Here is a 72,089-nt window from a genome sequence, read left to right as displayed (position 1 = left end):
AGGGCATGATATGTGCACAAGTACAAGAGCCCTGCTTGTATCTAATAATTGTTATATCTTCTCTGAAATTTACTGCCGATGTCTCAATTTTAACAATTTAAATAACAAGCTTAACCAAGCGGAACTAGGCAAAGGCAGGCTGGCTCCCTTGATGAAAGCAGGACAACTCTTATGTCTGAGTACATTTATACTTTGACATGAGCAGTGACACACAAAGATGAAATCTGGTTAAAGCTGCAGCTTTCTCCACGCTGTGACAGCTTCTTAGCCCAAGCAAAACTGTTTCCAAAGTGGGCATAGCTGCTAACTTTACTTAGAAGAACAATTAGGAAAAATGTCTCAAAGAAGGAATATGAGGAGGGAGCACCGCTGGGTGCAGGGCAGCTGTAGGACCTACAACGCAGTGGGATGGCAACATGATTTGATGGCATTGACTGATGACAGCCCTGGCTGAGATCCGTGCGTGACCACAGGGCTCAGGAATGACTTAAGCCCCAATGCAAATCAGGGGGGTTTGACAAAAGCACGTGTAACAGATGCCAGAAGGCAATGCTCTGCGTGTTTCAGCACTAAGGAACGTAATTGGTGATTGTGGGGGCTGGCCTGAGGAAGCTGATAAAATCATCTAATGGGGACTTATTTGCCACTGCAGTGAGGGAGACCCTGGAGAACAAGTTCTTCATTGTCCCTGAAAAGGAGTAACACATAAAGGGGGGAAGGAATCCCAAACCTATCATTGTTTTCTACTTGCAGAGTTTTTTTTATTAATTCCGATCAGAAAAGGAACAAGACTCTCATTATTCCTCTGCACATTACAGCAACTCTCTTTTAAACCAAAAATCACAAAGGAATCAATGTAAGATTCTTCTACTCACCTACTGCCAATCCTACAGACTCCCATTTAGCAGATAGCTAAATGACACAAATATCTTAGACTAAGTATAACTTGAGCCCAATCACACAACACGCTTAGTAGGAAAAGTTCCCTTCCTCAGGTGCATAGGAGAGCCTGAACCTTAGAAGACCTTTGCTTTGCCCTTATCTGCATATTCAGTAAAATTACGTTAATACTGGGTCAGCTACATTTGTTGTTAGCAGTGGATTCTTACAGCAAAAAGCAGGTAAAGTAAAGCGGAGTCCAAGGTGAAGGAGAATAAGGCTTCTTATCTCAGACACAGTTTGATGTTAAAACTGTCTTGGGATAGCTCTGGCAGCCAGTCCTACCAAAGATATCAAATGAAGTAGAATGGCAGCTATTGCATTATTTATATGATTTATTGGCATAATTATTTATTATCTACTCTAGGCTCGAAGAGTCACAGGCATCAGTCAGTCTCAAACCTTTCACAGTGCCAGTTCTATCAGGCAGGCTTTTCTATACACAGCACAGGTGTGTCCAGCCTCCTAACACTTCCCTCAAAGCACATTTACTTAGCCTCCTGTATCTTATGAAGTTATAACCAGCCAAATAATTACGTCTGGCTGATTACAGTCTTTGTGTTCATCCCTTCTGTTCTCCAGAAAAGAACATCTCTTTAACTAGGAACCTTCCCTTCACTTACTTCGTGTTTTGGAGATGAAACAACAGGAAGCAAACTTAGTGTCTACCAGCAGCTCACAGTTCATGTAGACAGGAAGGTTCAGTCCCCAGTTAGCTGGGAAACAGCATTAGAAACGCACCTAGAGACAGGTACTACGTGCTGTTTCCAAGCCTTCTTCACTGTGTGTACTGCCCCTGGGTACACAGTGTTTTTCAGTACAACAGTGTTTTTGAGCAGAGCAGGAAGTGTCATAGTTAGCACAGTCAGTCTGGCTCTTCTTTCAAGCTCCCTTTCACTGGGCTCATCCCAACACCTGTACAAGCACTGTGGAAACCCAGTTAAAAGCACGCACATCTGAACTTAAGATCACTCTCATCCTGTAGATATGGGCATCTTTATATGCACACTGTAAGCTACAGTATTGCTCTGCTGGATAACTTCCTCGGGGAGTCATAGGAGACACAAGTCTTTGCTTTGTTTGTTTTTTCTTACTTTATTTTTTTAAAGATTCAGTGGAGTGTAACACCAAAATATCTGCTGTGGTAAATTTAAATGATAGTCTGTGGGCAAACAGACAACACTGGTTAATGCATACCGTATATTTTTATTTACTTGTTTCTGATACTAACGTTTTTATTTGTGGTAATTTTCTTTTAAGATGTTTCATTTTTATTTTCCTTTTGACATGTGTTTATGAGATCCCATCAGTTACAGTAAATTTCAATCTGCTGGGAGACAGCCCTCAATTCAGACAACGGTAACAAACGATCAATAAGATTATTTTGCTCGTGATGATCCACCTGCACAGAAAAAACAAAACTTGCTCCCTTCATTACGCCTTGCTATAAGCACACTCTTGATATTTTCACAGCTGATGAGACATATGCTGAGATCTCAAATGACCAAATTTGAATGCTGTGAAACACAGCAGGCCAGACACAAATACATGGAGGCACAGGAGAAGTCAGGGAGCCCATGGCTGGAGGGACACCAGAAGGAGGTGGGCTGCAAATCTTTGCAGTGAGCTGAGCCCCTGGGATCAAGGAGGCAGACCCTCACTTCCACAGTGGGACAGGCTTATGGGGAGGGCTAACCCCTGGCACAAGGGCCCAAGTGAGAAGGAGCCCCGTGGTGCATCTCTGTCTCTCTGTGGGGCTACTCACAGGCTCTGGGAAGCATGGCAAATGCATCTACTGCTCAGCATGGCATGCCCATTAATGCCTCCTTCATCCTTTAAATTCCTCTGAAGTGCGTTATTGTTCACGGTGCTTACAGACACATGGAAGGAGAAAAAGTGCTTTATACTAATGCTGGCTTTCCATTTTGTTCTCAAATTAGTATTCAAATCTCCCAAATTTTCATCTTGTTTAGGTGGACCAGGCTGCAGCCTTCAAACTCCTCATGAGTGTGTGCCAAAGTTCTGGCCTCAGATAGAGCCAGTTAGGGAGCTTTACTGCCCAACTACAAGGGAAATTTCTGCTGTTGTTCCTTCTTATGTTGTGGTACTTAATCCAATTTTATAAATAAGAGCAGAAATGTTCCAGGAGGCTAATAGAGGCAAGAGACCTTTACCTAGGATGAGAAGTAACAGTCTTAAATTGCATCAGAGAAGGTTCAGGTTGGATATTAGGAAAAATTTCTTCACCAAAAGAGTGATGAGGCAGTGGCACAGGCTGCCCAGGGAGGTGTGAAGTCATCGTCCCTGGAGGTGTTCAAGAACCATGGAGATGTGGCACTGAGGGACAGGATTAGAGGGCACAGTGGGGATGGGTTGGCAGTTGGACAGGGTGATCTTTGTGGTCCTTTCCAACCTTAATAAATCTATGATTCTATTACATTTCTTCTCTATTATGTAGTCCTCATCTCAGAATAATATTGTGCCAATAATTGCAGCAGTCGAACAGCTCAAAGGAGAAGTTGGCACAAGGCGTAGTTGAAATCCTGGTGGCCCCGAAAGTCATCAGCAAAGCACTCACTGACTTTATGGGGAGACACTCTTAGACAAAAAGCCACTGCTATTACAGGCCAGTGAAAAGCTGACCTTGAACCAGAGATGAACCCCAGCTGGAGATCAGAAGCAAAAGGTTTTCTTCAGAAGTTGACTGAGAGTTTGGTTAACTGAGATGATAAGTCAGACTATAAACATTTCCCAGACATGAAACAAAATGAAAAGAAGAAAAAACAATACAACACATGCAAAACCAAGATAGAACATAGCCATAAGATAACTATCTTCCAAGTCAAACATGTCTGCTGCAGTCACTCCTTGAACATGATCAGGGTCTAAATTGCTGCAGCAAAGGTGGACGCCTGTGATCCAGGTCTGAGCTTACTTTCAAAAGGTTGTAGTTGGGTTCAGAGCTGCAAAAGGAGAACTAAAAAGTAGCTACTAGCAATCTCTAATTCAGCCAACTCTTCTTTTTCCACTCACTGTTTCAGCACTTGATGGCACGTTCAGGTTTGGTGTGTCATCTCTGGCCGTTCACAAGAAATACTTCTTATGTGTACATTGAGTAGTCATTGCCGGTGCTGTAACTTTACAGACTACCGTGTGTGGTTGTTTGCATGAGGGGTAATTTGACCTACTTAGCCCCACTTTAAATTATTGGAAACAAATTAAATTTATAGTTCTTTTATAGTGTAAATACACACATAAAATTTTGAGATGTTTAGGGAAAGTTAATAGCAGAGCTTTATGTAGCAACTTGCCCAGACAGCACAAAAAGAAACCACTTCTCATGTTCCTTCAGAGTTTACACAGAATACAAAGATTCCTTTGTCTCTTCTTCGCCTTTGACTCTGCATCTGATAGCAAAGTTTGTTGGTACAATCTTAAAAGGAAATAAAAAGTGTTCCTTTTTGAACCTTTGGCAGAATTGCTGCATAAACACATTTTGCACCGCAACCCTAAAAGTAGTTGTGTTTCTCGCTTTTGTTCTTTCATTATGGGAGGCTCACAGTTATTCAGTATTTTATTCTCATTAGAACACTGCTTGTCACATGTTTTCACCAGAAACATTCATCACCAAGGTCAAAGGGTGAATATCGTGATCTATTATGCTTAGAGGAATCTAATGAAAAGCCACATAATTATCCAATTTTAAGAGAAGCATGTAAAAAAAGAAGGGGGGGCACTTGCTATAATTTAAATTGTTTTGTTTCCCTGAAGCAAAATTCAGCACCTGATTGACAAGACATAATGATAATTCTTATTGATATGGTGATGTTAATTGTGTAGAGATATTTAATAAGTCTCATATTCCTGAGGTAAATGCATGCTCTTAACCTGCACCTGAACCTGATTTTTGATGCAGTCTGAGGATGAGACAAAGATACAGATAACTGAGCACAAGTGGATTTTCAGTCTTGTGTGGCAGGATGGAAATTGGAATCTTCAGAATCTATTAGAAGAACAATTCTGCAGTTGCTCACACTTTTATAAATTATGCCATATACGATGCTAAGACACAAAGTCGGGGAGTTTCAACTGGGGAAAATTACCGTGCCTTTACTGCAGCTACAAAGTAGACTCTTTCTTCCCCCCACCCCAAAAAAGAAGGTAGAAAGCAGTTTGCATGTTAATAGAGGCATACTTAAAAAAAGATGAAAAATATTCTGTCACTTAACCCACTGACTGACTTGTCCTCTAAAATGGGGGACAAATAGTAGAAACGACAGCCACAAACAAAATATGTAAGGCAGAAAGCTGCAAACAGCACTTAAACGTATTTTATTTTCAGATTCCTGCTTGGTGATCGTCAGTGGTGATAACAACAGTGAGAAAACAGTGAAGGGCTATTGAAGGGGCTGGGAGCAGGAGTGGGTTGAGAAAGAAGCAGGTTATATTTCTGGATTTCCCCTGAGGACATATGCTTTGACACTGACTAAGTTTTTCAACTTCTCTGTGTACCTTAATTTTTCAATTTTTTGCAATGGAAATGATGATTCTTTTTTTTTTTTTCTTTTTTCTTCTTCTTTTCTTTCCTTTTCTTTTTTAACACATGCAATTGGAAGCCCACAATTTGAAGAATGCCTTCAGTCTGATCCATGTGAGGCATGAGTCCAAAGGTTTGGAGCACTTCAAACCCTCATTCATATTTCAGCACATGCCTGAAGCTCACTGAGACCATCCATGCATTAAGAACTAAGCACATGCTTACATGCTTTGCTGGAAAGTGCCCTGAATGTGCTGTGAGGCTTGATTCCACCTGGAGGAATATGTCAGAAGGCTGCCTTTCAAGCATGCTGAATTTACTGACAGCACAGTCCTTTGCTGCTGAACCTCTTTTTCCAGCTTCGGGAACTCCACCATGACGCCTCAGGTAGCTCTTGCTTTAATGCTGCCCAAGCATAGATGGTTCGACCAACATGCCAGTGCATAAAGCATGACTGCATCCTCTCTTTTTTCTGGGACCTGAGGAACTCAGCCTTGCGTATGCTCCCTATACTGGGCCACCTGCTGTCTGAACCACTGACCAGATCATAAGGACATAGCTGATTCCTGCCCTAGCACCCAGTAGGACTTTTCCCTGCTCAGATGCCAGACCAGATCACAGAACAAGGTGATGCTCTGCACTCACACTCCATCAAAGGCAAAGAGGAGGGTGTAGGCAACACAGAAATCCAAAAGAACTAAAGGTTGTAAGGAGACCTCCCAGCACAATGCTCCGACAGCTGCCCCTACTATAAACTAGTGTGTATGCTGCCCTTTGCGTGTTTATTTCTCTCTGGAGGAGGAGGTAGGTCAGGAAGCCTGGAGCTCACTCCCGGCCACCCACAGAACAAAGGAGGAGTTGTCCTTCCCCTGAAACCCAGGAATGAAGCAAAACTGCTTCCTCCAGAGCAAGGTGGCAATGGGAGAGGATCTGTGGCTTGGAGGGGAGCTGTGGGGCTTTAATGGTTCCCTGGGGTGCCCTGGGCTGGGACACCATGTCCCACTCTGCACTGGAGCACTGCTGAGCTCATGTTTTTGCCCGTTTCTGCATTTATTAAGACTGATCCTTTCTATGTCTTTAACTCCTGAAGACTTACACTTCAGGATCTAGAAAGTTCCACTAGACTAGCAGAAGTGGCTTAAGGAACAAGGAAGATTAGTTAAAATAATACAGGAACAAGCCCTGAATGAGGCAAGCAGCTCCAAACGCTATACACATGCGGTCTGATTATTGGAAGGGAGGATAAGAGATAAAGAGAGAGGGTTTAAAATGAGTCAAACATCCATAAAGTAAACCCTGAATCACATTTCTAAACATTAATAACATTTTAAATAAGCTGTTATAAAAATGTCGAAAATGATATATTAACTTTGAAAATAGCATTTACAGCACTTACACATAAAACTGAAATCTACTTCTGGTCCACTGTGTAGTTTGCTCATTAGATGAATGGCCAAAGATCAATAACTCTGTAGGACAACTGCTAGGAATGGCTTAGATAAGATAATTTCATCTTCTATTTTATGGACATGAGCAACAGCTTTTTTAAGTAATTCAGAGATACCACACCTAACAGCCTCCCGGCTTTGGTCTGGCTTTCTTCTTATGTTATGACATGCTGGGAAGAAATTATTATGTTTTAAATGCGAATCTCGCAGTAAAATATATTCATGTTAAGTTAAGCTATCATCAAAAGATGCTGGCTGTCTAGCTTAAGAAGCAGTCTACTGATAACAGAGCAAGAAAATGGTGCTTTGTAGTGAAAAGAAGGAATTAGCAAAGTGCCACAAAAGTCAGTAGAGATAAGCAGAGCAATTGCACCAACCCCCACTATTTTACTGAGAAGTGAAAGCATAGTATAGAGTATACTATTCTAATGATCATCCAGCCTCAAACACACTCTCCTTTCAGGGAAAAATACAAAAACAAGCAAACAAAAAAAACCCAACACTGTTTTGGCCACAGAAACATCAAGACATGGGCCATGGATACTGCTTCTGAGAATGCACTATGAATAATGTTAATATGTTTTACAGATGGGAAAAGAAAATGCTAAAAAGCTCAATTTCAACTCCTTTTTTATTTTTATTTTTAATGATTTTTTTAAGCAGTCATGTTCTTCTAACCATGAGAACGAGCACATCCATCTAAACAGACCTGAAGGTCAAATCTGTATAGCACCGGGCATCTTAGTACCTGATAAGCATATCCAAAACAACAACAAAAACAACAACAAGGTAACAAAGGTAAATAAGAGGAAAGAGGGATTGATGTATAAGGAAAAGTAAGTGGATAAATAGATCTTGATCTCAAGATCTTGTCTCTGATCAGAATCTCCAAGCGGTGGATTGACTGACTTAGCATGACCCCACAGGTATAACCAGGTCTACAATGTAGTTTGCTCACCACCAAATAAGACATCCAGAATTCAGAATACAAATCATCATACATTATGTCTTGTGTAAGCAGTATGAAGTGGCTCTAAGATTCATGGATAAAGTGAGTGGAGAAACTGCCCTCTGCAGGGACAGCATCATACAGGTAGCAGATATTTGACACCTTCCTGCATGAGTTTTGCCTGTAGTCCCATGGCTAATTTGATCATTGTCTTGGCAGAATGAACATGAAAAAGGAGAATCCTGTCTCAACAGGTCGTTACAAGCAGATTAAAAATAGAACTTGCATACCTTGCAGACCATCCTTTTGTGTCAAGAGAGTGGATTAAATAATGGATAAGAAGAAAGAGAACAGAGAGATAACAGGTTAGAAGCAAATCCTGAGAGATGCAGGACAAGTATAACAAAATGATGGGCAGCATTTGCTCAGAAATGTTTTGAGGATGAGAAAAGTACACAGTTCAAAGTCAAGTACAAGAGTACAAGGAAAGGCTGATAGCACTGGAGCTGACTACTCTAACAAATCATGTGCCTAACTCCAAGTACCATCCAGTGCCCTCTAAATCATATTTCATTTTAGGAATCCCTTTGCTCTAAAGACTAAGTCCAGTTGCCTCACATGTCACAGATCAAATCTACAGGGAACAACTACCAAAATAATTGTTTTGACCAGGTATCATAGATTGTAAGCTTTTATCACAGTAGTGTGTGTACGTGTGGCATAATAAGAGATTAGGACTCACTTGAGAAAGAAATAGCTTGTCACTCCATCGATCAGAAGGTCATACAAGAGACCAGCAATGCCATCATCATGGAGCAGGGGCGAGCTTGAGAAGGGGCAAGGAAATTACTAGAGCTATTGAAGAGACATAGATCACTTCCCTGCTCACACCTGGCCAGCTATTTTGACCATCAAGTTAAAGCAGAAAACAGCATGACAGATTGAGGATATTTCTATGTCAAACTGTGAACTCCATTCAGTTTATGGAACATGTTTAGTGTCAGTGCCTCTACACAGCACTGTGACCTTCACTGAAAAATGTCACCCCATGTTGTACTGCAAACTCATTTGTAGATTACAGCATACATTTTACTGCAGATGCAAACAAGCTGTCAGGCACAAAAAACTCTTTCTTATGGGCATAAATCTATTTTTACTGGATTTTATCTTTGAATGTTGTCTTTGAATAACTCTCCCAACCACACCTAAGGAGGAGGCTGATGGGAAAGCCTAACAGAGGGATGAAGTAGACAGAATAAAGCAGGGTTTTAAATGCAGGTAGGCTAGAAGAAAACTCTTTGTTAGGTCTTGCCTTGAGATCTGACTGCAGGAGAGCTATGCTTAGGATTTGTACTGTCTCTTGAGTGACGTGTTTGAGATTAAGGACATCCTTCCCTCCTGGTGCACTGCTCCTGGGATGCACATCAAGCATAGGGAAAGGAGTCCAAGCAGATGAGGAATTGGGAAAGCAGAGTGTTTCTTTCAGAAGTACAAAGACAATGATAGTGTGTGTACTGCACTGAGAGGATCATACCTATGAGACCAAGAAATTTAGGTTAGATCTTAGGGAGAAATTTTTCACTCAGCAGGTGGTAAGGTGCTAGAACAGGTTGCCCATAGTAGTTGCAGTTGAAGACTTAAATTATATTTCCCAGAAGGCTAAATAGCACTTCAACCACTGTACATGCCTCTGAATATTGCTCCTCTACCTCTGTGCTGCTCATTTCTCAGACCACGCACCCAAAACAAAAGCTATGGCTTGAAAGTTGAACCAAAAACATCACCTGTCCTCACCTGAGCAGAGAAAGGATGTGTGCATGCTATTCAAAGAAATAATATGGGTGCTCTATCTAATTCAAGAGGAAAATTTGTAGAGTGCTTTCTGGCCACAAGTCATGACTATCAGGAGACCTTTCCTGAAATGCCCTAGGACAGTCAGTAGGCACTGCTCCTTGGTTACTTGTTCTGCCAGTTGTTCTGCCTAAGAACTAGTAAGGTCTTTGTTCAAATGCTTTAATGTCTGTTGCTGGTCTGGAGGATTTGCAGAAAAAGTCCTGGGAAGAAATAGCATAGTCATGGAAATTTCCTTCCTTAATTTTAAAGATTCACTATATCAACTTAAAAATGGTATAACCTAGCCCTTTATTTAGTCTCTCTCTCTGGACAGTCATGTCTGTGTAACTCAAGAGACTGAAGGGAGGCATTCAGTGTCCACATCAGAAAGCTGTGTGTGTCTTCTTGTCAGATGCCACAGGGGAGAGAAATACCTTTCATTACTGGTCTGATCCAAGGAGAAAGAGGAATAAGATAGAGAGAGAAATATAAACGGAGAAACTTACCACAAGTCTGGATGTATACTTTTTGGAATAAATTCTCAGGCGGAGTGGAGTGTCCATCAACGGGATGAAACAGGCAGATTTTTTTAAAGTCCACTCAATCACATTTCCAAACTAACACTGCTTTACTATAAAAAAGGATGTGAACTAGGACAGGTACTTACTGTCAGATGTAAGACAGTGAAACAAATCACATTTTATCCTCCTTCACCCAATTATTTCTCCATATTATTATTTATCCTTGCATGATACAGTTTAGGACTCCGAGCCAGGATGTGCTCTCTGTGATATTCCTTAGAATAGAAGAAATGTATTTGAGTCTGTCTAGGTAATTTGAGGGTTGTACTTTGTTCAGTTGCACCCAAGTGTGTGTTGCTGCTGAATGCATCCAGGGCAAGAGACAGTGAAGCGTGACTTATGATTCCTGTTGTCAGCGCACACAGCTTTAGCTGAAAGGAATGGAATGATGTGGGTTTGAGTAAAGGTAAAGGAAGACAACTGGAGCAGTAGTAGTTTGAACTGAACAAAACTTTGCAGAGGAGTCTAACAGCAGCCACTAGATTTCAGCTATTTTTTAGGTCAAAATAGTGTGGAACAACATCTGTATTACATTTTTCTGTGGAAAAGAAATGTATGGCATCTGCACGAACACTATGCAAATAAACATGTGTTTTAAGATACTCATGTACAACTTGCCACAGAAGGACATGCTTGACAATTACTGTGCAGCCCTGACAACAACACTGATGTGTTTCAGGTTTTGCTTGTATGCTCTTTCCAAACAGGTTATATCAGCATTTACCAGAGGCATGTTCCAAACTTAAGTGGACACCTGAAAATAAGGTGAGCTTAATTTATATGTGAAAACAAACAAAACACTAAAGAGATTCACATCTACCAAATGCAGGATCTATTAGAAAAGAAGAAGATGGCTGTAATCAATGTACATTAAAAAAATTTTAATCCATATTCTTACTGTCTACTGAGCACATAGTATTTCTATATGTGCTTCTACTACCTCTTTAAATACACTGAGACAGCAAAATGCCAACTGTGAATGTATGGAACAGAAAGGAAAACTGTCTTTCTACCTCTTAGTGTATTAACTGAAAAGCTGAACATCACTGGACAAGATCCAGCCCTCACAGGAGGGAATGGAAAACAACAGGACAGCCAGCTGGAGTGCTTATCCCCAGCCAAGCAAGATTCAACAGTAGGATTCCCTGCAGCCAGAGATCTGCAAGAGACACAGTGCTCTTTGTAGTAAGTGCATTTAATGCTGCCTCTAAATGTATTACCCGTGTCTCTGGAAGAACCATCCTTTTATGTCCTTAAAATACTACACCCCTACTTATCCTCCCATGTCACCAGGCCATAGCTTTCAGCAGTATGATTTATATAATAATGAAGTAGTATTTAGTCCTCTGATTCTTTAAATGAAACGTTTCTTTACAAAAGGAAAGGAGAAACATAGACTTCTCTTTAAGAATCTCAAGGACTTGTCAAGTAAAAGTTAAGGCATGAATTTAACCTTTGCTTGTATCTCTACAACTTTTTGCAGGAAGGTTGAAGTGTCAACATTTGCTTTGAATATCTATACTGCAAGTATTAAATACTAACAGTAAAATTGTCAAATTCAAGCCTATTCAAACTAGGCTTACATCTTTGGGAAAATTTCTGCTTTTATGTAGGGCAGATTAGGCACGTTCACACACATCTCATCATGAAGACTCCATTCCTCAGTGGAGTTGTGCTGATGCTGGAGGGCTGCCCATTGCCCCCAGGCATACAGTCAGCACTGCCCTCAACAAACCCTCCAGGCTCACAAACACCATGTTGGCTGTGCATCTCCCCAGAAGGGCAGTAAATCAGAACTATGAAATATTGGATGCAGATTATGGGCCTAAGATCCTGTCCCCATCTCTGGAAACCCATTAAGTTGGGAGCATAGATGTGCCAGCTATGGGATCTCCTTTTGGGCAGCCCCGCATAGTGGTGTGAGCAGTGAATGTGAGTGGCCCAAGGGGGCTGGGCTGCACTGCACACAGAAGACGCCCAGGCTCTGCTTCCTTTGAACACCGCCATAGCAGTGGTCTGACACAATACATCTTAAGGAACATTTATGCTGTGTTCACTGCGCATTCAGCTGTGGCCACTTCAAAGGTTTAGCCAAGTATTTTATGGCCATGGTAAAGGCTTCTTATTGATTTAAATTGCAAGCCTGGCTCCCGTCAGCTTCACTTGAGGGCAAAAATGCAATAAAATATCCCACAGCAGAGAGACAGACGTATCGCACTGAAAATCTTAAGAGATCCTTTTTACTATAATCACCTTCAGTGGCGTGTTGTTCTCCTTTTTTTTTCTTCCTCTGAGGACAAGGTTATCTGAGACTTGTGTCCATCTCAATAGATTGGGGAGGGGCCACCCCTGCAATCTGCCGCCGGGTCTATCCAGTGACAGGCATGAACCAAATCCCGCAGGGTTTAGGTTTTTCCCTATTTGTCAGACATAGGTTTGACATTGCCAGGACGACATTGATAGATTGGCAAATGCTACTGTGGAGTAAGTGTTTGGTCAGAGAGTCATTTGCATAACTAGCGAGCAAAACCCCAAGCAATTGGGAGAGGCATAGCTGGGGGGTCCCCAAGTGTGGGGTACACATATCCACATTGGGACACCCTCTGCTGGGACCAGAGGACACAGAGAAGGGAGATGTGTCTACATGAAGCATTGCTTATCGTGCTCTAGCATGGCCACACAGAAGGGCTGCTCGCTGGGGGGCTGAGGAGACAGGCAATACTTTCTGTGTACTTCACAGGCAGTTTCTTTATAATAATTTACCTGAAATGCACCCGAGGTGAAGATAACCTCTGGACACATCCGGAAAATAGCAAATGACTGCTACGTATCTGACATTTGAAATAACATGTTTCTGGAGGCTTGACATTACAAGAGTCATTTCACTTCAAAATGTTATTCCTAATGTAATTTTTTCAAATTCATACGAGGCACTCGCTAGGAATCAGCGCAGCGCCGGAGTCGCTCGAAAGACTGAGGTCAAATTCATTTCATTTCTTTTATGTTTTCCTCTCCCCGCTAGATGAAACAAATGATTGAGCCAGGGACACTTGGCAGGTCGGCGGCCGCGCTCGGCGGCGCCGTCGTGAGATCGATTTTCCCCGTCCGGGGGGCTCACTGCTTGGCTGACATCTGTCGCCGTTGTCATGGCAGCCCACGGCGCGGCCGGGGTCAGGCCTGACAGGGAGGCCTCCCCGCCTCCGCCCGTCGCGCTTCAAGGTTAACAGCCAATGGACCAAAGAAATAGGCAATTATAGCGCAGTCAATTCTGGTTAGGGAAATACCCGAGAAGTAAATATATCTGATAAGCGGATGGAAATGAAGCGGACTGGTGTGGGTGTGGGGGACAGAGGGGGTCTCCGGGCCTGGGGCTCACTGCACTGTTCTGCTTCCAGCCAACAGCTGCCCCAACGCACCTCTGGCTTTGCCCCTCACAAAGGGCAGCTTTCCTCTCCCAAAGGTGGGACCCATCTGTTGAGGAAAGTGGGTACAGGGGCATCTGTCCTGGGAGGGAAGCCAGATGAGAGGCCGCCACCATCCCGCACCCTGTGCTGAGGTGCAGATTGTCCTGAGAACTTCCTGAGATGTCATCCAGGTTGGCCTCACACCCGCTTTACTGAAATGCCATTGCTTCTGGTGGAGAGTGCTGTATCATTAAAACTGATTTCCTTGAAAAAGGACTGGAAAGGTGTTGTGCAGAGGGATTGTAGAGCCTCTCTGGAGATCTTCAAAAGCTGCCTTGGCAGGGCCTTGGGCAACCAGTTCTATGCATCCCTGCTGGGGCAGGATGACATCCAGAGACCATGTCCACCCTCAGCCATTCTGTGACTCTGTGTGGAAATAAAGCACTGAAATTTCCAGATACAATGAGAACACCCCATGGGTGCAGCTTCTGGAAGTGTCTCCTCACAATACCTTTATGTACATTATAGCAGATGTTTTCCTCTCAGCTGCTCTGGATGACATCCCCTTGCAATTTAAACAAGAGGTTATCCCCCCTGAGCAATATGTGGCCAGGCAGCTTTACCCTCAGGCACTTACTTGTAGTCATAAGAGAACCAGCTCAGATGGTCCTGATACAAGCAGGGATGGCCCTGGACAGACTGGTGGCTTGGACACTTCATAGCATGGCAACTGCAAATGCAACATCAAATAAAGCCTGCAGATCCACAAAGAGCCATGCTTCGTGCCTACATAGTGCAAATGTCCCTAAATACCATGAAATTATAACTCCATATAACTATATAACTGTGTGACTGTACAAATTTGTATGTCATAAGGTGGGTGTCAGTTCTGCTGATGTCCTGGCTATTGCAAACAGGCTGGAAACACTTCACCTCTCCATGTCTTAGGAAAGCAGTAAAATCCCCCCTCCTTGGTGCTGCAGGGGCTGCTGTAACTGAAATGCATGCACTGGTTCCTGTACCATAAGTGTGAGCCTGTCCAAGCCAGAGCCCCCTGTCAATCACTCCTGGCTCCCAGGGGGACTGGCACAGCAGAAAGGGGGTTTGTTAGTCCCAGCAGCTGCAGCTACTCCAGGAAGAGGCTCTCTGAATCAATGAAAACATTCAGTTTTAATGACCACAGAAAATAAATCCTGCCAGATCATGAGTTTGTTTCAAATGATGCATCAGAAGTAATGCTGGCATTTCCTTCTGAAGAAATTTTCCCAGCATCTTGGTGTGGTAACCATCTTTCTCCCTACGCTTCTGATTTTAATCTAGATCTGTAACTGAAGCAAGATGAAATACTCTGTTTCTAACAAGAGCACAGGGAGCAAGAGCCAGCACTGCAAGATTTTCAGGATCAGACCCAATTTTGAATGACTTCTTTTTATGGATGTACAGCTGAGGATTCTTTGTGCCTGCAGCTCAGGTTGATTCATCATTTCTTCTGCCCATTTCTGTCTCATTTCTTCTTCCTGCTCTGTCAACTTTGGAGCTCCTGTGTCACTCCTGCTGTTCTAAGACACATGTGAACTCAGGGGTCAGAGCAGGGAGCACAGCCTCATTCCTCCAGCCTTGGTGTGAAGGACCAGTTACTGGTGCTCTGAGTAATAGTGTGTACAGAGGGCCAAAAAGTTTCCTGCTGGTATGTCTGAGACAAGAGTTCGGATCTCCTTCCTATCATTTTCTGGATTTGTCTTGTGCACAAAATAAACATTTTTGTGGATTCTGCATTTCTAAGGAAAAGAAAGATTGGAGAGCCAAGCTTTGATCCTTTTTTCCTGAGAAGACTCTCTTCAGATTTGCCCTGAGAAGTCTTTTCCACCAAAAGAAAGCCTGCAGAGAACCGAATGTTGTTCACCAGACCTGTTATTGATGGCAAAGGGAAGTATCAGATCCTGAGGATATTTTATTTTCGTTATTAGTGTCTCAGCTGTCATCCTGCTCTGCAGTTCTGCTGATCTCCTGTTGCCCTACTAGCTTTCTGTCAATCTCCTCAGCATATTGCCTGGGTACCCAATTCTTTGACATTGCCCCTTAGATGCCCTCTGGACTCATTACATGGCCATTAATGTCTTCATGTTACCATCTCCATCTGCTAAGGAATTACTTTCAAAGTATACTGTGTTTTCCCTAAGATCTCCCTCTGGTACGCTAAAAAAGAAATATTTATACCTAAGAAGGTCACCACCTCTGTTTAGTCACCTGTTGAATGGATTCAGGATGCTATGATTGCACACTTTCTGGGGCAGGGCTTGTCTTTGTGTCACTTATAGATATTCAGTGCCTGCTAAAATGATCCTGTGCTTTGGAGGGAGTCTTCACCTATTACCACAGCAGAAATAATAAGCACACAAAAAAATACGCTTCCCAGATATGGGGTCAAAGTGATACCATTTTTTCCCATTTTGGTCACATTTGTTGTCCCACAAAAAATGATTCATGAAGTCATTTAATTTCGCAATCCTTTATGTGATCAACGCAACAAAATTTATAATGCCCATATACTCTGTGGAAGGCACCAGCATGTTGCAGCATTTTAACCTTTTAAATATTCTGTATTTCAGCTGGCTAGCCATCCTACCCCTTTGCACAGTTCACTGCAGCTGTAAATAGTGGAGGAAAAAGAACAGACAGCCAATCAAATTACAAAAAGCTGAAAAGGTCAAAACTGTACAATTTACTACTACCTTTTCCAAAATACATGAGGCTTTAAGATCCCATTATTTTCTCCTGCAATGCTTAATTAAAAGAATGAAAATCTGTATAACAAGAATATGTTTGTGGAAAAATAGTAAGGCGGTCCTCATATAATAAGTGTCACCAGCATAATTGTAAAGACAGTCTTAATGTCAAATACTCTTGATCTTCCTCTGTTATTAAGAGCTGGCTTGGTACATCACAGGTCTGGTGGATATTGTCCTTGATTTTCTGTAGAACATCACAGCAGCTGGTCACACTGCAGCCCCCACTCTTCCTCTGTCTTTGATCAGTTCTTACAGGCAATTTGGTAATAAACCGTCCCCTTTCTTTAGGAAGGGAAATTTTGCAGAAGCTCAAGATCCACTGCACAGCTTCTATTAGGAGAACTAAGTAGGAAATGAAGAAAACAAGGAACCATCTTGAACTTTTTGGGACACTTAGCTGTGCATTCACTTTTGCATAATATGTACGGAGACTTCTTTTAGCTTGTGAAAGTGACATTGGAAAATGGTCTTCCTTTCACATTCGCAACACCGCCATTTGTATTGCAAGTCAGTTTGCTCTTTTTCCCGGCAGGATCAATGTCTATAGAATTGCACCAGCCTCTCCATCCTCTCCCCCCCAGCTGTCCTTCCGTTCATTGTAAATAATTCAAACAAATCCTGTCATAGACAGAAGGCAGCATCACCGCTCTCCTCCTCGGTGCATAGAGAAAATAGCTCAAAGATGACAGACTGCCACAGCTCTGTCGCCCCCAGGTGTGAGCTGCTGTCCTGGGACTCTGCAAATCGCAGGCAGAAAAGTCATTTCTGCTCTGTGTAGCTTATTCAGCCATTTCAGCATGTGGAAAAGAGACTTCTGCTACTTTGTCATTTCAGCTGACTCTTCTTTTCTGTGAAAACCTTGGCAAATAATCATTAGGATATATTTGTTCTGAGATTTTTCCTTTCTTTCTGTTGAGATCACATTTATGTAACTTTACACATTTTCACGGGGATATCTTTGATAGTAAATGAAAGCAAAAATAGCTGAAAATGAACAGAAGATAGCCACTGTATTTTCTATACCACATAGGAATTAGGGGAAAAGATAAAAATAAATACAAAAGGCAGAAAGGAAATAACCACTCTCCTATTTTTCTACACCTATCTAATAGAAATTTCAGTTTTAAAAATGCAAGCAGTTTTCCTTCATTGGAATAGAATATCCTACTATGGAAAAAGAAGTAAAAGCATGTGAGAGTTTTCTCATTCAGGCTTTGTTGTTTTTTGTTTTGTTTTTAAGAAGAAACTTTGAAAAAAGGCTCCCCACAGTTCTTGGTGTGCCTGGCCTCTGTACAGGCCTTACCAGAGCAGCCCTTGTGGTGTCTGTGCTCCTGTAGCACCAGGACAAGAATTCCTTGCAGTGTCAGAGCAGCTGAGCAGATACTTCCCACCTTCGGGGCTGAGCCATGGCCCCATACACAGAAATGAGGAGGATATAACTGTACAGGACTTGGCTGGAGGGACTTCTGCTTATATCAGGTCAACTGCAAGCACTATGAGGTTCTGTTTGGCCAGACCAGACTGAACCTAGCACTAGCACTAGCATTTGTGAAACTGCAGGACAAGTATGATGCATGGATGCCATTGAGCAGTCAGCAAAGCATAACCTTGTACTGGAGCAGAGGGGACCAAAGGCTGCAGTAGGCTGGGGGCAGTGGTTTTCCTGAGGTTACCTTCAGGCTGCGTGCTGCATGAGGCTTCACAGATACAAGATAAAGAATAATGTCACTGATATAAAGATATCACTTCCAGATCTCTTCACATGCAAACATGCTTAGTTTTCTACCCACTGGACTCAAAACACTGCAGACACAAATCTCAAGTATGCTATTTTGTTAGAAAAACATCTTGCCCCGGATTTAACGTGCCTGGTAAGGGAGAAATGGCTGCAGTAAATCATTCTCATGGTCAGTTACTCTCTACGTAAACACTTCAGTGTTTACCTGATGAAAGAGAGCTTTTGTCATCGACTTTAACTTGCACCCATTTCCTCCTACTTCCTACTTCACTTCTTTGTGTTTTCTGCTTCCTCATCTCATTTTACTCTCAGCCATTGTTTTCTCCTTCATCCCCGTCAGCTTCGCTTCCTACCCGACTTCGATTGTTTCTGTCTTCTCAGCCTTTTTTCTCCCTCCCGGTTTCCTCTTGCAACATCCTTGCTCTTCTGAATTGGTCTGCTTTGCAGAATTTCATCATGTCTGAACACAGCGGTGGTGCAAAGCTGACTGTGATTTAGTCGCCAGCAATTTGTTGCTTTACCGTAATGAAACCCTGTCACAAACAAACTGCTATCATTTGAGAAGTATTTCCTGCATGAGAATTAGAGTTTTGAACAAGAAGGGCATTTCTACTGTGGCAAGCCCCCCTCCCACCTCATTCTTTTCAGAGCCAAAAAATTTCATTTACTTCGGTTATAACAGAATGCCAAACCAGTCCTTCTGGGGAGGGGAAGAAGTAGTGCAAACTACTGATAATCAAGATAAATCAAGCCATGACGTAGAACATAAGCACTATGCTCCATTCAATTCAGCTAGGGAGCTCAACTTGTTCAGCACTGTAGGTTATTTTCCATTTGTAATTAGAGCAACAAAGAAACAGCCTTTCCTTGTTCTGCTCCATCAGCACAGCCCCAGCAAACATCCTCATTTTCAATAACTCTTCCCCTTTATCTCACTCTGCCTGATGCCTAATAAGCTGATTGCTATTTACTTTGGACCAACAGCTAATCTGTTAATGATTGATTTTAAATTTTTACAGTCATTTGTCTTTGGCAGGACTCGAGAGTGTGAGCAGCAGTCTTTCCTACCTGATGAATTGGCTTTTCTTTAAAAAAAAAAAAAAAAAAAAAAAGAAAGAAAAAAGATTTAAGTCAGAAGTCTTCACTGTTATGTTTTGCTGACAAACAGCTGATGTGCAGTGAGCAAAGCTTAGAAAAAAGGGCAAATCTTCATACAAAATTCATCAGCCTTTGAAACCGTCAGCAAATAATATAAGTGGACATTTTGTTAATAGTTGTAGAGGGGTAAAGACCTACTTATGAAGTAAAGCATAATTGTACTATAAATTCACAGGGTTTAAAATTCTTAATTAACAAAATTGATGCTTGTAACCAGGACTAGGTGGGGGAATACGATCTAATACAGCTACTGTCTTCCGAAATGATCTAAACTGTATACCATATGATATATGTATTACCGTGATATATGCCTAAAAGTGAATTTCATTTCCCATTAAAGGACTGCCAAATAGACAGTAGTTATTTTAATTGGTACAACACAGTAGTGCTGTGCAATTTAATCGTTGATTCTAAAAATGGAAAAGTGAATAATAACAGCTTAGCCTGTATATTCTGAAAAGAATAGGAAAAATTCTATACCAGGAAGCTATGCATATTTATAAATGTTGTTTCTTCAATGAGCCACTTAGGGATAGGCCCTGCAAGGAAATAAATCATGTTTAGAATGCCTATAGTGTGCCTCACCCATAGATCTCAAAGCACTTTACAAAGCTAAGCAAGTTGTACAATTATTGTTTTGCACAGGGGAGAAGCCAAATATCAGAAAGGTGATTCCCCTGACATTTGGAAAGACTACCATCCTGAGCTTGCTTCAGGACATGAAATGGAACTTAAACTCAATCCAAGAAGCCAATGAAGACCTTTCAGGCTAAACTAACAGTAAGTTCTAACAATAAATACCTTTTAATCGGTGAACAACTATTCTCTGTGAATGTATATATATATAGGACCATCTTTATAGATGCGTATGTGTATACGTTCACACATACACACCCAGGATCCAAGTACATAACAAAGGATAATCTGAACAAGGAGATAAGAGTCCAAGTACCTAATGATGGATAATCTGTCAGAAACAAGAAGGTAACAAGCCTGGTCCGATTCTTCTCTGACAATAAGGAAAGGTTGTTCAATCTTCCTCAGTCCCACACCACAGTTGTGGTACAACAGGTAGCCTCAGAAAGGATCAGGTTAGCGAAATCTAAGAGCTACTTCCAAGTATCCAAAAACAGGCCAGAATGCATGGAAGTTATGAGCCACCATTTCTATATATTTATTTTGTATTATTTGGCCCAAACTGGTGAGATGTAACTAAAACTAAATTAATATGCATCCTAAACGTCTCAGCTCCAGAGTTCCAAATTCAGAATGATACACCAATTGTCTTGAACCTGCGGCTGGCTTAAAGGGCAAAGCAGTGTTTTCTAAAAGAAAATGAACACAAGCGTAATTAATGCAACATTTTGGTAATACCAGCACAAGGTAAAAAGCATCAGTATAAAGTTTCTGTGTTCCGGTGACTGGCTACATAATTACAAAGCACCAAAAAGGACACACTGAACTGCTTGAAGGATGGAAGTTGCTAATCTCATTAACATTTTAGATGCCACAAGACGTGGAAGCTCCATCTGCCGCCAGCAATATCATGTTGAGAATCAGGGTGACTGGGGAACAGGCCTCATGGGCCTCCACAATGGTCTATTGACTTTCTGGTGAAGCAGATACCATGTGACAGAGATTGCCTATCTCAGCAGACAGGATGGAAACAGGAGAAAGTGTTAAATATAACCAGGTAGACAGTGATGAATTGACATGCTGAAAAATCGAACGCTTCAGTAATCAGCCTAAGGATCTGATATCAACAACATTTTTCAGTTTTGTCCGAATTCATTCAAAGGTGTAGTTTAGCAAGCTCACTTCTTGTTGGTAAGACCTTTCATCTTTATGCAGGTTTTCTGATTGGATTCTGAGATGTCACCATTGGCCTCCATGTCATTGCTGTTCTTTACATAGAAAACAGACAAAACATTTGCATGAGAGTAAAATGGCCTGAACGAACACAGAAATGTCTTGACTTGCAGCATCTATTAAAAATTATTATCATTCCCTACTCCCAATGAGAGGGTAGGATCAGATTCCATCCCAGCATTTACATACATGGTTGTTCAAGGCCTCCAAGGGTTTTCCAAAACACATCTGTGGGCCTGATCTGATATCAAATAAATGTCACACCAAGAAAGAAGGAATCTATCTTCAGGCCTTGTTGCAAGTTGGAGGTGACATCTAATTGAGGCAAGCTCCACAGCTTCCTGAGGAGAGGCCCTCAGCAGGCTGCAGGTGGCCTGGGGGATCAGGTCGCCATAAATGTAGACCCACAGGTGGCTGCTCAGTTCAGGGGGAGGTGATGCTGGGGGCCCTCTCAGCAAGTCAGATGTGAATTCCACCCCCACAGCTCTGAGTTCTTCCCCACAGGAAAGCTGTTTACTGAAAACTTAGGACAATGAAATACTGCAGGTATATTTAGCACACTGAAGCTTTTGGAACTATAATTCTAATTACAGAAGTCTAATGAATGTTTTTATGGCTTCATTAAATCTTTGGGATATTTATATTATACAAAGAAATAATCTCCATCCATTAAGAGTGCATAAATCCTGAAGTAGAACTTTAAAAATTGCTATGGATATGCTTATTTCATTGCAAAACACATATAGAGAATTTAAAGAAATCCATTAATAGGATTATATACCTTTCTTCTAAAATATATTTTCAACATAATATTTTACTACAGAGGTCTGACTGCTAGCAAAGAAATGCAGGAGAAGACGTTCTAAAGTAATTACTCAGATGGTCAAATGGACAAAAACTATTCAGCTAATGTTTGAAAGATATTTCATAAGGGAGAAGTTGAGTGTATTTTCCATCTGTATAAAGAAGCCAGGTTCCCTTCACCTCAAAATTAAATGCTAGGAGTGCAAATGTCAGAAATCTGGAAGTGTGAAAAAGAAGAAAAGAAGAATTTTTTAGGGTATATTTATCTCAAGCATGTGCACAGTCATTTAAGGTTCTTAGAACAGTTATAAATCGTATATGCAAAGCAGGACTGCAGCAGGATGTACAGTTCTTATATGAGCGATTCTGCTACCCAAACAAAGGGTTTGATGTCTTCAGCTGCCACTCCAGAAGGGCATGGCTCTCCCCAGGCAAACAGAACAGACCCCTCAAGTGGCCAAATACACCTCCAATGGCACTAGGCACCCTTGTGTGGATAACCAAACTTCCTACATATCTCGTACTGTATTATCCCAGAAGGTATCATGAGCTTTATTCGGTCCCTTGGAGCAAAACAGGACTCCTCTCTTCATCAGATTCTTGCTGAAGAGTGGGCTTAATCTAAAAAGAGCATTTCTGAGGTAGTGACGGATTTATTTTTCAAGAAAAAGAAAATGAAAAGAAGAAAGAGAAGGAAAAAGAGAAAGCAAGAGAGAGAAAAAGAAGAAAAAGAAGAGTTCTTGTTTCTTTATCTCTTCAAAATAGGCCTCTTGAGGATCTGTTTTAACTAATAATAATACTTGGGGATGCTTCCCTTCATCTTAGCAGTGGTGAGAAACTGCAGTGTGTTGCTTGTGGTGCTTGTGTGTGTTTTGGTTATATTTTTATATCTCTGTTTCATGATACATGTGCTTATGAGGAGAGCGAAGATGGTGCTTGGTTAAAAATGGGGCTAAGATTCGTGGGAGGAAAGTAAGAGCAGTAAAAGTCTTTAAAATTATCAAGATCAGTGAATTCACAGTATGTACACATGGAACATGCTGGGATGTTTTCTGTAGTAATAAATAAGTACAGTTTGTCTCACAGAGTTGGGTAGAATAATTCCTACCGAACTGCAACAAAGACATCAGCCTAACCATGATAAGTATGCTGAGATGGTCTGACTTAAGTGTTTCTTTGGAGGCATCCATAGAGATTTTGTGAAAGAGCTTTTCCAATGAATTTTTCCCATTTTGTAACACTTCCCAGTTCTTCTGTAATCTTCTGTATTCCAGTACTTCCTTAGAAAGTGCCCCCTTTACTTCTGCCCTCTGCAGACTGTGTTAAGTTCCAAACTGCGGCCCAAAACAAGTTGCCCATGTCCTCATTTCCTGCTGTGCCATTCTTTGTTCTCCAAGCAGCAGCTGAGGGAGTTGTGACTGCCTTATCACCAAATACCATCTATAGGCTCACTTTCTGCAGCAGAAAGAGACATTTGTGGAACAATTGCTTACAATTTTTATGTTTTGCACTCATTGAAATGAATCATTAACATATTGAATTTTTTGCCATCGTTTCTGTTTCCCATTAGGGATGGTCAGAACTTCATGAAGGGGGAGCATCTAGGAATGGGGAAGCCAGAGCAGATCACTCTTGGAAATCAATTTGTGAAATCCTGGGAAAGGAAAACTCTTACCTCATGCATTAGGAAAGATGGCAATTGATTAGGCATTACTGGTCCTTTTGAACATGATTAAAGTAGTGTTATGTGTGCTATAAATAAGGTGATATTGTCCAATAAAACGGCAAACTTCATAAATTTTGTCATTCCAGGAATGTAACCAGAAAAGGCAAAATAGTGTTTAAGTTCTTGAAAATCAGTGATGACCTCTGGATCCTTCTGGGTTTTCTTTGGATCTCGGTAGCATCTATTTTACCTCTGAAAATGAAATGAGTTGGGATTTTGCTTTCTATGAAGATAAAATTATGCAAAGATTTACATATTCCTAGTATTATTAATACATAATTTTTCTCTTGACTGTCAGAAGTCAAGGAAGTTAAACATTATAGAAAGTAGTTCTTTATAATGGAAATTTTTATAATGATCTTCAGTGGCCCCGAGAAGCAAACACATCACAACTTTAAACAGCCTTTCACCAAAGGTTATCAATGTACAATGTTATCAGTGTTATCAGTTATCAATGTACAATGTATTCATTTAAATCGTAATCACAGTCAAAGGTTTTCTTTCCAATTAAACATGTTCAGAGTATTATGAGTGTCTTCTGCAACAGTTCTGAGGGTGTTGATGGGCTCCCAGTTTAAATATTGTACTTGAAATTTTGTTTTCTTTCTAACTCCTCTTCTGGAACCTTTCAGTATCATCTTTATTTATTAAAAAAATCAAGCTCTCCAACATATTTTCCACCTCAAAAAACACATGAAAAAATTAATCAGTCCCATACTCTGTGTGTATCAGCACAATAAGTGCTGTGCAGGTTGCAATCGCTGTTCTAGTGAGCTTTCCATAGGTTCTCCTCTTACAGGAAAAGCAAGGATAGAAGTGGAAATGGCCACAGCCTGAAAAAAGAAAAATGGAGTTGCTCAAATACCACTAATTTCCTTTGGCAATAGTTCTTAGGCATGGCATCTTCTAGTGACTTCAGATGCAGCTTCAGGTGTTTCTGCCACACACTTCAGTGGCCAGGCCCACAGAAACATTAAAAAGCTCCCTCTAAAGGTTGTGTTTCCAGATGGATAGCCATTTAGCGAATGCATGTTGTAAGACCCTTCAAACAGATACCACTTGTTCATTTGTCCTGAAAACATCCTTTATTTATTCTCTGTAAACAGCTGGTCAGCCTGCTCACTCTAATCTTAGATGCATTTCTTGATGATTAGAATACTGTCCTATGCCAATTTCACCCCATTTAATTTTGTACTGTTTATATGGTACATTTTTATACTGTACCCCCTCTAATTTCATTCTGCTACAGACACCAGGAGAACTCTTGTGGAAAGTCATGAGAGAAAAACAGAGAAATCATTAAAAGTGCCATTCTTACCATTGTCTAATGTGACTCCTGTGCAAAGAAACTGTCCCCAAACTTCTGCAGAAACAGCATAAATATTAATTTCTTACCAGTTTCTGGAGGCATTGCAGTCTTCTCTTCACAGACTTCATGACTGCTGAACTAGGACTACATGGTTTTATCCTAAACCTGGTAAATAATTGCTGTTGGGGTATTACAAAAGTCTGCTTTCTGGTCCCAGCTGTGTATTGGTCATTGGTCAAATCATTTCAACTCTTTTTGTCCCAGCTTCCCCATCTGTAAAAGAGGAGGACTGCAACTTTTGGAGAGGCACTCTTAGAAAAGCAAGCTGCAGAGTAAATAGGCATTATTATGGTGTGGGTCTGCATTTGTTTTCATCCTTCTCTTCATCCCTGCCCACCTCTCCTTCCCCATCCCTTCCCATCCTGCCCAATCTGTATCTGGAATGACTCTTCTTCAGTTTGACTCTTGGTGCCCAAGGTGACAGTGACAACATTTTGCTTTGACATCTTGCTGTGTGTGAACTTTGTATGGAGAAAGGTAAAAGTGTATATGTTCACTATTTTTACATCAATCTATATATGTGTGTGCCTACACAGACACAATTCACCCAGTCTACAGAACAGCACCACTGAATACAGTCTTCCATGAAGGATGAGATGACTGCCCGTGTTCCCATAGCACCCAAAAAAGGCAAATACAACTGAAGTGGGACAGTTTGGGTTCTTCCATTAAGAACCACAACAATTCTGGTCTCAGTGGATCATTATCCCTGGATCATTGACACGCTAGACCAAAACAGCTCCAGTCTATCGTGTCAATGTGCATTCAGGGAGTCCTTAATGCATGGATCATTGGCATATGATGCTGTAAAATCTCTGTAGGAGATGTTATGGTGTAGCGAGTCAACGCACACTTAGGGACTCCTCCATTTGTGAATCATTCACAGTGCATCGTGCCAATTTATACTCAGGGAGCCTTTAATCTGCAGGTTGGTTCATTAAGAGTGGCCCCGTAGACTAAAAATACTTGTAGACTAACTGTCGCACTGTGGACATAAAGTTCACTTTCTTCATTTCCAATGGCACAAATTCCAATGGCACAACGATGTATCACGCCACGAAAAACCACAGCTTGCTGGAGTTGTAGGGAATCTTTCAAAATCTCATTGCAAGAACAAAGACCAAAAAAAAGCTGCGGTGGAAACCTGTGCATTTTTGACCTGCCTGCAAAAAAATGCCTGAGCCAGTCTTTTTAACATGCTGCTTACAAAAGAAATTAATCCCATGGGCCTTCTGTGCTAAAGGATCATTGATCATTTTCATAAGAGCACAGAAAGTATCCTTTTCCGCAAATAATGAATGAGTTGGGGATCCAAAAATAAGAAAATCGTGGCAGCTAAATATTTACCTGGGTGGTGATGATTTTTTTAGTGGCCTTCAGTTTCACTGTGCACATTTGAGAACCTGCAAACGTCTAGGTACCTAATGACATCTGCACATCAAGGCAAAAAGCCATCATCTGCTCCTATGGTGTTGCAACCCCGAGCAGGTCCAGCTCCTGAAAAAAGAAAAAGACAGCCCTCCTTTTAGATACCCATCCTCCCGTCTTCAGCCTGGTATAAATCACTGTCATTCCATTGACTTCAGTGGGTTTAAGCCAACGAACACCAGCTGACAGCCTAGTCCCATACTTAGCAAAAACTAGTTTCCAAGGCTAATGGGGTTGAATCAGACCTTTTGCTTACCAGGCAGCTTTGCCACAGGGAATTTTTCTCCTTTCCAAAATCGACTTAAAAATTACCGAAGGCCAGTCTGACCTGCCTTGTTATTTATGACCCTGTGGTTTCTTCTGTGAGAATGAGGTACGTCTGTGATGCCCTTTGCCAACACCCTCTCACCACCAGTGAGCTTGAGACACACTCTGCTTGGCTGCCGCATCCCTCCCAGCTGTGCAGTGCTAAGGAAAAGGGGCATGGCACATGCACAAGACGTGAACCTGTCACCTCCACCCTACATAGAAAATCTACCTAAATCTGAAAATCTTTTGACCATAACAAACTGCCCAGGCTCCCAGCCTGGGACTAGTGCAGTGTTCTGGGGGACTCTCCATGCAAACTCAGAACAGATGAGGCATGCCACGGGTGGGATGCTCGTTGCTCAGATGCATGGTGCAGCCACAGCTGCGTGCTCCCCAGCTCGGAAACAAAAGCACTTGACGGGGGCAAGAGTGCAAGCACAGCAGGGGCCCGGGAGCCAGTGAAGCAGTAATCCAGGGAGTCGGTAGATCAGCTGCAGGAACGGGGGGAGCCGAGGGGAGAGCTGGCAGGTCTATTTGAATATCAGGCTCTGCCACACTCAGGGCTCCGCTGACAACTTCATTACCTCCACGTATAAAAATGACTGCGGGGTAATGCAAATGGCTTTCACGGCGCGCGCTCGCCCGCGTCCTGCATGCTGGCTGCAGGCCGGGAGAGCCAGCAACGGGGCCTGAGGCATATGAGCCTTTGTCCCATTTCATAGGATATCTTTTCCAGGAACAGCCCTCCCTCCGCTCCATGCATGATGGAGTCCAGTGACCTGGCTCCCCAGGCTCTGAGGGGAGGGGGACTGTCTCCAGCTTGACCTCCTCTGTCAATCACAGGAGAAAGAAAGAGGGAGCGGAGGGAGGGAGGGATGCCCATCTATCTATACGAAATTTCTAATGAATGTTAAGCAAATTTCCTACAGCCTGACATGGTGATCTAATTAATATTATAGAAATGTCGACGGAATATCATTCCACAGATAGGATTTATCACCTTGAACTGCTGCATAAGTGATGGTGAAGGAATGGGCACCCCCGTCCCCCCTGATGCTGATTAAATTAGACATAAGCATCAATATGTTACTTATTGGAGACTAGGATTTCATGCTATTACTCTTCAGTTAATCAGAGAGCTGTATCTTTTTTTAAAAGATATCAGACTCCCAGTTCTGCCTGTCTGATAAAACGGATGAAAGGTTTGACTACACAACACTCACTGAAAAATCAGAAAGGAAATCTGACTGAGGCTGAGCTGAAAGAAAGGTCCTGCGATGACCTTGGGATAACTCCTCCCAAAGGCACCAGACCCAAAATGCAGGTGATGTTGGCTCAGACTCAAAGAGCAGCCACACGGTGTAGCTGCTTTTTGCTGAGCACAGTGGTGGAGCAGACCTCCATCCTTCTGACCAGGTGCCAGCGACAGGCACGCTGCTGAAAGATGTGGCCAGATCCCATTCCCAGCCCACTGCCATACCCTTGTGCCCCAACAGCCCCAACCCGCTGGGCTACAGCATTTGCTGATCACCAAACCCTCACGCATAGAACAGGCCGTGAGCTTTCCTTTCAAGGAGGTTCATCCTGATTATTCACTATTAGTGGACACGCATATAAGCAGCAAATTCCTCTTCCCACAGCAGCACATAGAACATCAGTTTGATTTTTTTCCTCGCCTCCTCTTTGTTTAGCCCTTGTCATCCTTCCTCAGAGGATGTACGCAGGCAGCAGTTCCTCTCCCAGGTCTTTGTTTGGCATTGGGTGATGCGGGCACCGCAGCTCCGGAGCAGCACCATGAGACGTGTGGATGTCCTCCAAATGCTCAATGCCCAGCAGGAAGGATCATGCCAAAAATAGAGCAAGAAGGGCTAGCTGCCTTTGTATTATGCAGCGGCACGGCAACCAAAGAAGTTAGAGCTGTTCAAGAATGTGTAGCTATGTAAAATGGGATGAGGCTGAGCATAGGAAAATTGTGACAGAATATCAGGAAACATTTCCTCACCGTGAGGCCTTCAGTTGTGTAATGGTCACCCCAGGGAGGCAATAGAAGTCTGGGCGCTTGAATAATTTAAAATTAGACTGGGGAAAGCACAGGGGAATATCCTGTTGGGAGCAATCCTGCATTGATAGTTGAATAGGCAGAGCCATCTAATTGGTCCTTTCAGGCAGGAGGGGGCCGCGATGACTGATCTGTCCCCTAGGCATTAGGTTGCAGAATGACCATTTTGCATCACTAAATGCCTGTTCCCGATTTTCTGGTTGGGCAGTTTAATGCATTTCTAAGCTTGACTAGCGGAGATGAATATTGTTGCATCTTACATGGGGCATAAAAACGCTAAGCTTGAAAGAAGCTCTTACGGCAGATAAGAGGATTTGTGATTCTGATCTGAAGCACTGTGATTAAAATCTAACGGCGTGATGCAAAGTGTAATGAAGGGCTGTCAGCATCCTTTCTCTCGTGGCTCCATTTCACAATCCACTTAATTTTGCACTGCTACGGGCAGCAGAGAGGCTCCCACCCTGCATACTGACACCCCTGCATCCCACCTCCTGCCTTGGCCAGCACAGAGTAGTGGCAGGGCTGTGCAGTCAGATGGAGCTCTACAAACAAAATGTGCTCTGCGACACCCCCTGAGACTTCTGCACTCATCTCCTGGAGGTGATCCACCTCTGTGCCTTGGGCTGAGCCTCAAGGGCCAGTTTTGGCTCAGGACAGATCTCTGTGATGGGACAAGGAGCCCCAGTCACTCATTCACATCCGATATCTCATTTCCAGCAGTAAACATGAGCTGGAGGTAATGCTTGTCTTTGGGTATAGAGAATTAGCCCATGAAGTGCTTGTGCTAATGATAAGCTTCAAAATGATATTGAAATACATTTTAAATATACATTTAGCAATCAGATCTTCCTTCGGAGCGGTAGCTATGAAAAATACCTTTAGGGATTGAGAAGTGCTCTTCAATGTCCCACAGTGGCAGTTCTCCATCTCAAACAGGTGTTTTATCTGCCTCACACATCTTCCTCTCACCCCAAGAGGCACCAATTCGCAGATTAATTTTGCTTTGTTTTTTTATTAACGAGGACCAATTTTGCCATAATCTACAGAAAGCAGAAACGATTCAAGGAGCAGGGAGGATGAGGAGGCCACGGTTTGGTTCCTGCAGCACCCAGACCCGAAGGGGAGAAGCTCTGTGCTACACATGTGTGGTATAGAGATGTGTTTTGGGAAGGCTGTGAGCCTGCTAACGTCCCCAGGTGACAAAACACAGAGAGCAGAGTGGTAGCTTTCCTCCTCAGCAACTGCTCTAACCTACACTAATGAGCACTGTTAGGGATTTTCTTCACTTAGCATTTCTCATTATTAATAAATTTTGCTCTGACAACTATAAAGTGAACACTTTGGATTTATGCACCTAACCTAATTACATATGCTGCATGTACGCATTTCATTATTTACTTGACAGATTCATTCCTTGATACAATAAATAATTAAAGAAGGATCAAATATTAACAATCGGATACATGCTAATTCTCCTAAAATCTAGGGAAACAAACACATTTTATTTTCCTTTCAATAAAAACAGAATGAACTGCTTTCATTAGAAGATGTAAAAACAGGCAAAGTTCTTGACTGTCATCTTTATTTTGCAGGGAGTGAAAATTAAAATGTCCGGCTGCTCTCCGGTCCCTTTACAGGAAAGCACACAGCAAATTTAATAAGCATAAAAGGTGAGTAATTCCTTTATGACAGCTTCTAAATGAAACGTTTTGCTTTAGCATTCGTCAGGCAGCCTCCAAGGGAGGTGACTTCACACGCAAAGTCTGATCTTGTCCCCACGACAGCCAGCAGCAAATTGGTGCCGACTTCAGGCAGAACGGCATCCTTCCCGCTATTCCCCATACACAACCAGTTTGGTTTGTCAGCCTAAAAACCCCAATTCACCCTAAATTTCCAGGCAGCACCAGCTGGGCCTGGCCCCGCATAGCATCCCCAGGCCCAACCCAGTGCCAGTGGGAGGTGTTGGCCAACTCCTGCCCCTTGCACACCACAGGGCTGGGCCCCTTCTCGGAATCGCTCCAGCCCTGAGTTATAATTAAATCTTCGTGTGAATTATTTGTGGCACAAAGCTGCTCCCAGCCACAAGCCCGCCTCACTTGCTGTGTGACTGCAATTGATGCTTAAATAGTTTCACACGCATTACTCAATATCTCCATTTGATCCAAAGTATTCTCCAATTTGAGATTTACTTTCAGCTATGGTGTCCCACAACTTTATCATTTTAAAGCTGTTAAAAACTCCCAGATTGCCACATTATTCACCATGCAAAGATTAATGCTGGCCTGACAGGTTGTGCCAAATCTTTGGGGGGGCTGTGGTGCTTTTTTTTCCTAAGTAAGTGCACACAGCATATCTGCATGAGTCGTCCCTTGGCTGCTTCATATTGATCGTTTGCATCTCCTTTCTTATTTCTGTTGCTAAAGAGAGAATATTAGGGTGTGATTGTCAGGGTTAGTGCCGCCCTGACCTACACATGTACTATTAATAATTTATGAGTTGATTTGAGATAGATCTCTGTGAAATGAGCTGGCAATAAGCAGGGCTGTCTGAGATGACAAAGATTCAGAATGGGCCAACTCACGTACATCAGCATCTCGGCTTCAATCTGAAAACAGAACAGAACAAAAGCTGGCTGTGGGCGGGCATGGTGAGGTTCTGCCATCCTGGTCACTGTGATCCAAGATGGAAACAGGGCTATACAGGTGCTTTTTCCTTATGTGACGTGGTACAGGAACAAATGTAGAAAGAAAACATAGAGCTGACCTGATCATCAAGAAGACCGCTGTTTCAATGGCAAGCAGCTGGCTGCTAGGCACAGGGAAATCAGTCAGTTCCTTGTTCCATACCTGAAATAAAGACGTTCGCTCATGGACTTAGATCCCACAGCACAAGCTGCAGCAGCAGAGAGAGGTGTATCAGCAGCACATGGGTGGCACGTGGACAACGTGACCGGATGACAGCAGGAGTGCTGTCTGTGTCTGTCTGCCAAGAGTTCTGGTTAATGTCCCCCTGTGCTGCAGCAGCAGGTGGCAGCTGACAGCCAAGGGAGGAGCAGGGCTCCAGGAGCAGCAGGGAGAAGTGCCAGCCGTGCCCAAGCTGCTGCTTTGGTGCTCCCACAGCATGGAGCATCCCACAGAAGCCAGAGGGTGATGACCCTGCAGAAGGCATCCTGCAGTGAGCATCACTTGGGAGGAGGGAAAGCCTTTGGCTTTCCGTAAGCTGCCACATGTGCACTGTATTAACACATCCCTCTGCGAGGTGCCTCTCAGTATCATTTCCCAGGGAAAAGCCACTGGCTGCACAAGTCATTTTTCTCCAACTTCAGCAGCCAGGCCTGCATGTTCTTGAGTTTCATGTAGGGAAATCCCAAGTGCTCAGTTCCCAGACCAACAAGAGGCTTTGTGGGCTCACAAGCCCTGAGTTGGCACAAGAACCCAGCAGGATGCCACATGTCAGTGCGCACCCTGCCAACAATCCCACCCATCAGAGCATCTGCCATCTTCGGGAGGAAACGTGAGCCTCGCTCCTTACAATGGCTCCAACATCATCCAGGAACAAGGAGGGACAAACTGAAGCAAGGCATTTCCTAGCGTGTCTCTTCTGTGGGAAAGAGGAAAGATAACATTGTGCTCAGGGCTTTTGCAACAGGATTTCTCCTATTTACAGGCAGTGGTCTGCACTGATAAAGGCCACGTAGGAAGCACTGCGATTAGGGAGCAGCAGGGTGGGAGGAAACTGCTGTAGAACTCCAGGCACAGAACAAGGCCCTGTCAACACCAGCCTTGCTTTCTCCTGTTTGGTTCCAACCATAGCACCAAGATTAACAAGAGCACAGCACTGCTGCAAGGGTCCCTCCGAGCAAATTCTGCCCGTGCCACTTATTTAACCAGCACAAACAAGGTAACCTAATTACCCATCTCTCCTCACCTCTGGTTTTTAATTAGCAAGAGGTGTGGGTAACCTCCATTTCTTTTCCAAAATAGGCATAAATCTCTGCTCCGAATGCCACAGACCGAAGGATAATTAAGCCCAAATTTTCAGACTCAACAGATGCCTGGGGGAGTTTGGTTTCCCAGTGACGGAGTTCAGAGGGAAGCAAATCCCTTTCAGGTGATTCAAGTCACACATCAAAAAGTGGGGCCCCCTCTGCTCCCTCTCACAAAGTCCTCGTGCCGATAGTAGGGCTTTTTGGAGGCACTTGGCGCTGAACTGGGGAAAGTCCCAACTCTTTCCTGGCCTGCAGCAGGCCCCAGATGTCCTTGTGCCTTGCTGTGCCTCCGTTTCCCCCCTGTAAAAGAGAAGATCCTGTTTACTGCATGTGAGGCTGAATTAATCCCTCATTGCAGAGGGTTCTGAAGTTCTGAGCAGGAAGGCTTTATCATAAACACAGAAGAATTATGGACTTCCTATATCCAGCCGGTGATGTGCAGGCACTGATGCCAAGGGGTTACTTTGACTTCCAGCCATCCAGAGCCAAACTTGCTTCCAGAGTTCCTGTTATGTGCGATTAAGTTTGCATCCTTTTGATGGACCCTCCCAGAATCTTCAGTCATTTAAACAGCAAGGGCTGTGGGTCTTCTGATGTGGAGAATAACAGAGAAGATTCACATTAGCAGCACAGATAATGCACTTTTTGGCCATATGATAGGAAACCATCTTTCTGCCATGTAAAAATTACTCTTCCATTGAGGTACTTCCTTGGGACCCAATGCCACTGTCCCAAGGGGTACATGCATGGCCGCTTCCAGCTGCAGGAGCAGCTTTCCCATGGGAGACATGTAGGGGAGTCATGAGCTCCCTCAGAGCATGCCTTGAAGCAATGACACGCCTTTAAAAGTAGCCTCCCTTGGTGAAAATCAGTCTGTGAAGATAGAATAGCTCCTTGCACTTTGGTACTTGGATCTCACCACTGAACAAACAGTCTTCAAATCAACACAGGAAGCAAATACAGATACGAGTTGGAATGTAGGAACAATGTATTTTATGGGAGAAATCCTGTCCCATGCTAAGACCTCAAAATTCCCAGCAATTGAATTGAAGCCCAGTTTCACAGCAAGTGAGTATTGCTCGCATAGGAAATAAAACAGATTCAGCATCCTGACAATTGACTAGAGTAAAGACTAATTCTGCAAGCACCCAAAATCAAAGGTAACACAAATAATGACCACTCGGGCATATTTTAAATATACCCATGGAAAGAATCAGAGGCAGTGCAAATACTTGTCATCACAATAGCCTAGTACACTATGAGATGCTTCATTTTGAGTGTGTTTGTTTGTTTTCAAAGTAATGGTAAGGTCAGGCACGTGTAGCACCTTTAAATGAACAAGGGAATTAATTGTGCTTGGCTGACATTTTATCAAGAGGTGAATTCTTCCCTGCTTACAGGGAAGCATGAGCTCCTTGAGCAGGGTGAGGTGGTCAGACAAAGGATGCTCTATGAAGGAAGGCAGTGAAGCTGTGCTCTGTGGGTCTGGATTTGGTTTGCACTAAACCCACTGGCTTAAAGCTGTGATCCAGAGCGTTACCTGCTGATAGGGACAGAATGGGCACCCACAATACATGTTCAAAGGTGATGAGATACCCACATTGAGGGCAGCAACAACAGGAGGAGACCACCCGGCTGGGATGGGGCTGTCCAGAGGACACAGCCACATAGGCCTATTTGCTGTGCTTTAATTTGAACCTTCATTTGCCACTACAGCCCCTGAGCATCTCTGTCTGCCATCCAACCTGCACTCCTCTCTTTGCTCTGCTCCCCACATCTCCCTCTATTCTTTTGGGTTATTTTTTCCCCTTTTGCTCTTTATTTTTTCCCCTCCCCATTACCCCGTCCATGCGGAGCAGGAGCTGCTGATTACAAAGAGGCAGCCTGACTCCAGCAATAGGTCTTCTTCACTAATCCTCACTGTCACAGAAATTCCAGCTGCTACCAGAGTAAGAGGCTCAATCCATATTTGCCAGCTCTAATATGAAATCTGTCAGGGTCCCAAATTAATGAGTTCCAAATTCCTTACATCACCATAACAGGTTAAGACTGGTCAATTAATTACGTAAATCCTGCCCGATTCTCTCAGGCACCACAGCTTACATCATGGGGAGAGCGGGAAGGCCCTGCCAGGGAGCCCAAGCAAGCAAGACAAAGCAAAATAAACCAAAAAACAAAAGGATTTAATATTTTGCTTTGCTTTGCTTTGCAGCCGCGCAGTCACCGCCAGGGCGCCGGCGGCCCCGCGCCTCTCGCTGCACCGCAGCGCCTCCTGGCGGCGCGGAGGGGCGCCCCCTCTGCAGGGTGGGGGTCGCGGAGCCACCGCCCCCTTCTTCGTGCTCACCCGGAGCCCCCTCCCCATCTCTCCCCCTCCCCATCTCTCCCCCTCCGTTGCCACGGGTTGCGGTTGCCACGGGTAATCCAGCAGTCGGGGGCGCGGTGGGGAGGAGCGGGCAGGTAAAGCGTTATTGCAGAACTGCAGCACAACGCTTCTGCACCGCAATGATTGCTACATCCTCCCCACCCCGACCCTTTCTCTTGTGCTGTGACTTCCATGTGGGTATTTCCCGAACTGAATCAGCTTGTATTTTGGGGTTAGGGCAAAATGCAGCCTTGCAAAAGCCGCAGAGAGAAACACACAGCTCTGTGCCATCATCCATCGCCAAACCACATCCTACGCTTTGAGTGACAGTCGCCGGTACTGCACAGCCACAGCATTTCAATAGGATTCCAGGAAACATTGCAACGTATTTAGAATAACCTCATGGGATGTTGCAGACAGTGCGTGTGTGTATGTGTATGTGTGTGTGGGGGGGGGGGGGGGGGGTACAGAAGCACCCTGCTCTTGTCATGAAGATTTGCTGTCCAAAAGATGTCTTTTTCGCTCATCTTTCTTGTTAAACATCTTCCAATGGCACAGTAACAGGTTGTTCACAATGTCCTGGAAGTGCACACTGTGTCATTCGACAGCCTGTATGGCTGGAGCTATTTCCTCTTCACTTCTATAAAAAAGATAGGGGGAGAAAGGGACAGAAAAGAAAAGAAAAGAAAAGAAAAGAAAAGAAAAGGAAAGGAAAGGAAAGGAAAGGAAGAAAAGAAAAGAAAAGAAAAGAAAAGAAAAGAAAAGAAAAGAAAAGAAAAGAAAAGAAAAGAAAAGAAAAGAAAAGAAAAGAAAAGAAAAAAAAAGAAAAGAAAAAAAATTGTGAACGTACACATACAGAAGTAGTTGTAATTATACAGGGCAAGTGAAAGCAAATAGGGCGCTGATAGAAAACAAAAGAGGAAGCCTCAGTGGTAGGTTTAAACACAGGATAGAAGGAGTATCAGGGTTTAATTAATTGAAAACTTTTAAGAAACTGACATATAAAATGGGGATGTGGCGTTGTAAGTGAAAGCTAAAGCACAGCATTGGGGTGCCATTACTTGAACACCAAACTATTGCCATTAGCTGCAATAGGCCGCAGTAATTAGATGTATAACAAACTCAGCATTACCCTGTTTGAAAGACCAGCAGGAAATGGCGTGGCTCAAAATGAAGCAATAACTCTCCAAATTCCAGGGCTGCTCTTGTAAAAGCAAAATGTACGACCCTGCTGGAAACCCCCACGTTGCTCAGGTTGCAAAAGGCACCAATTTTCTTTTAATACATTTCAATGTAAGTTAAATATAACTAACACTTCCAATTAAAGCGCTGTAAGGCATTCACGTGCACTTCCATAGGGTTGATATGCAAAATAAATACTGGGACACAGAGTAGTTTTCTTTCCTCTTTAATAATAATAAAGATGCAGTAGTACAACCAACAGTGAGAAGATAAATATTTAAACACATTTCTGTCCAATCAGAAGAAAGTGCTGCTGTAGAATTCCAACTTTTGAGCAGTCTGACAAAGGGAAACAGTGAGATAAGAACAGAGCTGATATTCACTTCAGGAACACCTTTGTTTGGAATCTAGTCAGCAGCTCACAAACAGATCAGCTCCTGGAACGGGAAAACAAAACAGCCACAAAGGTTTCTCCATGCTCTGTGCTTCTGCACTTTGTCAAATATCGAGGGCTGGTTTGCAGGGCAGGGTGGTGAAGTTCTTCAGCAGCCCGGCTCGAGCTTTCCAAACAAAACCTAAAACTAATATGAGAAAAAGCTAAAAGAAAACCCAGCCATTTGATGCTTCATTAAATAAAAACAACACTGTCATCCCCTGACATCGCTCCCATTTCCAGCTTCATATTTCCCCATCTTTTAAATAAACTCCCCAAAGGATTTTTTCTAATACTGCAAAAACAAAGTTGTGCAACGGAACCGTCCCCGCGTGGCACCAAGAGTTGCTTTTAGGCTACTTTTAGCAATAACTTGTTGCTTTAATTAAACGCTATCACTGTTACGTTCAAACAGCTTTGTTGCTAACTGGCACACGAGCCGAGATGGCGGAGAGATCCATTTGTGCAATTCGATGAGACTAAGCAAAAAGAAGCACGGGTGTTTATCTCAGGAAAGCGCTGCCATCAACAGAAAACAGTGGCTGGGAGCAGTTACCTAAGAGATGTTATCCTCAGGCTATTAAAAACACGTTTCTAAAATTACACAGATTCCCAGCTGGATGCTTTAAAAAAGCGTGCCCGCACATGCCTGTGTTAACCTTTACGAGGTGTCCAGTTCATAATCTATTGTTTCTGTAATGCACGGGAGGTGAACAAGGCTCCTTCTTTGAAAGTGGCCCCAGATTTCTTAAAGAGGACGCACACAACCATTTTAGGCTTGGGAAGCTGCTGGGCCCATCAGACCCCCCAGCTCTTTTTAATAGCAGCTAAATGTCAAATATAAATACAACGCCACAGCAAAACGTATTTCTTTGGCGGAGCCTGGGACAAGACGCTCCGCAGCTGCCGCTAACAATAAAGAGCAGCGCTGATGTTTAATCAAAATAAGAATCGGTGGTTACAAAGTTGCATCCAAGGCTGCCTTTTGTTTGCAAAGCGCTCCATATCCATGTGCTAACTGCAGCCACAATGGAGCCGGCAGCTCCCCTTATTCCCTAAGATTCGAGCCCGTGTTCACGCTGCTGCTCATTGCAGCTATGGGATCATCGTCACCTTGGAATGACAGCCTGCATTTATGCCGCTACATTAAAGCGTGGCTCCTCATATCTTCACGTAGGTGCCTGAAGTTAAATATGCTGGGTGGAGTCCCATCCACAGTGCAGATGGTGGAAAATTCAGCCATTGGTTTCAATGGACTGCATCCAAGATTCTCACTGGGAACGAGTACCCATAATTTCCCTGGGAATTGAGAATCCTCAACAACCCTATAAGTTCTGTCATTTTTTATTATCATTTCCAATTACCAAGCAACCATACACAAGAATTTTGGCCTTCAGTTCTTGTACATGACAAAAACAGGCTTTCCGTAAACATCACAGAAAGATCAGATATATATTTATATCTCAAATTGTCAGCAGCATGTAGTTTGTACAAAGGTTGTTTTGCTGATGTTGCTGAGCTACTTGAAAAAGTTAATACCTTGTGGGGTGTGTAATTTCATCACCAATGTCAAATGACTTCTAAAGATGAAACTTCTCTGTTGCAAGTTACAAAAAGATGCTTTGACTGTGTTTGATATGATATACCAAACTCTAAAGCTGAGGATAAAGTTGCCTTTATTTTTCCAGCACTATGATGTGCACTCACTAAGGGAAATATTTTAACAGCCACGTCAGTCAGCAGAACATGACTAACCCAACGCTGAGATTATAATAGTTACAGAGAAGTAAATGCAATAGGTAACACATAGACCTGAGTCAGCATATGTAATAAATCAAAGAAATAATATCAAGGTCTGTTTAAAAACTCTGTAAGGACATACTGTTGTGTTGACAAACAAGTCTTTTAGGTGCACATTGCTAGCAAGTTGCACTGATGTGGTGTATGTAACTAGTAAACACAGGAGAAACCACTTTGTGCTGTCCTTAAAGATAAGAACACAGAACTGATCTTTCACGATTCTTCAGAAGCTAGGCTTGCTTTACATCCACATGAAATGCTGTCATCACTGTGTCCAAGCCCGGAGGATGAACTGCAGAAATAGGGGAGAGGAAAAAAATAAAATAAAAGGAGGAAATTGGTTTTCACAACACACTCAAAGCCTGAGTAACAGAGGAGAACTTTAATTATCTCCAGTCACAAAGAGAGACAGGAAATTTGGACTTTTAATTAGCCATTTGGAGTGCAGTTGGATATTTTTTTTAGCAAGATAATTTAAACGCGAATAATTCAAGTCTGACTAAATGAAATTCACATAATCAGAATGCAGATAATTGAATTTCTACTGCATTCATTAATTCAGTGTGGAGGTGTGTGTGAAGACTTCTATGATGAGCTGTCACAGCTCAATAAAATCTCAGTCAATTAATTTTTTCATTATCTTAGTATTACATCAACAAAAAACCGAAGCACACGCATGCGAGTGTATACATATACAATCTCAAAGTAAGGAAACACAGAAATCACCTCTCCGAATCAGAGTCTGCACCATTTCCTCCTTTTTTTCTCTCCTCATCTTCTATAGGAAAGCGCCTGTTCAAAGAGGCAAACTTCTGAATCGCATCAGCGACAGAATATTTGGTCTGCCCAGAGACACAAGCCTCCATATCTTCCGGACTTAGCTGGGTCTGTAGGAAGAGGTGAAGCCTGCTGTCTGAGAGCAGTAATGCGTTCTGTAGAATCCTTTAAAAACAAGAAGAGAAGTGCAATGTTTCTACGCGGATACACGCATGTTCTGAAGTGTTTCACCCGAACAAATTCTTGATGAGGCCCCTGATTGTAAGATTCCTTCCGAATCCTAAAACAATTACAGAAGGTAACGAACTTAAAATGACTAGGTATGCTTTATTTGCTTTTTTACGTTATTTGGAATTTTGGGTGAGTAAAAAAAAACCCACAAAGCTAAGAGTTAAACACATCTGCCATAAAAATAACTTGAAAGACGTTTCTTCCACGTAACCATCTGTTATTACCACGTGGATTAATTGATGATTTTTAGGCAGAGACTCTTAAGAAAATTTGGTCTTTTTTGATAGCTGTTTTTAAATAGCTGAGCTCTGAAAATTGCAAGTCACCAGTGTCTTTGGTTGGGCAAAGAAGTGTGTACAGGGACAAAGAACTTGAGATACATGCAGCGTCAGAACTTTCAAATCTATGTAAACAACAGAGCCAGCGTTAGCCAGAACTTGTTTACATGCATACATCTAAGCAAGAGTAAAAATGCTGCTACTGAGCACAGATTTAAGCATACCTCTAAACAGTTCTCAGAGAACCTTACATGCAGTTTCATACCAGCATTCTGGAAGCCCATTTCCATTTGGTTTATAGATATTTCTAGTTAAATCTTCAAATACATTTAGCACAGAGCATTTGCATTTGTACAGTACTGAGTAAAGAAAGTGTAATACGTTCCAGTAACGCAGAACATCATAGAGGGACTTCTGCAAGGACTTAAAATTGCAGATCAACACCACTATTTTGAAATATATATATATATATATATTGCAGTTTTGCTGCAGCATTTAGCTGCAGGAAGAGTTATTCTGTTTGTATACCCTAGAATGTGTAACAAGAGTCCTTTTGCTTATACGTACATTCAGCTTTTCCTACCCGCATGAGTAAATTCATTACTAAGGCCATGCCAAACAGCACTCCATAAAACTTACTTAAATATCTTTAGAGAAACCCAAACTATTAGGAGTCATTATTTACCTATTTCTACCCATTTAGGTTACGGCAGTTGTCCCCCCAAATAATTACTACGCAGTAGGAGATAAGAAATGACATTAATGCTAGACTTTGTAAAAGCAGTAAGACACAGTGCATTTGATAGGTACTCCTGATGAAAATTAAATGCATAACTGATCAGTTCCTTCTATCAAATAAGACTAATGAAGTGTTTGGACTGCAACGTTTTAAAATACAAACACGTTCTGAAATCCGTGCTCTAAAGTAGCCAACATTACAACAGCGTTTAATTAACATGCTAGAATATGCCTAGTTTTACCTGAGCCCATACAATTCCAGAATTCCAGAAAGTCCAAATAAACAATAATAGTTGCCTAACTGAAAACGCGGGATATTTGTGTTTGCACATATTTCCATTGCCTGGGCAAACACACACGCATTCTCAACCAAATAATTCAAACTTTGACTTCTTCCAGTGAGGAAATGCCTCCGGTGAGCCCAGTGACCTACCAGGTGCATATAAAACTCCGTCTAAGAAGGAACAGACTTCACTGAAACTCAAACACATTTTCATGCCTACGTTGTCTTCTTAACCTCATATAAATTCTCACAACTCTAATGAAAAATAAACATAGCAAACAGAGTACGTATCTGTAAAGCCAATGCATGCAGTGTATTAACACACTGAAAAGCTTCTTAGTGCTCATAAAGAAGCAAGCAAATGCCCTGTAAGTCGACCCAAATGACAGAATTTACAAGTCTACACACCTTGACAGCAACAGCCTCATGAATGCTTTGAAAAGTCATCATTCACTGGACGCTAACAGAGGATTTCAGCCTCGACTTGTGATAAACATACGGTCCAAAAAGACGACAAACATTGCGACAGAAAATACAAGAGAAAAAAATATACTGTTCTACACAGTAAATCCACATTTATGGTTTGTGCGCTCAGGAGTCGATTTTCTCCTCCCTCTTTTCCTCCTCTTAACAAAGAAGGGGGGGAAAAAGTATTAAAGTATAAAAACAGCGTCGCAGAGCTCACCCCTCGAGGAAGGAGAGTTGCCCGTTTTCCCAGGCTTGTAAGCACAAGGAGGGGATGCACATTTCTGCAATTCTAAGCGTTGGCGTGTCTAATACAAAGTAACACAGCAAAAGCCAAGAGATTAAATTCTGCCCATGGCATTTAGTTTCACTGCTTTTCCTCTTCCTCTACCTTCCAAAGTTTCCCTGCCACCCAGTGAAAACACCAGTAACCAACTGCTGGTGCCATTACGCCACACTCACAGCTCGGTTGCTGCTCGGAATTTATTTTATTTTCTTTATAAAATAATGGCTAATCTTTAAAATTGATTTTAGATGGTTTGAGGCATTACACCAGAGGAGCAATGAGCGCTAATGTCAATGATATTGGACACAAATTCATTTTAGCTTTATTTCACGTCCAGTACAATTCTGCTAAGCCTTGAACTGCGAAAGCACCGTTATTAACTCAGCAGTAACCCAACGCATGGAACAGCAAACAAAAGCCATAAGAGTACAGACTGATCGGGACCTCAAGGCTACTGTCCTTTTTTTCCCCTCCCCTTCTTTGCTGCTATAATTCAATTTCCAATTTTACTTTACATGGGACTCATTATTTCGCAGGGGTTTTCTTTTCTGCTTCACAGCGCCATCTGGAGCCGAAAAGATGGAAAAGAAAACAGGGAAGGAACGGGGGAGAGACGTAGGTTAAGCTAAATAGCACGCCTACATTTGGGGGCGGGGGTAGACATCAAATACACTATGCATTTTGCAGAACAGTTAAAACAAATGCAAACACGCACACCTTTCACCCAGTCGTACTCTTGAAACGTTTCTCCTTTCTTTTAATTAAAAAATAACTCAGTTTTTGCCCCCATTCCCCTCCTCCTTCCCCCCCATCTGATCCAACAGGTTAGATCACTTTTTAATTGCATCCTCCTAGCAATCAAAGTGAAAAACAATTTCTGCTCTCTCCGTAAGCACTGTGTTTTCCTGTTGGAAATCCTGTGCCAAGGAAATAACCACACACTCGAGGCCAGGTATCGGAGCAGCACTGAGGGCTGGCAGAGCAGCCGCCCCGTAGGCCCTCACCAAGCTGGGGACTTATTGTGAGAGGTGCTGCACCCCTGAAATACATATTGGACTCCACAGACCGCAAGGTCAAAATCTCACAGCACAGCATAAAAAGCAGGAAACATAAAAGAAAAACATAAAAGCAAGAGAAAAGATGTCCTAATATTAATGCTCATATATAATATTAATGCCATAGCACAGGCTAAGCATTCACACTGTTTGAATCCAACCCGAAGCACTGGCGGTGTTCCTCCAGCATTTTTATGACTACAGGTGTCAATGCAAAGCTGCAGTTGCAGTGATGTAAATCAGCTTTGTCCACAGTTGTGCTAATGTCAGAGTCATGGGGCTCACAATGATAATTCCTATAAACTCACTGGACGCATTTAAGAGAACAACAGACTTTCTGTGCATGCCTAGAATAACAATGAAAGGCTAAATCCTGCGAGTCTTTATCACATCAGCAGTCATTACTTGTCAGAGATCTCACTCCTCTCAGCCAGATTGCTCAGATGCATAATGACTGCTTATGTGATTAAGGGGGCTGCAGGAGAAGGCTCTACATTTGAATTAGAGTTAATAAAATCATTTTTTATTCGTGGCCATGTGAATCTCTGTTTGTAAGCTTTCAGTAAGTGCTCGTGATCTCTGGACCCTTAAAGAAAAGGGGCAGAAAATATGACTCCTCATCCAAAAGTAATGTCATATTTGAGGAAACGCTGGGTAGTATATGAGGAGTATTTCTCCTTCCCCACGTTACAGCAAGAACGTTTACTAAAGACAAAACATGTGCTTCGTCTTATTTGGACAAGGTCCAAAATCTGGTTTTCTTCAACATGATTTTATTAGGTATATTATACACTGTTCTGCTGGAAGAGAACAACATATGGCCGAACAGTACAACTTAATCCTAACTAAAGATTTCCTGTATCTACTGTAACCTAATACAATGACAGATGCACGCTCGTATATGTGTGGAAGGTTAACACTCCGATTTTGTTTTCAACAAATTTACTCTGCCCATTTACATCATATCACGAGAGAAAGGAGAAAATAAAACTTGAGAGACAACAGATCACAGCCTGGACTGTGGTGCCCTCTATTGAACATCCGCTTGGCCTCTCGCAGTGAGCACAGGGCTGCTCAGCCTGCAGTAAACAAAGCTCCATTTCCTCCTTTTAAAGAGCCTACTGTGCCTGCTCATTCATTTATTTTTTTATAACAGAGGAAATGTTACTGATAGCGAGCAACTGTGAAGCAACTGTTTAGGATCTGATAACGAATACATTTAAGAATTAGCATGTCTGCTAAGCATTATTCACTTCAATGGGTTTGCTTCCCTCACCAGATAGGAAAAAAGCTTCAATGCTTTGCTCAGAACTGCTTCACTGGAAAGAGGCAGCCACCACTCACAGGAGGAAACCCTACCTGCCCACGGCTGATACGCTCCTGCTGCTCAGTGCTAACCAAGCAGCCACAGAAGTTCTGGCAGGTTGGGATCCATCCCCTTCAGAGCCAGTTCCCCGCTTCCCACACATCACCCTGCAGAGAACTCTTAGTAAAGTGTCCTCTACCTATGTGCCAGCTCATGCTTGTGTGAAAGAAGGCAATCTGAACCCCAAAGTTATTCAGCTACTCAGGGATGAAAGCAAAAGGGATCTTGTAGAATCTACTACTATAAGGCAGTGTTTTAATTTTGACTTCTAATTTAAGAGTAAGCTTTCCCAGTGAATCTACCTACAGACATACTCAAATGCGTGAGGATACCTACCAAGAAGAAAAAAAAAAAAAACCACCAATGTAATCTTCCTTATTCTTGCAGAGTAATTTGTAATTGAAAATGGACTGGCTGGCTTCCGTTAATGCAAATGGACTTCTGAAATATTAAATCACGCCCAGGCAAGGAGTAAGCCTTATAGCTCCTCATCATTCAGAGATAATAACCTATAAGAAAAGCAGGTCTTACCCCAATGCCGGTGTGGGAAAGCCAAATCAAAATGGGAAACGCTTTCAGACTTGGCCAAACTCTACAGCTCAGATTTAGTTTCCAGCTATTGGCATATTCTACAGGAAGAAGCTACATAGAGGTCTTTTCTAAGCACTTCACCATGCTAACTGGCTGTGTAGAGTGACACGTGAAGAAGAACAAAGGCATTTTACAGCAGTTGACAAAGATGTGATGCTACAGTGCTCCCAGGGTGCTGCCTCCAGCAGCAGAATCCTTACACTGGCACATGGCTGCTGTCTTGGCAGAAGCTGTAGCAGCTTCTCACACAGAGCAATGGCTACAGGGCAGAATTCTTATTCTTACAACCCTGAACTCCATTGCCAGGTATGGTTTCAATCCAATAAGCTCACAGCATACTGAATATAGGTTGTGTTCTTGCATTACATGTGGGTATTTGAAATTGGTTAATCTATAAACCTATACCTTGACAGGTGCACACAGGTGGCACAGATTTCTTCCCACAAAGAAAAATCAGCTGTAAAAACAAGCTATATGTAAATCACCAATACATTAAGACAGAAGAATTGGAGCACTCTCAGTAGTGTTAGCTGGAGCAGACCAAAATCAGCAATGATCACACATGAGACTTAAAGACAACACACCAGCCAATGAGTCCCCCAGGTGCTCTTCCAGTATAAGAACTAATACATCCTTTGATCCAGACTTATTTGGACAGAAAGAAAGAAGAATCACGGAAATATGGATGAGCCAATAGAAAGATCCCTACTATAAATAGCAGTACGTCTAACATGCCAACCAGCAGAGGGCAATGCTACAGCACACAATTTGCCAAGTCAATTCGTCACAACGCAAATGTATCTCTGCAAATTCCTTCCAGATAGCCCCAAGGGCTGAGGGAAAGCTGACACCTTTCTAAACGGCATCTAAGTTGAAGTGTTTAAATCATTTCCTTACAGAGATGCGTCTTTCCTCACTCCAGGCCTAAAAGCAGCAAGGCAAAATGCTCAACAAGCCATCGTTTTCTCCTGTCAGTACCCTGTCAAAACAGGCATCCACAAAATCAGAATGTGATGAGCTGTTTTAAGATAACCTACCTCTGTGTTTTGCCTCCTGAAGCACAGGCAGTGGTTGTCATTATTTATGATGCTGAGATAACATACCTTAGTGCAGAGGTCAACCTGGTAACATTATTTTAAAATAAGAGTGATTTTAAATATTCACCACTCCATGAGGAGGCACAGCTAAGGCAGAATTGCTCAGACACAGGGGCTGGACTATGTACTCTTCAGCTGACCATCAGTATTAGTGACTGTGCTTCTAGAGGCAATATTTCAGTGTCTTTCTCTCCTCAGGGCAAGAAAACACATATCCTTTTCTGCTTTCCTTTCCTCATCTTATATACCATCAACCACCCTTCCAGCCACAGATCCTGAATACAACTGTACATGTACCTTCAGCCTCTGCAATGACTAGCTCTCCCCCCACCTTCAGTTGTTCCGATTAATGTATACACTTCACGAGCAAGCATTTACAGTCTGCTATGGAAACCTATAATTGTAACAGACTGACTGGAAAAAACAGTGGGCCCTGTATTTCTCTGCCTCCTGGCCATAAGGTTTTAAAGTCTTCTTAAATGATTTTTCTTCCTTTGGTTTTGTAGCTCTGCCTCTCAGAAATTTTAATAACAATAGAAGATTAATGTCTCTGTTCCCAGGTTTGATATACTCTTAATCCAAACAGAGGTTAAACGCAGCATCCAAAGTCATTCGCAGTTCTGCCATAGCAACACCAAACAGGTCTGCACGTATAACAGCAAAGGCGAGATATAGGATAATGGCAGAGAAAGCAGAAATTACAGCAATGAGGTCTCTGCCACTGCAGATGGTGAAGGGCTTTATAGCAGCATTACTGAGCAATGCACTGCTGGAACTAATACAGTGCTCCACTGAAACTCAGGTCACAGTCTAGCTATGTTCATCTACGTAAATCTTTTACATAACCACACAGCTGAGTGATTTTATACAGACTGCAGCTGTAGTGAAAATTAACACAGCTGCTACAGCTTGTTTATGTTGGCAGTGGTAAACACAGTAATTGGCGTTATAGGTAGAACCATGTTAGAAGAACTCACTATCAGATTTTCCCAAGCTCTCAGTGGTACAGACCCCAGAATTCATTACAGTGATACTGATATTCCGTGAATAAATAGATGGAAAGAGGTCTGTTTCTTTTTATAAAGAATATCTAGCTTATTCTTGGAAGTCATGTACATGAAATATGACTTCACTCAAATAAAGCAAAATATGCAGCATGTAAAGACGGCCACAAGGTGGCTCTCAGGTACCAGAGATGATGTTAGAGATGAGCTACGTTCAATCCAAGTCGATGACATCATAAAAAAAGCCAACCTCACTGAGACGAGACACACTTACTTCTCCAGGAACTCCTGCAGACCCCGCCGACGATGGTCCACATGATGGGGATTGTTCATATTGAAAAAGGGAGTTTTAGATGGCAGTTCGGGTAACTGTCTTTATAAAGAACAAGCAAATACAGAGTTAAAATCAAGCCCAAAGCAAGGAAGAAAAATGATACAAGCAAATGCCAATCCTACGTTTCTAAAAATCATGAGTCATTTTCCAGAAGCCTCATTAAACTGAATTTGACAACACAAAGTTGAGAAACCAGAGGGCTTCTGACATACCTCCTTGAAAGGAGGAATAACTCTGATTCTTCTGGACCAGTTGATAAGGCTGCATGTACGCCTGCCCAGACCCCCTATGTTCTTAGGTTCTACCATGCACATCCTAGAAGTTCACCAGCTGGTTTACCAGCTAGTTTAAGCAGAACAGCCTCAAGCTCAGCATGGCCTAGTAGTCTGCACTGGTCACATCACCTGTTTCCCACTACCTCTATGCAGCAAAAGGAAACAGCTCAGATCTGTTAGAAATTAGGCTGAGGCTCACCAAACAAAGGCTATCAGTATAAATAAACTGTAGTAGTAAGAAGGGCAGGACACTTTCCAGCTTTGATTTTTACGGTTCTCAGAACTAAGAGGAAACGATGCTCTTTTAATCATAGAGTCCCTTTGCTACGTTACCGATAGATTATTAGATATTTAACGAAACAAACCAGTCATAAAAAGTTGCTCACATGAGCACAGCATTGCTCTGAAGCCTCTGCCGAAGCCAAACAAACTCTCGGAAGCGTCGTCTGACACAGGATGTTTTCCTTGTAAAGCACATACTGTTTGTCTGTTGGGAAGTTAAATAACAGTAAGAGTTTGTAAACCAGCTTAGCATAAAGTGCAGGCAAGATATCAAAAACAACAGTCTGAGATGCTAATTTTGAGATACCAGCAGAAAGCTTGACATTAACTCTGCTCATGTTAAGGACTGCGCTGTATGTCAGACAGGACTGACAACAGTTTGTACTACTTCTCAGGGAATCATTTTTCATCACCATTTTTTGTTTCATTTTTTAAAATCAAGAGATCAGGATAATGGTACAATTCACTATAACAAGAAAAAAAGTTTTAGCAGACAATGCCAAACTTTGCAGAAAAAAACAAGTCATGTTTAGCTATTCTAGTTATAGTTCTGGAAACAAATAGCTGTTCTAACAGCATGCAGCCTTACTCAAGTTGAAGAAGTTGCACTCTGCAAGCAGCAGCATTTGGAAGTTTTCCCACAGAACACTACTACTACTCCACCAGAAAGTGCCAATTCATCAAAGAGAAACAATTCGTGAAGATTAAATGCTTTTTGCCAAGTTTTTCTGTGGAGCGTACAATTAGGTGAAACCCCATCTAGGCAGGACTCTATTCTACAATTGCCTGCAGTCCAGCTAGTCCTCAGTATCTTGCTGTACAATGCAAACTGTGCAAAGCACAAATATGCCAGCTTTCTGAAATGGATGAATATCCTGGCTACCTCACAGCTCAAGAAGTCAGACACTCTAGGAGATAGACAGAATAGGGAATCCAACTGGCCTTGGAATCAACTAGTAGAACCAAGACTTTGAATCCAGCTGGTAGACTGAGTGGTAGGACTGATCTATGCACTTGGTCAGAGCCCTGGCAGGAAACTGAGCTGATGCTTACCAGCTTCAGAGATGCTCAGCACTGAGCCATGTTACACTGTATCCCAAATTAACAGCTGCTGAGGAAGACAGTAATACACTTCTATTGAGAAACACTACTGCCTACAAAATGGTAACAGTGCACACCACCCACTGCCAAATTCAATGGATTTCTCTCGAGCGGATGTCAAAAACATTATCACTTTTGAATCAGCACTTAAACCACATTGCAGAAGTTTCATAGCTGATTGACACACAGGCTGAAGTACTTGTCACAATGGACATTTAACAAGCAATCACTTGACTTCCTTCATCATACTGAGTGCCCAGCTCCCACAAAGAAGATAAGTTCTTTCTTCCTTGTGCTAACCTATCGACCGCTTAACTTGGTGTTCTGAAACTCTTCATCCAAGAGCTGATACACGTCAGAACATTTTATGTTGCAATTAAAAATTCTAGATCTAGGCTTAAGAAATTAAAGTAACTCACATCCACCAAAGAATAATCAAGAACATGAACTTAAGTGAGATTCAAGACACAAGAGGCTATGACTCTAAAGGCGCTGCCATTAACAAGTGGTAGACTACAATTATGTATCAGAATACCCTTATTTCACACATCCAAATGACGCTAAGATGTCATAATATGACTGTCAAGGTATGCTGAATACAAGCACATTGCAGTAACCAAGTAACTTAGCAAACAGAAGAACTGAGAAGAACTCAAAGTACAAATAAACATACTTGCAAATAGAGCTGTTTTCAGCATGAATACTTGAACACCAGAATTCTTTTGTAATGGTAAGATACCTCTGATCCTGACAGTCTAAATTGATAAGTAAAGCTAAGAATAGCATCCATGGTAGGACACTGTGGAATGCACATGGGAGTGTGAGGCCAGGTTCTACTCCCAGCTCTCCCATACACTTTTCTGCATAATCTTTGGCCAGCCCACCCTTACCTACTCCGCTGCAGCTCAGTCATTAAAAGGAGACTGATATCCTACAGCCTCCCACAATTGTTGCAGATAGATTCCATTGTGCCTGAAGCGAGCCCCAACTTGGACAGAAGCAATAGTACGAGTCCAGAGCATCTCTGGTGACATTTTTATACTCACATGAATAAATATCTCGTAGTCTACATAAGAGTGCCATGAGTCTTCTTTCTGTGTTCTGGGGTCTCGTACCAAGACAGTAACAAATTCCTGCAGGTGCATAATAAGAAAAATCAAGCAATTAAATTCAGAAGACAAAGAGAACCTGAAAGACTCTCTTGATTGTTCAGCTGCTCCGTAAACTACTGGGCTCTGATTAGAAGCTGAACTGCTGCTTTATTGGATTTTGCAATCCTATAAAAGGAGAAGCAAAGAGCAATGAATCATCTGAGCTACACCACATGCCCAGGAAATTCTTTGCCAAAATGCTAACTGAAAGGGAATATTTCGGATTAAGTAATATGATGAGAAGTCATACATGCTTCATGCAGGGGAGGGTTGGTGATCTCAGTAGGTACGAACTGGAAATCTAATGCTCAAATCACAAATGTGGGATCCAACTTGGCAAGCATTAAAATTGGCTTTTCTCACCTTTGTACTCAATGTTCAACACCAAAAAAAAAAAGTATTACAGACATATCCCATGTACCCAATACTTAAACATATTGCTTTATTTGCCCCTAAATTTGCCATTTTATCTATTTCTTTTTAATTAAGTATTTATACATGTTGATTCCAGGGATCTGAGAGGTAACCACTTTGTAATTCCACAAGCTGAAGATCTGCCTTCCTTCTACACTTGAAATTACTTGCTCCAGCCCAGTGGATAAGGATGTACTGCTGGCAGGGGGGTTGGACTCAGTCCCTGGAGGTACCTTCCAACCCCTACGATTCTGTGATTAATTGCCTTAGATGTGAATTGATAGAATGAACTGTGATCCAAAGCCTAGAGTCCAGATCCAGTTTGCAAGGAGATGAATACACTCCCCTTCCGTTTTCTGATATTCCAGGAACTTAAGGCACAGAGCACATCTGAGGACTTCAGGATGAGGACACTACTGTCCCAGTCTCCCCAGCAATCTGTACAAGAAAGCAACACAGCCACCCTGCAGAGCATAATTCTCTGCTTCTGCCATATAGCAATACAGATTAATTGTCCTAGCAGTTGTCACATCTAATCCATTTCCTTACAGCTCATACATTTATATTACATCTTAGTGTGATCCCAAAGGAGTGAGTGAGGCCTATGGGCACTGCTGCGATGGTAACTAGGAGCAGCTAAAGAATCATGTGCTTCCAAGTATCCTCAGTTAACAACCATCTGAAACCTTGCACACAGGTTTACCATGTATATACACATGTAGATATATTTTAAGTTGTAATGCAACTAAAAGTTTTCTTTAAAATTAAATTGTTTAAAGCCTTGCCTATCTATCTGCTATTTCCACAGAGAGCTAGGCCAACTACTCACAGATTGAAAGACAAGCATATGGTCTTCAGCATTGGAGACATCCTTCTGAGAGGATTGTACTGGACTAAATAGCCAGGTACGGAAATCAACTTTATATGCTTTTCCAGCATACCTTTTCTCAATCAGTCAATAAATTCTGAACTAGAAAGATCTCAAAATGCATCTCTCCATACCCAAATCACAGATATAAGAAATAAGCATTTACTCTTCAGCTAAGTTCCTTCCAGCACATACACCAGCAGCACAGATGGAACAGACTGTGAGGAGAATAAGGATAGAACTGGCAGGAAAAGATGCATCTTCTGTATGTGGCAGGGAGGTCTGGACTCTATTGTTTATCACAGGAGCTGCTGATTTCCAAGCACTCCTGTTTCAGAGATGGAAACCTGTGGCCTGGTGGCTGGAACCAGACCACAGTATTACCTCATGTAGCCCAGCTTTTAGTCACAGGGGTGTACTCTGCATTTTGAGCACCATTTCGGTATCTGGCATGAGTGCCATGCCAACTAAAGCCAATTTAATAGCTTCCTACCACCTCTGCTACTTCTTTCTTCACTGAAGAGCTCTGGGGACTGATTTTCCTCTGCTGTGTCCTTTGTAGCTTTTTATCCCCTCATCTCCTCCTTAACAATTGGCACTAAGGAGTCAAAACTGTAAACAGCCTGCTCATAACTAACCTTGAGATCCCTTGCCTGGCATCAGTTGCCATATCATCTTTCCATTTTGCTTCCTGTTCCCTAGGTTCCTCAAATTACTTCATTTCCAAGTGACCTTCCAACAGCCTTCTCCTTTGTAACGAATCAAACTAAGCTTGTAAGTAAAGGGCTAATTCAAACCTCTACTATACCAAAATATTACAATAGAAATCACTACTGGATATGCTGCGGGATAGCTATGGGTTACCTTGTCATTGACTCCAGGCCATATGATTTCCACAGAAAGCCTCGTGCACTTTTAATTTCCAATTAGGCAGCTGCCACATTTCAATACTGTGGCAGCTGAACACCCTTCAGACTCTGCCTGTACAAGAAACAAGACCTGCTACATGTGTTGAGATAGGCAGGCATCTGGGTGGTGTATCACTGAGCCAAGAGTCCAAGTATTTGTATAGTACAGGAGGGCACCTCAGGAAACTGCCACACAGCATAAGCTCCAATTTAGAAACCTTAACTTCAGCAGAGCAAGGGGTGTTTCTTTTTTTTCTTCATTTACTGGAGGATGAGGTCAGAATGAAGCAAGATAAACTTTAAGCATCTAGAAAAGAAACACAGAATGTACAGCCTTTCCCAAGACCTGCAGTACTTCCCCTACAGACATCTTGACTCCAGGAAGCCTTCATACCAATTCTGGTTAACACTTCTGCTGCTCTGAAACAGTGAAATCATACACTGAGTCTGCCCCTTTTCTTTTGACCTTCAGGTCTTCTCCAGGATACAAAACCCTATTGGAATAACAACACTGACTTAACTCATGTAGCCCTAACTACTTGCTATGGATGGACATACACTGTCATAAACAATGCTTAAGCTGCCCTGTAATGTTATCCTTGTACAAGGACAGGATTCGCTATAGAAGTTTCACCCTCAGTAGGCATGTCTATCTTCAAGTGATCTGCTGTTCAGCTGTGACAGACAAGGCTGAACATTTCCCACAGACCACATAAAAAACACATTTCACCTTCTATCATAAGACTACGCTACAATCCAGCCTTACAGATTGGGAAACAATCCAAAGAAAACCAAACTTTCAGGAAGTTTTATATGTTAGTCTGCTGCAATTGCTTTCAAGCCATCTTCCTTGTCCCAGTTCCCTTTGTTTTTTCCAGAATTGCAGATCTGCCAGTTATGCCATGTTAGATATACTTCATCTAATGTTTTGTTGCTCTTTTTTAGCTTGGCTTTCCTTGTTTGTTTTTGAGGCTGTATCTACCATGTACTCAAGAATGACATGTTTCCTGCAAAGCCTAAAGCAACAATTCTCTCCAAACCAGAAGTATGAAGTGCCCAATCTTGACTGCAGAAGGCTATTGCACTGGACACTACATAGTTCCAATAGAAAGCTATCAGCAGCAAGTAGCATCTCTGTTCATTCCTTCTCCAAGAAGCTGTGAAGTTCGTAAGCAAAACATTTCCTATACAAACTCAGCTTTTACCTGAATTCCAGCCATCACACTGGCCTAAATACCCTCATGAACAGCCTCAGATCTGCCCTAAAACTGAACTAGCAAGGAATTATGTTAAGGATGACATGTTAAGCAATTTCTCCCTCTCACATGAAACAACTCCACAGAGATACTAGACACAGAAACAAAGCAGATACATATACTTTTTTTATTCTTATTACTATGTGCAACTGCTCAGCAGGCAAAGAATGAGTGGAGTAGCTTCTCTGTCAGGATATACCTCTTAATTCACGGCTGTGATTTCTGTACCAGCCATCTTAGGCACCAGTGGTACTTTGCTACTCTGTCCTTAAGAGCAGAAGAAAACCAAGCGGTTAGGATCAAATATAAATGACAAAATGGCCAATGTGAGCCTGAGGTCTGGTTTGTATGTATTCTCACAGCTACCGTCCTACATAGAGAACAGGAGTGCTGACAGAGGAAAAGGGCAGCGTAAGGTTATGCAGCCACAAGAAATGAAGGCTGAAATGGTTCTATTTGGATTTGTTCCAAAAAGAGGAATATACCATAATAGCAGCTAAGGCAAAAAAGACTTTTTTACTTTGTTTTAAACCTCCTTTCTCTCCTGCTGGAGATTGTTTTTTTTCCCCAACATTACAATTGAATGCTCTGAGATGTAGCATAAGCCAGAAGCTCCAACATGTGCAATTTAACCACAAAAAAAAAATAAAAATAAATAAATCTGAGAAGTCTATTTTTATTTTCTCATTAGGAAAACAGGAAATCTGACATGGAAATACCTATTTTTAATATGGGAAAAATTCAGCATGAGAGGGAAGAATAAAAAATCATCTTGTACTGGAAGACTGTGTGCTTCATTCATTCCAGCTACATTTTAGTACAAATCTCCATGCTCTGGATGTTATCAGGTGATAACCTCGTGCTCTGTGTTGCCACTGATACGCATCTGATTAGTCAATAACCCCTAAAGCATTATTTTCCATGAATCCTCCTAGAAAAAGAATTTCCCATCAGGATGTCCGTTAGTATAAAAGAATCAATCACATATTGCACAGAGCACTTCACACTGAGAGTGCTGCAATCTTTTCACTACGCAGGCTGGGTAGTAAGACTGGTAAGAAGGGAACAGTAGAGAGAAAATGATTTGTTCAGACTGCAAGTTCACCAGCACTGTGCCAAAGAGAACATGCAGGTAAATCTGTGGCTCACACTGATCAGGACATCAGAGCCCAAATCTCACTCAAATCCTGACTTCCTAAAAATAAAGATCTGCTGACTGATGGAGAGACATCAGAAACCCAAGATCTTCCCTCCCATCCTAGTGCCTGAACCTACTTAAGCACAGTCATCTCCTTTCCTCCTCTCTGATGCAATGAATACTGAATGAAATGCAGTGCATCACTCCAGAATATTCTGTAGCTTAACAATTCAAGCATGAAGAATAAAACACATAATTCCTGGGCCATGTAAATGTCTTAAGCCACACTCTCAATGGATAAAGAGAAGGTAAGAGAAGAGGTAAGAGAAGATATGCTTCTTCCCCCCCCCCCAAGTATATTACACCAGGTCTAATGGGAGGTTTGTTAGAACTCTGTTTGTCCACTATTGCCATGCAGGTGAGACAGGTAGGAAAGATCTGTTAGCCCTGAGCAGGCACACAAGCCAAGGAACGAGTTCCTCAGCACTGTCCAGATATGCACATGCAGATTTGCTGGTGCTCATTAAATCCCTTTCCTGAAGAAGGCTTACATGCTGGAGGGAATCTACTGCCACAAGTATACAAAGCTTCTGCCTGAGGGGTAAGCAGTTTGGAGCTGACAGCAAAGTGTAGGATTTAATAGCATCCACAGCTAAGGAGACAGGAAGACACTAGCCCTTCTATGAACAGTGACATTATTTCTACTATTTAGGACAGAAATGCATCACATTGTGCGTATAACAGCCAAAATATCAGAAGTGCAAATTCTCTGTTCTCCCCATTTCACTGGCAGCAGCACTGGTAAAAGATCAGCTCCCCAGAAGGTGCTGCTCCTATAAACCACTGGTTGCTGGCAGCTTTTAACTCTTCCTGCAGCGTGGTAACCCTGGGGCATGCTAGTTTAAGCTCTTTATTACCTGGCTCCAGCAAAATATGTGGGCTTCCTGTGTTGCAATAATTAGATCATACTGAGATTCTCTGCTAAATCAGTAATCAGCAGATAGACTGCTATAGCTACTGCATAACTGAGTTTGGTTTGGGAAAAAACAAACCACAAAGAACAAGGGCTCCCTGCTGGGTCAGCCGTGGCAGCAGCAGAGCCAGGGCTTCAGCTTGTTTCTTAAATTCTAACTCCACTACGTGCAAAACCAGCATCACCACAGAATTTATATTCTCTTTTCTGTGTGTTCCTGCTGAGGCCAGAGCTTCTCATGTTTCTACATTTCACACTGACCTCAAGTCCAGAAAGCACCTTAGCTTGAAGCAGACAATTCTTAGTGCTCACTGGTTAGACAGAAACATTTTATTACTACCTTGTTAAAAACAAACCAGTCCTGGAGCCTACTCAGTAACACTGGAGAACAGAGAAAGCCCCAGTGGTTCCTGAGGACATGGACCACAGCAAAAGCAGCTGAGCATTTCAAAGGAATTATTCCTCAAAACTGCCTGCAAGGTTTGCTCTTTAGTCCCATCAACCTGTTTGTCCAATGGCTTGGAGATGCTCCTGGCCCACGGCATTACTACAGAACACTAGCAATGATTTAATTTCATCAGAAAATTCATTTGCCTCCAAAGACTCATCCATACAGCCCCATCCATTAGTACCAACTCAACAAGCAACAGCAGACAGGGATACTGTCACAAATGAAAGACTTTGGTCTCCCATTCAAGCAGACTTCAAGGTCTATTCTTTCATACTTCACACACTGAAATCAATGAAACCTTGTTTGTATCTTCAGCTTTTACCCATTTCTGAAGTTTATAAAGTACAGTTAATAAAAGAAATGACAACAAAATGGGTGATCACTGGATGGGCTCTCATTAGTTATTTCTCATAAAACCCACTTAACCTGCTGGCATTGCTCAACTAAATCAACCTGGGCCTGCAAAACAAGAATCACCATTTGCTGTATACTACAGAGATTCATTTTTATTTCATTTCATCCAGATCCTAAAAGCAAGGTAACTGCACCAGGTTTAAATACTCCATCAGATTGCCTTCCTTTGGCTACCATCAGCCCTAACCAACACAAGTGGAGAGGGCTGGGGGCAGGGAATTATGTTTCTCAGTTCAGGCAACAAGTCAGTTTCACTTCTCTGTTCTCTTACTTTAAAATGAACAAAGTTCAGGTTGCAGATTATTCGTGGTAACTGATATTGCATCAATAGCCATTAGAGCGGCCATCGTATTTTATTCATTAATACACTTTGTTCCCAGTGTAGCACCCTTTTAACACAGCACAGCCTAAGTACCCACATATGAGCATTATTAACTGGAGATACTCCAAATATAAGGTCCATTCTGTTTTAGTCTGCTATATGGAAGGAACAGGTATGTTTCCTTGGAATTATTCACATTGTAAAAAATGTTAAAAAAAAATTACCACAACCAATTATTTCACTAAATCTGATGAATACCAGATGACAAACTACAGACCTTAATGAAATACAGTTCACAACCACCCAAAATAGAGTTATTTTTATTAAAGCTTAAGTCACTTACTTGTTTTTCATGTTTCGGTGTCATCTTTAATGTCTTGTATTAAAACCTAAATTGACCTGAAAACAACAAAAAGACATCAGCTTATCATTTAATTATTATTTCAAAGGAATGCTTTTGCTGGACATTAGTAAATAGTAGGAAGAGCCACACTTCGTTCTGCGTATGGAAGAAAACACACTTGCACCATAACTACTGAAGTGATCCCATTCCTATGATGTGCAGATTCTCTGCTTAGCAGTGTCAGAAACACTGGCTTAGTCCCTATTTGGGGATGCTTACAATACTCCTGGCAATCACCCTGTGCCCCAGTGCTCATCCTAAGACCCTGATCTACACCAAGCTCCCAACAGCACATGCAATGGACACCCCTGCTCATCCTTTGTGGAAATAAAGCAGAGGAAGCATTGTGACTACATTGGGGTCTGGGTGACACCAGTGCTATCTGGGTGTCCCTGCAGAGAACATGTGAAAGACTCCAAGAGCCTCTCTAAACTCTCTCTGCAACAGAGAAAAATGCTGGCAAACCCTTCAGATTCTGCATGTTGGATAAAGCTCAGGCTAAGTTTCACAGCATTTATGGATTTAGGAGTTTCACATGGGGAAACATATACTTAGGCAAAATCCAAAAATCCTGTCATTAACTTATATTTTAAAGCCACTCTTTCACTGGAAATCCCGATAAAATCTTAACAACCTCTGCTGTTGCACAAAATAGCCAGCTTGCCCTGGGTAGACATACATACACACAGGAAAAACAAGGCAGATTTATTTCTGGCTAGCATACATATACTGCCTACATAAATACAATGGCCATGGGAAAAACGATTTGCAATTTGCCTTCCCCTTTCACTTTTCCCACACACCATCCAGTTATTGCCAAGTAACTCATCCACTGACCTCGTCAGCTACAACATTATGCAGTTCCTCATCAGCTTTTCAGCCCCCTCTTCCCAAACCAAACAGGCCCAAAAGCTTCCCTCCTCCTTCCCTCTCAGAGTGCAGCTCTCTGCTGGACCAGAGGTGAGAGCAGGCAATTCTCTGAGCAAAACCCTCTTGCACATCATGCTGGAAAGACACATGGTGTTGTCCAAAGCCACCCCAACCATGCCACAGACAGCTGAAAACACTCAAAAGGACTTAGCCATGCAGCAAGGCCAATGCTTCAGGACATCCTTTAACATAAGCAGAAGGTGGAAAAACAGAGCAGTTCAACTGTGTGCTTAAGACCTCTGCAGAAAAACCCTACCCTGCTGATGGAGAGAAGCTGCCTGCAGAGGACAACAGGAGGCTGCTGGTCCTCTGTACTCAAAAACTTTCCACTGGAAGAGAAACAAACCAGTGCATGGAAAAAAAGAATCAAAAAAGTCAGTGGGAGATGCCCAGACTTGTTAAAACACTTTCTTGTTCTGACTGGAAAAAACACCATTGCTTTGAGTAAGATGAAAAGCAGAATAAAAACTATTTATTATTACTCTATAGTTTCACAGAGTTAATATAACACCTGCTCCTTTCAGAGTGTATTTCTGACAGCTCTACATTGCATAACCAAGGAAACCTCCAGAACAGATTCACAACTGCCAACAACAACACCCAAGCACAAGATGACGTAGGACAACTTGCTGTGCTTCCTGTGATGAAAAGAAAGCCAGAACCAACACACCACACAAACACGGTGCAAGTACTTCAGTGTTCTTCTGAGGGATAATACATAAGTACTAATGAATCTTATATTTCATATTTTGGAGTTGCTTTTGTATTTCATTTCATACTGCTGGGGAATAGAGTTCAGTCCTTCTCCTCACAAAGGAGGAAGTAACCACTCCCCTACATTACCAAGCTGAAACTACAAACCCAAGACTGAAACTGAAGCAGCATCACAGAGGCAGAAGAAATGATTGCACGCTGTGAGGCTGACCCACACAAAGCAAGCAAGAGCCACGTGCAGTTCCCAGCCTTAGGCCTCTCTTTGGGCTGTGGACCCAAGCATAGTCCTTCTGGCTGCTTTGTGGTAGCTGTGCTCAGCTGCAATGGGATTCCACCACCAGCCCACAGCACAGGCCTGTCTGCTCCACAATTGTTTGTTAACTCCATGTAGCCAACATTTCCCCTCAAGCCACAGACGTGGATCTTCAGTCCAAGAACTATTCATCCACACACCTTCAGTTATCTGTGAAAATATGAATAAATTTATACCCTCCCCAACTTTCAATTAGCAATTCATTTTTAGACCTTGGTCACAGTCAGAAGTCCTACTCAAGCACAAGCGAAGTCCTCAGCTGTGCTTTCAAGGCTGTTCCCTTCATAATGTAGCATGAAACTATCATCTAAGGCTTCAAAGTATCAAAGAGAGGGACCAAAAAGTATCCAAATACATCAAGGTCTTTCCCACATTCTAGGCCTTGCTTACCTTAACACGTCTATAGAACACCCCAAGAATTTTAAACAGATAATCAAGCTGCATCCCTACATGCAGCTCCCTATGCCTGCAGGCATCCAACCATACTATGATCCCAAAAGGCATGTCACCATTAAGGATGCAGGGACCAGACCCTACAGAGTAAACCCACAGCTACTCCAAAGCAAAGGCTGTACAGCTGTTTCCAGTGAAATGATAAGGAGCAACAGAAAGCAGTGTTACCTCATTTACGTAAGAGAACTGCCTGAAGTCTTAAGGACAGCCATAACAACAGCCATACTTAACAGATAGGTATTGAGGTAGCTGGATGCAGTCCAACAGTGAATGGGTGACTTGCAATGGAACATCAGACTGTTATGAAAAAGATTAATTTCTGCATGTTTATTCTCCAGTTTTGAAGAAAGTATTCAGAAAGCTGTATAAGGGTAGCACACATTAACACATATAATACATATAAAATAAACCATTTTGCATTGCCACACCACCCGCACTGTAACACAGTCTGCTGCTTACAGGATTTAGGTACACAGCCCTTGTTTTTGTCAGAACTGCTGCTTTTATTGACAGGTATCAACGACCTTCCTTAGAAGTACACCCATTACAGGAAGAGTAGAGGGCTCCTCTCATACACAGCATTTAAGGACCACAAGTCCTGTCAGCTCAAAACCCCAACCTCGTCATCTGCTCTAGGCCAAACTAGAGGGATCACACCCCACTGCAAAACCATCCTAAGGCCCAGGGACAGGCAATCTAGCTGTGGGCTGAACTCAGCAATCTTTAGACACCTGGTAACACAGCCCAGCTAACAGATGCAAACACATCAGTGCCCACAGAAGGAGCTATCTTCAGTTAACAGCATCAGCAGATGGGCACTTTTAGCTTTTATGTGTGTTAGAGCAGAGACGAGCCCACTATGAGCATCTGGTGTGCAGTCAGCCTACCTGCTTCAGTTTTAGCTCCTCTGTGTCTTACTCAAAAGCTGGTCCTCAGGTGGGGCCACCCAATCACTTCACACTAACCCAGAGTAAGAAGATGCCTTTTAGATAGTCTGGTCCAGTTTAGTGCTTGGGGTTAATGTGACTGCACTCAGGGGAGGAGTCATGGGGCTCCCCCTCAAACAAAGTACATATAGACAGAAGGGTGAATAACTTCTAGTTGCTCAGGTTGCAGCACGTCCAGCCTCCTTTCACAAACCCTGCTGGTTGTCTGCTTCACCTTCCTCCAGCAAATAAACATAAGGGTCTACTCATTAGAAGTGAAAATAATATGAAAAGTGAGTGTTTTAAAGTTAACTCTGTACAGTGCCCTCAGTGTCTGTGGGCTACACAGTGATGTCAACAGAAGTAAAGCATCCCTCAAGCAAAACCCTCTGACTTCCCACCTCACTTCACTGGTGCTGTGTCACAAAAGCAGCAGAAGTACTTCAGTGCTGAGCAGTAAACAAAAACAGTCCAAGTGCTTTCAGAAGAATGGGAGCTTTCCCAATCCCTAATGGTATTCACAGGCCACTCTACCAACCACAGCACTACACAGACACACACTACCAAGAGTCACCACTTGAAATTCTGACTGCCAGCTGCTGCTGCCAAAGTGTTTAGTTAATTACTCTTTTCCTACAGGATTTCATTCCATTTGGTTGCAAAGTGTTTGTTCACGGCCACCAGGCAGAAGATATTTCTGCAAATACTACTCTGCCATTTTCTCCATGCCAGCTCAGCCATTCCATTTTGCTGCAGTCCTGTTTCAAGAGAATGGATTTTGCCTTCGGTTAGAGAACCTTTCATTCATTTCAGGGGAAATGAGAAAATCAAATAAGTAATCAAACCACCAGTTTCCCACCGCCCCCCAAAATATATTGCATGGATTACAGTGTGAGGTATGGGTCACAAAGTTCCAATTTCAGAAACACCACAGCTCACTGTGAGCTGCATAAGCTCGGCACCATAATGCTGCATGGCAGAATGACTCACATGCAAGCTCAATTATAAAGCCAAAAAGAAAGGGTTTGTGAGTAAGTGCTAAGATACACAGACTCCAATCTGGTCTTGTAAGATGCTGCATCTGAAAAAGGGTCCCTGTTCAGACAATATATCTTTTTATTTCTTCCAGAACTTAACATTTCTTACAGGAATTAAAAATCTTATTTCATCAAAGCAAATTAAACCACCCTAATGATGCCATCTTCCCCCAGGTGTCTCTTTGTAATAACTCAATTTTATTTAGCACAGGAAAGGATTGATGGAAGCCATATTTTGCTGCTGAGTAAGTATAAGAGACACCGGCAAACGCAGTGCAGATTTACTTCAACATTTCTTCATCAATCTCATAAATGCAAACACTGACATCATCTAACTTGGTTTTTTTCCTGACTCATTCCTTGTAAAGTTTTGAATCTCACATGCCAGAAATGTCTCATTTGTGCTCATTTCACTTATCACATGATTTTTCTCTGCTCTCAGGCTTTCTGCTGCTCAAGCTGCTGTTGCACAGTGGTGCATGTTTTTTATCTCGGCTTTCTTCCTGTTGGGGATTTCCTTATTCTATTAAGGCAGTTATTTTCGTGAAGCACAACCCGATCACAGCTAGGAAGTGCTGATGCTTGGTCTTGTCCTCTGCATGAAAGCGAGGCAAAAGTGACAGTCTTGGTCATAACCGCAAAATTAGAACTGCCAGCCTAATTGTGTGCATGCAGTGAGATGGCTGGTAGGGACAGGGCACAGATAGAGCAAAACAATCAAAACCAGTTCAGTAATTACATCCTGAGATAAACCAGTTCTGAACAGTCACTGTAACTGCATCTCAGAGCAATGGAGAAGATGCACATATTCAGTCAACACTGCAAAAATCACCAAGCATTTTGATCAGCTCTGTTCAAATCACTGTGATTCTTAAGTCTTAAACTGACCAAACCCATCAGGGATCATTTACAGTGATCCAGCTGGATGCCCCACATCTGTCTGCTCTCTAATACAATGGTAACTCACCAGTGCTCTCTTCCACTGAAAAAGTCATCAGATGGCCTATCATTACTGCAGAAACTTAGTGCTGTCACAGTAGTTGTACTCATATATTACACCAGTTTATTGTACTAGATACTGTTAACAGTCAAATTAAACATTTAAGAATGTATTGGCAGTGAATTCATCTGGGCACTTTGCTTGTTGAACAGACTAGTCTGTTACAAAAGAAAATGCAATTTTGGAACCAAATTGCTTCTCAACAATAAGCTGTGAAAAGCCCACTTAAAGACCTTACACAGGCAAGAATCTTGCACCCCTGCTGCCAGATCTAGCCTAGGACTAACACAGGGGATAGATACTCTTTTCCTGGCAAGCAGGCCAAACAGATCTTCCTCTCACATCCACCACTAGTGAAACGGTTTTCTCTCTGAGGGTCAGAGCCTAGGACTGCTCAGTTTCTGCACAAGTAATTATGTGTAAAACAGTTCTCCATAAATCCCCTGAAGGAATATTTTGGGTATGAACCCCCTCTGATTTTTCAGTCTCACTATCCCAAGCCAGCTTCGTGGTCTGGGAGTTGGAGCAGCCATGTAAGCCAGGCTGCTGTCCTTCCTAGCAGACCCCACCTTTGTCTGCAGATGGGAGTCAAAGGGCCTCTTTGTGTCTTATCACAGATTTCCTTCCCGTTTCCCCAACAACCCTCCTGAGTCAACTCCACAGTTACACAGTGACTAACCTTCACAACGACCTAACACAATGAATATCAGGCAAGCCATAAGATCTTAGAGAGCAGACCAACTCATGTCACAGTCATTAAATACTGGTATCATCAGTTCACGTCTAAAGACACGTGGAGTTGTGTTCCTCCACACCACAAGCGTACACATAGCTGTTCTCAAAGCAAATACAGTTGCAATGACACCATGCTCTGATGCAACTATTTATATATATGAATGCACAGTATGTCACAGGCAGTGATTTCAATATGCTCTACTGAGCACAGTGCTCACAGCTACATGTTTCTTAGCTGTTTCCCTTCTCCCTCTACAAATACTCCAAACCACACAACATATAATTTTGCCTTTTAATGCCTCATTAGTAGAATTTCATTTCTTCTGGGAAGCAGCACTCAGCGCTTGGGAAAACAAAGCCTTCCCTTCAAGGAAGACTGCTGAAGAGCTCATCAAACAGGTACCAGAGTCATGACTAATCAAAAAACCACACATTCCCATTATGCAATTAAAATGATGAGGCTATTAGAAGGCCCAGAGTTATAGTCCCATGATTGTTGGTGTACAAATACAGCAAAGTAAGCTAACAAGCATCATCCCGAGGGAAAGGAGGAGCAGGAACTTGAACCTGCAGAACCTCACATGTTGGCAGCACTGCACAGGATGCACAACTCACCGCAACAGAACAGATGCTTTGCTGCAGAGTGAAACACCTGCTCTGCTTTGAAGCGTAGAACACCTCCAGGTGAGTGTGCCCTCCTAGAGAACTCTCTGGCAGGGAAAGGAGAGGAAGAAGTAATCTGAAGCCACAAAGCAAGTCACTGGAGAGAAGATCTGTAACAAATTAAATGCACCAGTGTGCACCCTGCCAAAGCTCTCTGTGGAAAGCCATCGTACCAGTCATAAACACTGCTGCCATATAGATGCTGGAGCAGGTGCATCCTCCTGGGCAGACATAGGGGGTCATGCTGAGTACAGGTTCTTGCAAGTTTGGTTCTATCAACAAATATACCTCTGCTGTCAGGTACCAGGAGATGCTTTGAAGTAACTCCTGCTGAAGTGCCCGTAAGTAGACAGACATCAACAGCAGCACCTGCACAATACCAATCCCAAGACAAAGCCTGCTTAAAGATAGGCAGCTAGTAGGACAGAAGACAATAAACAAAGTAGGATCATCTAGACAATCATTCCCTAGACACTGAAGAATTGTGTATTGCAGGAGCTGAGTATGGAGCCAGAAGGCAGGGAGGAAGACAGAGCACAGGCTACCTACTTCTCTAGCACACGCTATATGGGAAATGTGCCCAGCAAAATCTTCAGGCATTTGTTTCTGTGGAAACTTATCACTAATTAGAGCTCAAGAAAAGAGATGGATGAGAATCACTGGGACAACACTGAGGGAAATGTAGGACAACTTGTGATGGTTTTATTGGATTATCATAGAATCACTTCAGTTGGGAAAGATCTTCAAGATCACCAAGTCCAACCACTTAACGCTGCCAAGGCTAAGACTAAAACACATCCTGAAGCACTATAACCACACATCACTTAAATACCTCCAGAGATGGCAGCTCCACCACTCCCCCAGGCAGCCTCCTGAACATCTCTGTGGAAAGACTCCTCCTAGAGTATTCCTAGAGTAAATAGCTGTTCTTTCTGCTTAGCATTTTCAGTTCAGAAGAACACAAATTGCTGTGTTATCTCTTTCAGACAACAAGATGCAAAATCTCTAAGAAAAGAAAACAACCACATTACCCCCTAAGTAAACCAGATCTCCTATATTTCTCCATTTACAGAAACCAAAAGCTGATGCACACTACGTGCCAGATGCAAAGAAGTAAGATCCATGTGATACATTACAAAGCAACGATATGCTGATGCATCTGCCCTATCCTATCTACCTGCTTACCCCAATAAGGCACAGAAAAACACCCCCCCAGCCCCCCCCCAGCAGTCCACACTGCTGAGTGAACACTCACTGTCCTCTTTAGGATTCACTTTAACAAAAAAACAACCTGCCAAAGAAGCGTTTCCTTCTTTCATATGAAAGAATTACAAGGCCATATGATCAAAGCAAAGAAGGCTACAGTTGCTTGAAGTGGTGGCAATTAGGAAAACTATCAAGCAAAAATTGACTGAAGTAGGTCTGCAAGCCTGATTTCACTCTCTACTGTCACAAGTGCCCTACTTTTAGAACAGTGCTCTTGTCAATAATGTTTTATTACAAAGGAACAGAGGTAGAGCAGAACAAGTGGTGAAGCAAGCTGGTCTGGCACATCTGGGGTTGCTCAACTAGGAACAGGATGTGGGAAACTTCACAACAACACCTGCCATGACCCTCTCTGAGTGGGAAAAGCTATTTTCTAAGAGTGTCATGTGCAGGAGCAGCATGAACTCTGCAAGTGTTTCTAGGATCACAGACCTTATTGTGTTCCAGTCCTCACCTGCTCAGTACTACCACCTTACAGAATGCCACTGATCCCTGCTGAGGGTGACAGGCACTGAGAGAAGACACAACATGCCATATTGCTCAGCTGATACCTTGATGTAATGCTCCATCTCCTGTGAGTGATAATTACTCAGCCTGATCCAAACGGGAAATCCCAGGGCACTGGGAGCCCACAGCAGATCAGAGCACAGCACCACCAGTGTCACAGCTATATGTATATACACACACACACACACACAATATATATACACACACACACACAATTTAGAATGACAGCAGTTCATAAAGCTCACACTGTATACAAGCCCTTAAAAGTATGTTAACATGAGTACAGTGCACTGATAGCAGTACCTCAAATTGAAATTAATTGAGGATAAAGCCTCCTTAGACTCAACGTAACATACCCATGAGCAACAACAGACTTCTGGATTTCAAGTCAGGCATTACAAACCTGCATAATATCATAGGCTGAAGCAGGCATATAAATTATTTCTGCCTTCTTTACTAAGTATTAGCATTTCCGTTTCTCTTCGGGGAGGCGTGTTCAGCCCGTGTTACTCAAGCTTGTCCCTACATCACTTTTAGTTTCAATTCCTCCAGAAAAAAACGTCCTCTTTGCTCCACCCAGTGCCTGCCAACCCGAGAAGCAGAGTGGGAAACACCGGCTCAAGCTGCTGTTTCCCTTATGCCATTAGTAGACGAGTCTGTGCAACGTTAGGACACGAGACCAGCCGTATAGGCAGCCGTGGGATGGGTGGAAGCCCTAAAGCACTTGAATGGATCAGAGCCGGCCCTTACCGGGCTTACACAGCACTCCAGCCCGCTTTTACCTTCTGACCATCGCCCAAAGAGTTGGGCAGTGCTTACCCAGGATTGCCGTGCACTCGGAGGGGCTGTGAGGATATGGACCACGTGTCTCCTCGGGGCGCTCTCAGCACAACCAGATAACCCCGGCAGATCCGAGCGGAGCAAACAGCCGCCCACACTCCCTCGCCCATCCCAGTGCCCGGCCCGAGCCCCGTCCAGGCCTTTCTTCCCCTAAAAGCTGGCTGCCAGCTTGACGTGTGCCTTTAAGCCCTCTTCCAACGTGCCCCATAGTGCTCGGGTTTGTCATCTCTGTAACACGCTGACAGAAACGAAGGCAGCCCCCGACTTACAAAACGGCACAGCAAGTTAATACATATCATACATACTATAAATGATCATATGTGTTATATTTACATTATGATGGACGCACAGATTCTCTGCTCGCCAGAATAACGCTGCCGAAGCGAGTGGGCTTCCCTTCGGCAATTAACGGGCTGGTTCAAAACAAGGGCATTAATTACGTAAACCGATGTTCCTTACTGCCTGCTATCAGTCATCACGGAAACGAGCCGTTACGAAGCCCCACAACACAGTGGCTGTAGAGAACCCAATACGGACAGCAGCCCCACGGACCCCACAACCACAACCAGCTCCCCCAGTCGCCACTCGAACCCCGCTTAGAGCCGAACAGGGACAACCCCACCCCGCGCTGCCGTAGGGAGCAGCAGCCCCAACCCTACCGCCTTCACGAAGCCGCCCGCGGTGACACCAGCACGGCCCAAGCAGCTTCCCGTTATCAGCTCGCTGCTCTACCGGCACCGCACACAGCCCCTCAGAGCCGCTGCCACCGCCCCTTAAGCCGGGAGGCGGAGCGCACGTCAGCGGCCTCGGGAGGAGCCGAGCTGCCCCCGCCGCCATCACCTGGTGCCGCGGTCCTCCTCCTCCTCCTTCTCCTCCTCCTCCGGATCACCCGGGGTGGGATGGGGCAGGGCTGAGCCGGGAATCCCACCCTGCGGGTTGTGGGCGAGGAGCTCCGTGCCTGTCAGCCTAAGGAAATGCACCCTAATTAAGGGCCAACAAGGGAGGGTGATGAGTTAGAATAGTTCTATTGCCAGTTTACGCAGAGAAATTGCCTATCTGTGTATGTTCAGTGACCTCATTGCAGCCTTTCAATACCTGAAGGGAACCTACACCCAGGAGGGGAGTAAACTCTTCAAAAGGGCTGACAACAGCAGGACACGGGGAAATGGTTTTAAGTTGAAAGAGGGAAGATTTAGGTTGGATGTTAGGGGGAAGTTCTTCACTAGGAGAGTGGTTAGGGCCTGGAACAGGCTGCCCAGGGAGGTTGTGGATGCCCCGTCCTTGGAGGTGTTCAAGACCAGGTTGGACGGGGCCCTGGGCAACCTGATCTAGTAAATGTGTATGTTTGGTGGCCCTGCCAGGCAGGGGGGTTGGAACTACATGATCCTTGAGGTCCCTTCCAACCCGGGTCATTCTGTGATTCTGTGATTCTGTGAACTTCTTGGGCTGCTTTTGTCCATTTTTGCTCACTAGAGGCATTGTGTCATGACACGATGTCCAGAAGTGCATTTCTACCAAGGTTATTCTGACAGCCTCTCAGGGTGCAGCATAAATGCTGGTCTGAATGGTGGAGGTTTGTTGCTGATGTTATCTGAGTCCTTCCTTTCTGCTCTCTGGCTTATTTTGTGGAGCATCCCCAGGATGTGCAGAAGAAACATCCCACCTGAAATGCAATAAGAAGCTGTTCTCTAGCCAGGGATGGAGCAGGACTGGCAACACAAACCAGCACAATTATAGTGCCTTAAACTTGATTTCCCAAGCACAGAGCTCTCATGGTCGGTACTATCCGCTACGTTTGCAGTCTCAAAGGTGCCTGCATCAGAGAAACAGTCTGCTCAAGCAAAATTAGGTCAGATGGAGGGGGGGGGGGGGAGGGGAGAGTTGAAAGAAGAGTGTTAGTATTTACATGGAACATGAAAGAGGACTATTGGGTTTGTTTCTTTTCTCCCCCTTAGATAATTCCAGTTTTCTGTATTCTATCTGTGATGAAGGCAGGCTAAGATGGAAGGCCTCTGTGTTTCTGGTGTGAGGAGGAAGAAAACTATCAGATGAGAGGAACAATTAATGGAAACTGAATGAACTGTGTGCTGCCTTTTCAAATCCAGCAAAGCAAAATGCTGTATTAAAGACTGAAAACCATCAGAAAGAGCCACAGTGAAACAAACAGCCACGTTCTGAATGGGCACCTCCTTTGCATATTTGGTAGCAGCGGAGGAATGCAGGCTCTGCTTTCCCTTCTCCCCTCTAACTTTGTTTCTTACAAGGTTATTATTTCAGATGGTGACAGTGTTATTTTCCTATTTCCCAGTTTCCTCTCCTGCTTCTGGCTCTTTATACTGAGATGCAAGTCACAAAGGCTGCGTAGCTGCCTGCCCTGTTTTCCCTGCTTACACCAGGGACTTACTGGTCCCTCGGCCCTCTGTAGTCAAGGCAGATATCAGTATCTCCACAGAGCTTGAGATTGAGTGAGATTTCATTTGTTGTCTGAGAACAGCCGTGCTTCCAGTACTGCAAGGCAGCCAAGAGCAAGTGCACATGCCTTGATTGGGAGGTATCTGGCTCAAACTGCCAAAGGATGGTAGTTTTGTCTTCTGGCTTGTAGAGCCTTGACCACCAGCTGGCACTTAGTTAGCACAAAGATGTGCCATGGCACATAGACTGCAGATGTGTGCTTCTCTTTTCTCCCCACCGTTGCCCTGATGCATTCATACAAAGAGGTAGAATAAGCACAAGCTTGCAATATTCTCAGTCCAAATACTCCCAGTTAACACATCAAATCGATTTTTCTTTCAATGCAAAGAAACCCATGGCATTTTTAATGTGCAATTTATTCCAAATCTGAAAACCCATGAAAAGATTAACCTCCTTTTATCAGCTCTGGAGGGAAACCTGTGTTAAGCAGATTGCATTTGTGTGTTGCTAAATGAGCATCTGTTTCATTTGGCAGATTGACTCTCAATTTTCACCACTCTCCTGAAGTCTTTGGGACTCATGTCTTCTACCATCAGCTCCCTGAGCCAGAGGGACAAGGGGATGAAATACAGCATCAACAGCAGCAATGTAAAGTGGGGAAGCAGGTTTGTAAAGATTGGGATTTACTGGGGCTGGCATTATTGACAGAATGGTGGTGTTAATGGGGAGGGAAGTGCTTTTCATAACAGCTGGAGGGTGTGGGCTTGTTCTAATCAGATAGAGAGAAGAAAGAACATTTCCCATTGGTACTTCAGCAGCAAAGGACCAAGTCTCTGGTCTGTGTTAATGATCAGGCAGCTGAACAGATTGACAGGCATCAGCTGAGCTGCATTTCTCTGGCATTGATTCATGTCATTTTTGTGTTGTACTGTCTAATTTAGTAGGAAACAAGGAGGTAAGCTAAAAGCTAACAGCTGCACAGCATGAGGCTTACCTGGGAAGGCTTTGATTGTGGGGCCAGTAGGGGTGGTCTCTGTGAGCACAGCCCAGCACTGTCCCATGTCAGAGCAGAGCAGCTCCAGCTGCTCCAAAAGGGGCCTGCTGCTGGCCAGAGCTGAGCAGTGAGTGATGCTGGGTGGACCTCAGAAAGAGTTTAGAAAGGGTAAAGCTGCTGCTCAACATCAGCTGGGAGGGAAGGGAAAGGAATGGAAGCAGCAATGCAGGCACCAAGATCAGTGCAGAAGGAGGGCAGGAGGTGCTCTAGGTGCAGAGCAGAAGTTCCCTGCAGCCCAGGAGAGGCCCACGGTGGAGCAGGTTGTTCCCCTGCAGCCCATGAGCACCACACAGCAGGTCTCCATGTGCAGCTGTGGAGGAGACCATGGAGGGGTAGAAGGCATGGGCGAGCTGGATTCTGGTACTGCATTGCAGCAGAATATTCTCTGGCCCATGTGATGAAATCATGAAATCTACTGAACCAGCTGGCATGATACACAGAGGAGATGAGCCATCAGAATCCCTCTGGACTCTATTTTAGGTCCATCTCAGGGGATCTCATTCAGTCTTTCAGTAGCGAGTCCCATGTATCGGTTTCCTCCTGCTGCTATTTGTATTGCAAATTTACAGTGAAGGTGTAGCATCATACACCGTGCTGCTTTGCATTGACTGGTGCATGGTGGTCCCTGTGAAATTATAACAGTGTGGAGGGATTTGAAACCCAGTAGGGCCCAGAGAGATGCATGCTGTCTTTCATGTCAGAAAGAGCTCGGGCCTTGGTACACCGACATGTGTTCAGACCAAGGCACAGACACAAAGCCCCTCTTTAGAGCTGTGGGAATCAAATGTTGTTTCTGCATTTAGAACAAAATATGAATATATAAGTGAAGAAATTTGTAGTTATTAGGTAAAAATCATAGTTATAAAGACCGCAGCTCCTGTCTGTCCAGCTATCTGAAATAAAACTACTTTTTGGTGCTGGACAAATAGGACCTGAGTGATAAAAGATCCAAAGAGGATAAGTTAGAATAACAATATAACCGTATAAACTAGCAATAATATATGATTTAACGTTTTTGTTGTATACACTGTAAAACCTACAAGTCATGCCATACCTAAGGATGTGCCTGGAGAGATATGGGAAGGACTGGAATCACCACCCCAGGCTTTTTGTTTAACGACAGTCTCTGGGACAGAATGAAAGAAGCTTTGAAGGAAATCAACATATCAATGCGATAAGAGTACTGAGACATCATGGAAACAAAACCAGCGGGATGGCGACTGACTATCACAAGATAACGCGGGAATCAACAAATGTCGGAATGTAATGCAAATCTCGAGTAAAATTGTAACCTGGAATACCCAATCAAAGGGGAAACAGGAGGGGAAAACATATGGGAGAAAAGGTATAAAAACTGTAACATCATGTCCATAGGCGCGCTTCTGCCATCAGGGCGCCCGCCATTGCAATCGCGAATAAAAACTGCTTTTTATCAGAGATACCGTCCTGACCAAAAATTATTGAGGATATTTCCAACACGGTGAAGCTCCCTCTGCTCTTTGCATCATTTCCTTTAGCCTCTCCGCAGCAGCCTCAGCCTACATCACCAGCTCAGCTCCATGAGTCAGCCCAGCGGTCACCGGCGCTACTGCAGCGAAAGGAACCACTCCAAGTGCAACTTCAGCACAAAAACCTTCCTGGAGAGAGAGAGTGATTTACCAAAGGCATCATCTTTTAACCAGCTTGAAATACCTGCATTTCACAGAGGCGACATTTCTAACCGTTGAGAAGCTTTCCCACCAAACTAAGGGCCAACACACTTGAAGAACTATTTGGTTAGGGACATTCAGAAGGGTGATTGGAAGCAGCACCCACAGGGCCAGGTGTGGGCTGTGCAGGCTCAGCCTGGAGAACCACCGCCTGTGGCAGTTTGGTTAAGCTTGCACATTCAACCACAGCACTTGAAATAAAGGCAGCTGAATGGGAGGCGCTTTAATTGCTACACTTAGCAACATGTTTAAACGCTTAAAGCAACTGTATCTTGGACTACCACAGGAAGAGCAGGACCAGCTGCGAGTCAGCACCTCATTCAAAAAATAAATATATATAGGTTTAACAAGTTGCTTTTTTCCT

General features: G+C 43.0%; 1 protein-coding gene and 1 long non-coding RNA gene across 4 annotated transcripts; both read right to left on the bottom strand.

Moving 5' to 3' along the window:
- Nucleotides 1-19,307: 19,307 nt before the first annotated feature.
- LOC107309243 lies at nucleotides 19,308-33,875 on the bottom strand. 3 transcript variants are annotated; one of them, XR_001553125.2, is made up of 4 exons: nucleotides 31,704-33,875; nucleotides 26,492-26,641; nucleotides 25,171-25,357; nucleotides 19,308-24,608 (listed from the first exon to the last, which is right to left on the bottom strand). It is a non-coding gene; the product is annotated as an uncharacterized LOC107309243 (long non-coding RNA). The 3 variants fall into 3 exon arrangements; XR_001553124.2 differs by having other exon boundaries at nucleotides 19,308-25,357; XR_001553126.2 differs by having other exon boundaries at nucleotides 19,308-25,357; nucleotides 31,787-33,874.
- A 2,807-nt stretch (nucleotides 33,876-36,682) lies between these two features.
- SNX10 (sorting nexin 10) lies at nucleotides 36,683-67,387 on the bottom strand. Its single transcript, XM_015853836.2, is given in 8 exon segments — nucleotides 36,683-38,997; nucleotides 39,432-39,647; nucleotides 47,151-47,249; nucleotides 47,872-47,972; nucleotides 49,915-50,001; nucleotides 67,210-67,272; nucleotides 67,275-67,330; nucleotides 67,333-67,387. Coding segments are annotated over 8 exon segments (756 nt in total). The 3' UTR covers nucleotides 36,683-38,918.
- Between the last annotated feature and the right edge of the window lie 4,702 nt (nucleotides 67,388-72,089).

Source organism: Coturnix japonica, chromosome 2 (assembly GCF_001577835.2).
Source record: "Coturnix japonica isolate 7356 chromosome 2, Coturnix japonica 2.1, whole genome shotgun sequence".
Taxonomy (NCBI): domain Eukaryota; kingdom Metazoa; phylum Chordata; class Aves; order Galliformes; family Phasianidae; genus Coturnix; species Coturnix japonica.
The sequence above is the reverse complement of the archived record's forward strand: the minus strand, read 5'-3'. Positions and strand labels throughout refer to the sequence as shown.